The following is a 72,089-nucleotide window of genomic DNA, read 5'->3' as shown; positions in this document are numbered from 1 at the left end:
CATAGCTTTTGTGACCAGTTAAGCAGGGATGTGAATTATAATGACAGAGGCAGGGGGAAAAAAATCTTACTTTTACAAGAAAATAGCTAGGTAAGCGAAAACAGGAAAGACCACCAGAATGCTGGAGGAATAAAAGTGGACACAGAGAATTGTTAATTGCGCTCCTGGAGAGAATAAAATATTGTTGTATTATCATGGCTAAACAAATGAGTGAACGTTTTCATTTAGCTTGGCAAATGGATGACTTTGCAGACTGATGGAAACACAAGAACACCATACACTGGACAAATGAGACATATCTGACCAAAAGTATTTTGGGCCTATATCTGAGTTTAAATCTGGTTATGTCAGAGAAAATTGGATGTCTTTAAATACAACGATAGATGTCAGATTTGGAACCCAGTCCCCGATGTTAGGAGGGAACATGGATCCAGACTGGTAGCTGTAACTGGGCCTGTATCTAAAGTACAGAACACTGAATCCAAGTGTGTGCAAACCTGGAGGAAAATCAGATGAAGTTATAAATTTGTAACTCAGGCCCATTTCCTTTTATTCTAGTTTAGCTTTGTCATCCCAAGACTACAATTGCTCGGAAAAGAGACCAAAAGACTCCTTGTTCCAGTCTTCCCTGATATGTGCCTGGCCCTTCATGTGCTCCCTGGGCTCGCAGGATTGGCCCAGAGATGGTGTACACAGCAGATAAAATTTTCAGGCAGTCTGACTGCTCATAGCACCCTTGAGTTTTGCAGGTGTTCGGTACCTCCAAAAATACGGATCCAAGTAACTTAGTTGTATCACGTCTTATCCAAGGAGACAGCGCATCTGAATAGCTGTGATGTGGATTCGTGACAAACTAGCAACTGAATCCAGTGTTGAAAGGCCAAGATGGTAAGTTTTGTTTAATAAACATGCTAATCAAGTGTAACAAACAGATGCCCCTTTGCTTCAATCTATCGCAAACCCTCCCCCTATAGAGGATTCCTAGAATGTTCAGTCCTTAAGAGTCCTCTATTCTAATTCCCTTTATAACAGACAATATTTTTCAAGCAACTCCTAAATATAAAATCCTACCTCGTCTTAACACAAGAGGAGTTTGCATTCAAGATGCTGGTCTAAACAGATCGAGCAGCCTTCTCCAAGCTCGCAGCTGCAGCCTTTCCCTGAGCTGACACTATTCCCTCTGTGGTTCTGTATCAAAAGCAGAGGGAAGGCTGCTGAAAGGCCTGGGCTGACTTCCTGCACTTTCTTAGCTCATCATTACAGCTACTTCTTCAGCCATTCAATGAAATACTGGCAACTCAAAGCAAACAGGGCGAGATTCTGATAACCTCATTGGAAGGAACAAGGGTCTGTAGCGGCCTGTAAGCATTTCTGCCCTTGTAGTACCTTCTGCTACCACAGTGCTGCTAATTCTTGGGATTTGTGTTGTCTTGTGATAGGTTTTCTTAAAGGCCCAGCTCCTAGAGTCATGTGATAATTGATAATGTGGGAATTGCTGGATGTTTCTAACCCTTGTCTTTACTGAGAAGCTTAGAAATATGACTCCTGAAGACTTAAACTGAAGGCAAATAAAACCCCTAATTGATTTTCTTTCAATCTTACTCTTAAGACGATCACATTGATTTTTGGGGGTCACAATGTTTTTTTAACAATATGGGTTGGGAAGCACACTGACATCTTTCCTTAACTGGGAGTGTATTCTAAAGGGCTAAACCCAGCCCTTCTGAGGCACGTAACCAGCTGTTCAGAGCACTCCCTTTCTCCTTTTTGCAGCAGAACTGGCTTTCAGATTTCTTGAGCTCACAGTGCTTTCTTCACTACCACAGTGAAGAACACACAACACTTTCCTCCTAATGCTGTTTCTGTAGTGTTCTCCAGCCTCCACTTCAGAAAGAGACCAAGCAGCCTCATAGGACCTGCCAATATGGGCAATGTCTCCAAGCTGAGGAAAACTAGCCAAGGTAGTATTATCAGTCCCCATGGCTCCCTGTTCTATTACACTGAACCGTGACCCTGTGGAGGTTCCAGGTCTGCAAAGTGACGTGTTACCATGTGGACTTTATGCCCATCTGAGTTAGCTTTTCCACCCTCATTCTACTCCTCCCCCCCGCCCCAAAGTTGCTGTCCTCTGGGGTTACCCAACCCAACTGAGTACATGAGTCACCCTGTCACCACGCTGCTCCACTGAGATGTATGACTCCGCCTGGTTTTATTTAGCATTTTGATTGATCTTCTGGGGGATCCTGAGGGATAGCACTTAAAATAGCACTCCATGCAGATGATATGATGTACTAGTGTAGTTTTATTTAAAAGCGTTTTATAAATCATTCTAGTGGCTGGACCTGTCATCACCTGTCCTATGTGCACCAACCATTTTTTTTTCTGTCTGTGCTGAGTACTTCTCTTGCTGGTATGTGTCAAATGTTCCATGGGGAAAATGCATTTCTGAGAACATAACATGCTTGAATAATCTATCCCACTCCAAGAGATGCACATAAGCATCTTGTGGCTGGTTGGATGTTAAAACTTGGCATGCTGTCTCCTTAGATTGTCAAAACCTATTTTTGTCTCATATTGGCCTAGTCCTAGGTGTTTCTGGGTTAGATGTTGATAGTTCTCTCTGTACTTCCATTTGCATTCACTATTGCTCTGTTATTAAACAGTTGCTACATGCTTTCCCAAAGGAGGCTGCACTTTAGGGTTAGTGAAATGACCCGTAGACACACAGGATATTCAGGCTCCTATCCCGCAATGTCACTGGTGTAGAAAGACAAGCTCATGGATTTTTTTGGGATGCTCCATATGTGTTTAATGACCCAGCCACAAAGAAAGTATCCTGGCTTAAGTTTCAAGAACACCTTGGGTCCTTTTGGAGGGAAGGTGTTGTAACATAAGCAGTTACTCTTTAGAATAAAGCATTGTTATAAGTCAAGTAGGAGATGGGGCTTTGTGTTTTGTCTTGAAAAACTGGGAAAATGATTTAAATTTTTCATACAAAATTCTCATGCTGATTCTTCACTGTGAAAGTTTGCCAAGCACTGAGATCCTCCCCCTGAAAAACATTGTTGGTTACTAACTAGAATCTTATGTTCATTTTTTTATTCAATTTACCTGATCCAAATCTTATTTGCAGTCCACTGAAACTCTCATTGGGGCCTGATCCAATTCCCGCGGATGTCAAACAACTAGAACAGCACATATTCAGAATATAGTAAAATGTGAAATAAATTGCAATGATATATTTCAGGTACTTTGAGGGGGCGAACGTTTTGACAAACCACTTATGATTCCATTACACTGGCCACAAAAGATTAGATGTAGATTATAGTAACTAGGAGTGTAACTTAATTTCCTGACAAGGTAAATATTTCAAATCAGTTTCAAGTCAGAGATCTACAAATATGCTTCAGAGCATTCATATCTTCCCTGGTATTTGGCCACCAAGTGGAACACCACTAAACACAGAAGGAAAATGTAATGAGATAGTTGATAAAAACTGATTTCTGATTAAGTCAACCTAATGAGAAGTAACTGAGAACTGATGGCATTATAACTGTTCCCTCGTAAGAACTGACATAGATTGTCAACTTGCTTGAATGAATATGTGAACCAGTGAAATGTAGACATAAATCAAAATGTGTTCTCATTGTCATGATATGCAACTTGGTTGTAGTTCTATTCTCTTAGTCTGGAGGAGAATATACAGCAGTTTGGGGGCAAGAAAAGGAAATCTAATGGAAATGAACATGTGATTAAGCATGTCCTGGACCTTTGACTGCTTTCCCACTCCAGACTTGAAGGGCTTGGTTTTAACGCCCCTGCACAGGTTCACAAGGTGTGTTCTCTGTCAGGATCCCCTTGCACAACGCTATGTGGATTTGCTCCTGACCAGTGTAAGGAGAATGAGACCCATAGGTTGGAACTTACAGTAATACTTGACTCTGCCATGAGGGTTGGTAATGTCTAAGAACATAAGAAGGGCCATACTGGGTCAAACCAATGGTCCATCTAGCACAGCGTCCTGACTTCCAGCAGTGGCCAAAGCCAGACGCTTCATGGCGAATGAACAGAACAGGGCAATTATCCCCTACAGTCCAGTTTCAGCATCTGGCAGTTAGAGGTTTACAGAGACCCAAAGCATGGGGTTGTCCCTGACCCTCTTGGCTAATAGCCATTGTTGGACGTAGTCTCCAATTTATCTAATTCTTTTTTTAACCCAAATATTGTTTTGGCCTTCACACCATCCTTGGCAGTGAGTTCCACAGACTGACTGTGCATTGTGTGACGTAGTACTCCCCTTTGTTTTAAACCTGCCTATAATTTCATTGGATGACCCCTGGTTCTTATGTTAAGGGGTAAATAACCCTTCTCTATTCACTCTCTCCACACCGTTCATGATTGTATAGACCTCTATCATATCCCCCCTAAGTAGTCTCTCTTTTCCAAGCTGTGAAGTCCCAGTCTTTTTAATCTCTCCTCAATGGACGCTATTCCAGACGCTTAATCACTTGTTGCTCTTCTCTGTACCTTTTCCAATTCTGATTTATCATAATACATTTAGTTCCTTCAGGGGCTTCCTGCATACAGGGTGAACATCACCCATGTTGAGTGATGAACAGCCTAACTCTCAGTAGACTCTGATCAGCTTTGTAGGCTGGCGTATAGTTCATCAAACAATTTCTGGTAACAAATCAATCAGACCCTGTTCCCATGTAACTGAACAGAAAGAGCTGAACTCTTGAGATTATTTCTTTATCCAGGGTCCCCTCCCACTCTGAACGCCCCCAAAGAACTGACTGCACAGATTGTAGCAATATACGGGGTTAAGTGAATCTTCACTTCTGCAAAGCTTCATTGGGTGAAGGCTGGTTTTGGGCATAAGTAATCTGAATGACTGCTTTATGCTACAATTACCTCTGCCAGACTTCCATCCCCACCCACAGCCAGGGGAAGTATGGTGAAGTGTGCTCAAGAGAGAGTGCAGAGAAGCAGTGGAGTGTACAGACATTGAAGTGGTAAAGTCTATTCCTGTGGGATACAGAGTAGAGGGCATGGTTTTAAGTGGCTGAGTTTTCCACTTCATCAGTAACATGGCTTTGTCAGGTACATTTCAGGTAGCAAGTTTAGTGGCTTTCATAGAATCATAGAATATCAGGGTTGGAAGGGACCTCAGGAGGTCATCTAGTCCAACCCCCTGCTCAAAGCAGGACCAATCCCCAGACAGATTTTTGCCCCAGATCTCAGCCAGGGCTTTGTCAAGCCGGGCCTTAAAAACCTCTAAGGATGGAGATTCCACCACCTCCCTAGGTAACCCATTCCAGTGCTTCACCACCCTCCTAGTGAAATTTTTTTTCCTAATATCCAACCTAAACCTCCCCCACTGCAACTTGAGACCATTACTCCTTGTTCTGTCATCAGGTACCACTGAGAACAGTCTAGATCCATCCTCTTTGGAACCCCCTTTCAGGTAGTTGAAAGCAGCTATCAAATCCCCCCTCTTTCTTCTCTTCCACAGACTAAACAATCCCAGTTCCCTCAGCCTCTCCTCAAAAGTCATGTGCTCCAGCCCCCTAATCATTTTTGTTGCCCTCTGCTGGACTCTTTCCAATTTTTCCACATCCTTCTTGTACTGTGGAGCCCAAAACTGGACACAGTACTCCAGATGAGGCCTCACCAATGTCGAATAGAGGGGAACGATCACGTCCCTTGATCTGCTGGCAATGCCCCTACTTATACAGCCCAAAATGCTGTTAGCCTTCTTGGCAACAAGGGCACACTGTTGACTCATATCCAGCTTCTCGTCCACTGTAACCCCTAGGTCCTTTTCTGCAGAACTGCTTCCTAGCCATTCGGTCCCTAGCCTGTAACAGTGAATGGGATTCTTCCGTTCTAAGTGCAGGACTCTGCACTTGTCCTTGTTGAACCTCATCAGGTTTCTTTTGGCCCAGTCCTCTAATTTGTCTAGGTCCCTCTGTATCCTATCCCTACCCTCCAGCGTATCTACCACTCCTCCCAGTTTAGTGTCATTGGCAAACTTGCTGAGGGTGCAATCCATGCCATCCTCCAGATCATTAATGAAGATACTGAACAAAACTGGCCCCAGGACCGATCCTTGGGGCACTCCGCTTGAAACCAGCTGCCAACTAGACATGGAGCCATTGATCACTACCTGTTGAGCCTGATGATCTAGCCAGCTTTCTATCCACCTTATAGTCCATTCATCTGGGCCGTACTACATTAACTTGCTGGCAACAATACTGTGGGAGATCTTATCAAAAGCTTTGCTAAAGTCAAGGAATAACACATCCACTGCTTTCCCCTCATCCACAGACCCACTTATCTCCTCATAGAAGGCAATTAGGTTAGTCAGGCATGACTTGCCCTTGGTGAATCCACGCTGACTGTTCCTGATCACTTTCCTCTCCTCTAAGTGCTTCAGAATTGATTCCTTGAGGACCCGCTCCATGATTTTTCCAGGGAGTGAGGTGAGGCTGACTGGCCTGTAGTTCCCCAGATCCTCCTTCTTCCCTTTTTTAAAGATGGGCACTACATTAGCCTTTTTCCAGTCATCTGGGACCTCCCCCCAACCAACCAACTGTTTCGTGCATGATGTATTTACAGCCTTTGTTTTGTATTCTCAGACAAAGCTTTAAAGGTAGAATGAACTTGCTCTAAAGTATACTTGAAATATATTTAGCTGCTACTAGTAACTTCAGCTGGAGAAATTGGACCTTGGAGCTTCAAAGCAGCTGCTCTGTTACTAAGGAAGCACTGCTGAATAAAATCTCCCTGCACTGCCCGCCTCCAACCTGCCTCTGCCTTTCTGCACTGCCAGCTGTGTCCGCCCAGCAAGGAAGCAAGGCTGGCCTTGAAGAGAGTCTGAAAAGGAAAGCAAATCAGAAGAGGTGGAGTTGGCAGGCTAAATGGAGCAGCAGTCGGCAGCGTGGGAAGATTGATACTTGAATCTCTGTGGGTGAACTCTGCAGAGCAGGATCTGAGTTAAGGGGAGGACAAAGTGTAAAGACCAAACACTAATTGAAAAGAAACCTAAAACCCAGCAACAACCCCCCCCACCAGTACTTTCTTGGTGCAACAGCAATAAAAGGTGACGAGGCAGGGGGAAATAGAAGGAAGTAGTCAAATCCAGCTCCAATGTAGAGCTAAAAGACAGTGGTCATAAGAGATTTTATCCTCCCTCCCATCTCATCCAACACAGTGTTGCCGGCTCAAAGAGCCCAAGGCGGAGCAACAGTAGGGTTCGTTGCCCGGTGTGCGTCGCACTAATTATCACACCAGGGTGGAGAAGCAAAACCAGGTTTATTTAAGCCCAAATAGGTGCCAGGGAGAAAAGCATTCTCAAATCCTGCACCCCGATGCAAGCAGTTTTCCTCTCTTTATACAGAACTTCAGCTACATTCCCATTACCCCCACTCCTCCTCTCCCCACCTTTCATTCCCATGCAGCAAATACACTTTGCAATAGCAATCACATGAAGCAGTTAAGTCATACTTGGCAAAAAACCACCTTAGCTCGTTAGCAACTTTTCTGTGATCAGTTATCTGTACTTTCCCACCGTGGGGGCTACGTTCTCATGCATATAACTTTAATTACAGCACCTGCTTTCCGCCTATCTTATTTAATATTGGCTACATCTAGTATCAAGCAACCTTACCACTGCAGTAATTAGCACATAACACAAAAGGTTACAAAAGTTTAGTAAGGCTAACAAAAGCACTTTACATAAAGGTACTTTGGGTCACATAGGCCCAAAGTCACAACTTTGGTTTACTCAGGCCTAGTGACACCAACAATCCCCCCTTTGAGAATACTCAACAAACTTTTTTTCTCAAACTTTAAAAACAAAAACAATGAAGCTTTACAGATATATGTACAACTGCTCTTTTGAGCTTAGTTACTAACCCAGGAATGAATGCATGGACAAAAGAGTGGAATGTTCATTTAACAACTAAGGGATTGGGGCACTGACTATAAATCAGGTAGGTATACCAAGTGGTTTAATTTCCCAGATGTCTCGGTGAATAATTCAGTCCCATATGCATCCTCCCCATGGATCCAGCAGGATTCGGTATGTGGAAGCCACACCCACCCTAACCGGTCCATATGCTTGGAAGGAGCACTGTGAATGTCCACACTTCCATTCAGAAAGTGTCCAAGTATGTCTCCATGACCACAGATCAGATGGTTCCTGATGTGTCTGTAAGGGCAGTGGGTCAAATCTGGTGCTCAAGATCACTCTGAATGGCCATCAGCTGGTCATTCAGGAAATCCTGAATTTCTAAACATACTAGATCCCACTGCAATACCTTCCCAGCCTCAGTGATATTCAATACCATCTCTGTCAGTAACTTCTGGGTTATAGAACTAAGGGTGGAAATGACATGTAACTCACCAACTTCAGCCTGTACTTGGGTTAGCTGAACTTCAGAAATAAGGCTAGTGGCCCTTTCTGGTCGGCCCAATTTCTTATCATGTTTTTGGCCTTTAAGAATATTCCAAATGGCTGTTACACTGTTAGCCCCAGCCCACAGGGATCTGCCCAATTTCCTCTTTTTCCAGAGGAAATAACCCAGGCTCTTTGTTGTGCTAATCTAATGGCAGCCCCTTGTGAGCAATCTGGGTATGTAAAAGTGATCTGAAAACTGAATAAAGGCAATGTCATTTAAAATCCAATTAGGGAGGGCAATACATACTGAAGGATTTATCCAAAACACAGGGCGCAGCCTGTAGAATAAACCCCAAAATCCAATTAATACCACATTCCCAAACATGGGTCCCACAAGTTTCTTCCTGCCAGTGTGTAATTCTTTGTTTCTTCACCAGGGTCAGTTCTCAATGTCCTTTCTGGTCAGGAATTCCTGGACTTTGGCAATGTCAGTGGAGTGAGTGTTTCTTCTTCTTTCCCAAAACAATTGTGGTTTAGCATCCTACAGGAGAGGTTTCCAGCACATATCACCCTGTAATAGCTGTGCTTTTTCTAGAAAAGTCTAAAGGCACAGTTGGTCTGTCAGTGGACAAGGGAGCTTTTTCCCTGCTGTCCAGAAGCACAGTAGAACTAGAAGAAAGAATAGGCTAATCATCAATAGGAAAATTCTTCTGATGTGGAGGGGTGGAGGGGTCTTTTTGCAGTGAGAATCCTGGGTCCAAGCAGTCAGTCTTTGGCACTTCACAGCAGTGTTGGTAGACAGCAGGACTTGGAAAGGGCCTTTCCAGCGTGGAGCCAAGGCAGTCTTTTGTTGATGGATCTTTATGTAGACCCAGTCTTCTGGTTCCTAGGAGTGGTAGGGCTGCTAGGATCTTTGGGTTGTTTCTTCTTTACCTGTGAGAAAAAAACCTAACACATTGCATTAGTGTCTTTGCAGATTTTACATCTGCTTGGGTATATTCAAGCCCCCCCTTTTCTTGGTTGTTTGCTCACAGCTAAAACTTGGCTGTGTCCTTGAACGGAGTCAGTGTCTTATTTTGAAACTGAGTATGTTAACTATTTACTTTCTCAGTTAACTCATTTTTTTTTCCTTTTTGGCTTCTTTTTTTTAACCTACAAAGGAAACTTTTACTTATACACCTTTTGTTAACAATAAACACATACACAGTACATTAGTCTTATTTAATGTATGCCACATATACCCTTTCACTAAAATAACCTTATTACAGAGCTTTAGAACAACAGGCCAGGACAAGCACACCCACTTTGATGAGTTCACTCAATACAACCTCTAGGCCTGGTCTACACTAGGACTTTAATTCGAATTTATCAGCGTTAATTCGAACTAACCGCTCAACCGTCCACACCAGGAAGCCATTTAATTCGAACTAGAGGGCTCTTTAGTTCGAATTTGGTACTCCACCCCGGCAGGTGGAGTAACGCTAAATTCGCACTTGCTAGCTCGAATTAGGCTTGGTGTGGATGCTAATCGAACTTAGCAGCTCCGGGAGCTATCCCACAGTGCACCACTCTGTTGACGCTCTGGACAGCAGTCCGAGCTTGGATTCTCTGGCCAGCCACACAGGAAATGACCAATTTGAATTCATTTTCCTGTCTGGGCGGTTTGAATCTGACGTTCTGGTTGCACATCGGGCGGCACCTGCAACGATGCAGAGCTCTCCAGCAGAGGAGTCCGGGCAATCCCAGAATAGAAAGAGGTCCCCAGCATGGACTGACCGGGAAGTCCAGGATCTGATCGCTGTGTGGGGCGAGGAGTCTGTGCTTTCGGAGCTGCGCTCCAACAAGCGGAACGCAAAGACCTCGAGAAGGTCTCTAAAGCCATGAAAGAGAAAGGATACAGCCGGGATGCGATGCAGTGCCGCGTGAAAGTGAAGGACCTAAGACAAGGGTATCAAAAAGTCAGAGCGGCAAACGGACGCTCCGGAGCCCAGCCCCAGACATGCCGCTTCTACGAGGCACTGCATGCCATTCTAGGTGGGTCTGCCACCAGTGCCCCAGCAGTGACGGTGGACTCCGAGGACGGAATAGTGTACCGGGACAGTTCCTCCTCCCTGTTCGCCGATGGGGAAGATGAGGAAGGGTCTTTTGAGGACGGCGCAGGCGACATCGAACCCACTCCCGCTTTCCCTGACAGCCAGGATCTCTTCATCACCCTCACAGAGATCCCCTACCAACCGTCCCCGCCCGTTAACCCGGACTCGGAATCAGGGGAAGGATCAGGCGGTAAGTGCTACAAACAGGGAAACATTTATTTTTTTAAGAAACAGGGATATATATAAAAAATGGAAATACTATATAAAAATTTTTAAATATGAAACTATACAAACAGCAGGTCTACACATATAGGAATGGAGCAATAGTCCTCTGGGGATAGTTCAAAAAAGCTCTCAGAGAGCAGCTGGAAAAGCCTCAGCAAGAGGTTTCTTGGGAGAGGTGCTTTATTGGGTGCTCCGTTGAAGCACACTCTTCCGCGCCATGCCATCCTCAGGTACAGGGGGACCATCGCCTCTGAGCATGGCAGCGTAGGGTCCTGGTCTGTGCAGGGCTTCTGTTAACATCCGCTCTCTCTGTGTGCGCCTGACACGCCTCAGGGTGATGTCGTTGTGGAAGTGCTGCATCTAATTAGTGGAATTAGTGTACTGTTACTATTGTGCATGGTAGACTTTTACTTTGCATAAGAATGACCCTCGCTTAACAGAGTTTTACTTTGCATAAGAATGACCCTCGCTTAACAGAGTTTTACTTTGCATAAGAATGACCCTCGCTTAACAGAGTTTTACTTTGCATAAGAATGACCTCGCTTAACAGCCACTTGTGGCAGGCCTCAGAGGAAAAGCATACAGGGTCTTTCCGTTCACTGGCGGGAGATGCCGCATAACGCTCATCTTTTCTGCTTTGCACATTGCCTCCAGCAGGAGAGCACAGCTAAGCACTAACTGATAAGCACTCTGTACTGTAAGGCTTACCAGGACTTTGTGCAAGAGGGATGCAGCTATCTTTGCGCTCTCCAGTGCAATGGCGCCGCCAATGAGCGTATTCGAAATCTCGGACTAGTTCTGAGATCTCCTGAGACTTGGTTCCTCTTTGGTCTTGTTCACTGAAACTGACTAGACTGTGTTTACTGTTGGCAAACATGTATGTGTTCAAGGAAATCACCTACTTTTTCACATCACACAGCTTGGCTCCTTCCCGGACTGCCCGCCATCCGAGGCTGGCTCGGATTAGACGCCGAAGAAAAGACAAGGGACGACATGTTCCAGGAACTGATGGCCAGCTCCAGAGCGGAGGCGGCAGAGCAGAGACAGTCGAGGAGAGCCTGTGTCAGCAGCATCGCACACACCTGGAACGGGAGGATAGGTGGCGGCAGGAAGACCAGCAGGCGACTCAACGCTGCTTGGTCTAATGAGGAGCAAACGGAGACGCTCCGGCGCCTTGTAGATGTTCTTCAAGACCGCAGTCAGGAGGAGAGCCCCCTGCAGTGCATCTGCAACCGCCCTCCAACGCCAAGAAGTCCTGTCCCCTCACCCAAAGTGACAAGACGGAGGCGGTAGGGGCCGTGAGAACTGTCCCTGCACCGCAGCACCGATAATGTTAGAGACAACTGTCGCTGTAAATTTGTACAAGCTCTTTCTTTACAGCATCAACCAGTCCCAACTCCAAGTTCAAACCCCACTGTGTATTACATTATTAAAAGCGGTTTGGTGTTACTGACTGTTTCCGTCACGTTTCTGGTGTCAGAAGACTTTCTGTTGTTCTGTGGGGAATTGTAATGTCACTGCATAGCCCACAGTGCCATGCTACAGACTTGGCTGCAGGGTCAACTGCAGGGCACACACAGACTGCAGTCACTAGGCACCAGGGACAGTCTGTGTGGTGTATGCTGCCCCGGTCTTTCCTTGAGGTGTATGCTTGTGCAGGGTCCTGGTGCCTGACATCCCGAATGTAAAGGCAGGCTTCCCTTCACATGCATTTGGACCGTAGTCACGATCCTCCCGGTGCCCCGAGCCCCAAAGAGACCTCATCCAGGGGCAGATACTCACCCTTCCCCACACCCTCACCTTCCAACGCCCAAACCCACAGCCATCATGGTAACCCCTATCCAAGGACGGCACCCTCGCCTTCCTGCAAACCCACCCATCAGTGCACACCTTAACCAGCACAGAATGCTTCCATGTTTCAACGAAGAAACAGAAATGCAAAGTCAACGAAAGATTTATTATTAATTACTAAAACATGTCCTTAGTTTTAAAACGTCCTTGGGAAGTGGGGAAAACTTGGTTTATGATCAGGCTCTCTTAAAATCAAGTGGACAGTCACAGGTTACCCTGCTCTGCAAAGCCTCCTGATGCATATCGCTTCCCGCTGGGATATTCTCTCAGCACGGGTGTCTGGCTGATCATAAACAGCAGCCAGGCGATTTGCCTCAACCTCCCAAGCGGCCAAAAGGTCTCGCCCTTGCTCTCACAGAGATTGTGGAGCACACAGCAAGCAGCAATAACTACGGGGATATTCTTCTCGCTGATGTCCGAGCGAGTCAGTAAGGTCCGCCATCTCCCTTGAGACGTCCGAAGCACACTCCACCACCATTCTGCACTTGCTCAGCCGGTAGTTGAAGAGTTCCTTTTCAGTGTCCAAGGCGCCTGTATAGGGCTTCATGAGCCAGGGCATTAGCGGGTAGGCCGGGTCCCGAGGATCACTGTAGGCATCTGCACATCCCCAACCGTTATTTTGTGGTCCGGGAAGAAAGTGCCTGCCTGAGGCGTCTAAACAGACCAGAGTTCCTGAACACACGCGTCATGAACCTTGCCCGCCCACCCGACGTTGATGTTGGTAAAACGCCCCTATGGTCCACCACAGCTTGCAGCACCATTGAAAAGTAGCCCTTTCGGTTAATGTATTCGCTGGCCTGGTGGGCTGGTGCCAGGATAGGGATGTGAGTCCCATCTATAGCCCCACCGCAGTTTGGGAATCCCATCGCGAAGCCATCTATGATGACCTGGACATTTCCGACAGTCACTACCTTTGAGAGCAGTTGCTCAACGGCTACTTGAAAGACAGCAATCCCCACCCTAGAATTGCCCCCGCCAAAGGGGTTCGCAACTGACCGGTCGCTGTCTGGCGTGGCAAGTTTCCAGAGGGCACTGGCCACGCGCGTCTGCACAGTCAGGGCTGCTCGCATCCTTGTGTCCTGGCGCCTCAGGGCAGGGGACAGCAAGTCACACAGTTCAAGGAAAGTGTCCTTACGCATCCTGAAGTTTCGCAGCCACTCTGTGTCATCCCAGACCTGCAGCACTATGCGGTCCCACCAGTCTGTGCTTGTTTCCCGGGCCCAGAATCGCACACCATGAACTTGACCCATTGCCACCATGATCTCCACTGCCCGGCGTACCCTGCTTTGTGAGAGGTCTGCGCCACTCTCCTCACCGTGCTGCGGAGCCTCCTCGCCCGGTTTCTCAGCATCTGACTGTGGAAGAGGTGGACGATAACGTGCGAGGAGTTGACAACGGCCATAAGTGCAGCGATGATCGCAGCGGGCTCCATGCTCGCAGTGCTGTGGCGTCCGCGCTGTAACCGACCAGAGAAGGGCGCGAACAGATTTCGCGCTTTCAAGGAAGAGAGGAGGCGGGATTGACGGTTCAATGACGACACATTTTTCCCCAGCATGCATTGGGAAATCCCTAATTCAATGGGCAGCGGGAGTGCGGGAACTGTGGGATAGCTTCCCACAGTGCACCGCTTCCAAAGTCGAAGCTGGCCCCGTGAATGTGGACTCAGAAGTTCGAATTTGTGTATTTAGTATGGATACACAAATTCGACTTATTAAGGTCGAATCCACAAATTCGACTTAAGTAGATTCGAAATAGTCCTGTAGTGTAGACAAGCCCCTAGTCCAATAGCTTTCCACCATCCCCAGCCCTCTGGCTAGAAGTCTGAGGTAGCCAGAAGGATCCCATGTACAATATGGGGAGTGGGTTAACTTTCCATGTCCTTGCTTTCAAAGACTGTTAGTATGCAAATTTTAATAACCACTTTAAATTAAAAGATTTGGCTAATAAAGTTTCTTTCTCTTACTTAAGAAAATGTATTAGACTTTAGTATATCACATTTTTCTGATATATTCAAACACTTTGTATTTTAAATAAAACAAAACAAGTATCTGCATTTCAATTTAACACTGCCACTTGATTTTAAATTAGACCATCCCATAAAAAATATTAAACACAACATAGACAGAACATAGAACACAAAACATAATTGTTACTCTGTCAGTAAATGCATGATATGTTGAATGCTGTTCAGCTGGCATTAGTTTTCTCTTTGATTATCTGAAAGACAGAAACAAAAGTCTACCCCTTCTGGGCAGGCAATCATTACTAAAAATATACAAATACTCTTGTTGATTTTAGGCAAAACAAGGGAATTACCCCATATTGTCTTGTATGTGTTTTATAGGCAGCCCCTGTTTTAGTGGCTCCTATCTTATTAGTTAGATAATTTGCATTAATACAGATGCTTGCTGGCTCACTTTTTACTTGTAACTCCTGCTTGTAAACACTGAAAGAAAACATCATCACTCACAGTGCTCTTAGAGCCTAATACAATTTTAATTACATAGCAGTGGATACATTCTTCAGCTAATTTAACAAAATTGTTCATAGCCAAATGATTGCAATCTAATAATTTCTTTGCCTGAATTTATTTACAAACATTTCAAAGACACCAAGAACTTTTTACTTTAGTACATTTACAAAATTCAACTGCTGTTCCCTCCAGCAACTATAGAGTTAACTTTTCACTGTGCCTTAAATCACTTGCTTGTCCTTTCAACAACCACTTACCAACTCAGATCACCATTCCAAATATTCTTCTGAGTATTTGAACCCACATACGTATACTTACTTACTCTGTTTTTTTTTTTTTTTTTTTTTCACTACACCCTAAAAGTTTCAAACCTGTTCTCCAAGCTCTCTGTCTGTTGCCTGGCCGCCTGGGCCCGATCCTTTTTTTTTTTTTTCTGTACTTAACATAGTCTGTACTGATTTTTGACCTTGTACACAGAGCAGCTTTCTCCTTATCTCTGGGGTTAGCCGAGTTTCAAATTAACCCGTTCCTAGACAAATTGCTCACACTGTGTCAGAGGCTTTTCTTTGTGATTAAAAGCTCCTCTGAGATATATGATCTTATTTAGATTGAAGATACCTTCTAATGGGCATTGTTTAGATAGATTTTCAAAGATTCCAATTCTCTAAATACCTGCAGGTTTCAGGACCATAATGTACGTACATGTAACATACTGGGGTACCCTTAGGGGGTGAGGTAAAAATGTTTAGACTGTCCCTCACCCATTTTCCACTTACACACACACAGAGGGTGCCCTGTACATAAACTATGGATCTTTCCCTACAGGGCACTTACACAGGAGAGACACTCACACTGGTATACACACACACACACATACACCAACACCATTATTTCCTATTACCACGATGCATTTTATCTTGCTGCACAGTCAATAAATTCAAATGGCATGAGCCCAGCAGAGACAGACATTCCCACGGACAGTTCTCCTCCCAGTGCAGCTCTGGGGCATATGATGAGGGATTTTTTACAAGAGCTCTACTTACAAACAGCTTCAGAAGCTACCTGTTCGCTGACAAAACAGGAGTAATTGAAGGATCGTGTTGTAATTAAGTGATCCTTCCGGTGGCCACCTTTCCTGGCTCTCTAGCTGATACTGAGGCCAGTCTACTGTACAGAACCTTTTCAGTTTACTCTTAGCCAAATGGATCTGATTCAAACACTCTCCAATTCATCAGAATGCATTCTAAGGGTGTACACCATACCCTGCCTGTACTCTGTTCCTGCCCCATACCTATGGGAAGACACCCCAGGTCTTAACAGGCAAACAAAAGGTTAACAGCACTGGACTGTTCCTACCTTATTCACGAGAGCTGCTTCTCCACTATCTGGCGCGTTGCACCGTTGTGTCCTCCAAGGTCAGCCTGGACCATCGTCCACTGGCCGTTGGAGGAGTCCGGCAAGGCACAATTTTGCCTCGAGCCCACCCAGGACGCCAAAACTGTTGCCGGCTCAAAGAGCCCAAGGCGGAGCAACAGTAGGGTTCACTAATTATCACACCAGGGTGGAGAAGCAAAACCAGGTTTATTTAAGCCCAAATAGGTGCCAGGAGAAAAGCATTCTCAAATCCTGCACCCCGATGCAAGCAGTTTTCCTCTCTTTATACAGAACTTCAGCTACGCATTCCCATTACCCCCACACTCCTCCTCTCCCCCCACCTTTCATTCCCATGCAGCAAATACACTTTGCAATAGCAATCACATGAAGCAGTTAAGTCATACTTGGCAAAAAACCACCTTAGCTCGTTAGCAACTTTTCTGTGATCAGTTATCTGTACTTTCCCACCGTGGGGGCTACGTTCTCATGCATATAACTTTAATTACAGCACCTGCTTTCCGCTTATCTTATTTAATATTGGCTACATCTAGTATCAAGCAACCTTACCACTGCAGTAATTAGCACATAACACAAAAGGTTACAAAAGTTTAGTAAGGCTAACAAAAGCACTTTACATAAAGGTACTTTGGGTCACATAGGCCCAAAGTCACAACTTTGGTTTACTCAGGCCTAGTGGCACCAACAACAGCACCCTTCACATCTGCTTGTAATACCCAGTGCCTTGTGGTCATAAGGGATTTTATCCTCCCTGCCTCAAAGGAGTGTTCAAGTATTGATTCCTCTTCTGTAAAATGGGTATAAAACAGTGGTCAAGATCAGTCTGTGGCTGAGCCAAGAATTGAATCCAAGTCCCATGCCTCCCATTCCAGCATCCTACAACTAGACTATCCTTACATCCTGAGAGGTGAGTAACAAAGGCTTGCTGACTACTTTTGTTCTCAAAGCAGGCAAGGGTCCTTGGACTGCTATGATCATTCCACCTTCCCATCCCCACTATAACAATGGGTCAGTGATGCCAATGGAAATATTCCTTGGTGAGGACTTCAGGATTTGGTCTATTTAAAATATCTTGCACTAAAATGTTGTCATCTAAGTATTTCAAAGCACTTCACAAAAAAACAAAAACAAATGAATCTTCACAGTTGGAAGGGTAATATTCTCCCCAGCTTACAGATGTGGCACACAGAGGCAAGTCCAGAATTTACAAACCTGGCTGCTTAGTTAGGAACCTAAACTGCTGATTTCTGACTTTCATAGGTGGGGAGCATCTGTACTTCCTTTTGTCTGCAAAGTGGGTTTTTTAAATGTTTCAAGGGCATTTTAGAGGAGCTGTGGGTGCAACAAACCTTCTACCCATCCTGAGTAGGAACGCAGAGGGTCAACTCCTGATTTGCAAACAGGTTAGATTACATAGAGTTGTTGTGAATGCAGGGTGCACCCGTATGTTCTGTCACTTAAATGACAAGTCATTCGCAAGTCAATCTGCAACTTAATTTCCCATGTTAATGAAACACTTCCATATTTAGCAAAAACATAACTTGTGCCATGATTGCTGTATGTGGGAAGCTGGTAGACGCAACGAGCCCACGCATGTAGTACTCCATTCTTGCCTCTCAAAGCCTCTGTACGGAAGTGTCTAGAGAGAGCTTCTACAGCTAGTGTGCTATCTTCGACAGACTGTGACGGGAGAGTGAATTTCTTAGTTCTGTACTCTATTCTTCAGCCAATCACAGTGAAGTGAAGAACAGTTTCCTTGCACTCCACCTTCTGGCAGAATGGCGTGTTCTCACATTGGTCCCTGCTGTGGTTTTAGTGGTTTTTAGCCTGGAAGAGGACTTCTGCTTTTTGTATCTCATGGACAAGTATTGGTGAGACTTGTGAAAGCACTAGGCTCTGAAATGTATACTGTTCCAGGCCCAAAAATGTCACTCTCAGGGAGGGACGCTGAGAATGGGTTCGGGCCCTGGTGAAAATTTTCTTTCGGCCTCCCCAGCAAGGGCGGACCAGTTAAACAGGGCCGATGAAGCCAGGGAAGCCGGGCCCCAGACCCCCTTCCGGACTGCCGGGCCCCGGTAATTTGTACCAGCTTCCCCCCACACCCCCTCATCGGCCCTGCTCTCAGGCTCCCAGAAAAGAGTAAGCTGTGTGGGGAGCAGCCCACCAGGTCTCTGAGTTTGTTTTTTGTTCAAGGGTGTGTGTGCATGTGGGGAAGCTGAACGAGGCACCTGCTTTATCATTAACTGGGCTGTAAATGTCACCACTATTTTCTGGTTTTCATTTGCAGTTCACTTGTCTGTTGGTTAAAGCTGGGTAAGCTGCAAAGTATCTGTTTGCTTGTACTAGTTAAAGCAGGTTGAATTCTCCTTCTCCATGTCCCATCTCCTTCACTCCAGCACAACTGGACCACCCTCCAAATAATTTTTCCCAACTTTTTTCTGTGCACCTCCAACAGACCCCATCCCTCCCCAAATATCTGGTGATACCAGGGGTGCTGGAACAATTTTATGATGGGGGTACTGAGCCATTGAACCAAAGTGTAAGCCTTGTATATGATAGAAACCACTAGCCAGCACCCCTAGTTCCAGCTCTTATGGGTGATACCACCTCCTGATAGAATATCTCCAGTCTCTTTATAGGGCTTTGGTTGGCTACTGATCAAATCCTTTGTTCCCTGGGGCTCTCCTTCCTGTCAAGGACCCTAGATGGCTTTTAAGAAAGCTTGTGAATGTCTGTTGGGGTCAGACCCAAAGGCAAAGGAGGATAGTTGACTGAGATCAGTGGCTTGAGGTTTACTTTTGTGTCAGATTTTGCTGAAGTTCAAATAAAGCTGGTCAAGAAATGAAGAGAAACCTAGCTTGTGAAGCACATGGAATGGGTTCCCAATGGCCCGTTTTTGTTGCTTTAAACTAGCATTTCACTTTCTGACCAGCTCTCTTGGAAAGAACTCCTGCCACTGGGGCTATTCCAGAATATGCTGATGGGCAGGCTGGAGGGCATTCTGGATGTGAAGGGAGTTTGATCAGGAAGCCCTGCTGCCCAAGGCTCATAGGTAGCTGAGCTTAAGTTAGTCAGCCTCCTGGGCTGTCCTAATTAATGCTGGGGCCAAATTGGACCCCAGCAGCCCCCGACTGGGTGGTATAATCTGTAGCCTATCTTCCCTAGATGATCACGCTAATCTCTCCACATCACCCAGTGTATTTCCACCAAGCTTTGCATGGTGAGATTTCCTTGGATGGTTAGCGAGTCGTTTGCTGCTGTTGAAATCCTCTCTGGCCCTGCCCATACCAAACAGAACTGTCTGAGATTTCCCCATAATACTGGCAAAACAGATGGAGAAATAGCCAGAATTACTTGGTGCTGTGAGTGGCGGGGTGGGTGCACTACCTGAGCAGAGGTGATTGGAGCTATTGTACTGTGCATGGCAGAAGCAGTGTGACTAACTCTCCCAAGGACTAGTAAGTTTTTCAGTAGATGCTGCTGGACAGTCAGCTGGTGTCTTAGAATCATAGATATCAGGGTTGGAAGGGACCTCAGGAGGTCTCTAGTCCAACCCCCCCTGCTCAAAGCAAGACCAATCCCCAGACAGATTTTTGCCCCACATCCCTAAGTGTCCCCCTCAAGGATTGAACTCACAACCTTGGGTTTAGTAGGCCAATGCTCAAACCACTGAGCATTGTCTTGTTCCCCACATGGCTTCCAGGCACTTGCTAGTGCATGAGGACTGTGGCCATGGCCTCACTGGATATACAGCAAACGTGCCCCTTCTCCAGTGCTCAGTGCTGCTGCTCATAGGTTGGGAACATGGATTGCAGCATCAAGCACTGCTTTTTTCACAGATATCAATGGCAAGAAAGGTACTCGTTATGCTGGGGCAGCCAGAATTTACCCTGTAGCAAGGCTGGTAAATGTAGGGCCATACTGTGGCTTGAGCAGTGTGCTTTGCAATCTCACTCACACTGAGATGGCATCATGGCATTATAATTCAGGGCTGAATCTGGCCTGTAACATGGACAGTATTCTGCTGCCTTTGAGATCATTAGTTTGAAATCAAGCTGCAATGTTAATTAGTTTGAAATCTTAAGGCTGAACAATGGACACTCAGTACATAGGCATAAGTGCAGTAAATGGTATGACTAGAGCCGTCAACATCTGAGTCACTCGTTGCCTTGAAAAGTATAATCCAGTGATTATGGATGGGATTATGAAAGGATCTGTCGTTCTGGGAACTCAAAGGCCTTTCAGACAGTAACAATTGGGGAGGACTGGTTTCTTAGCCATTAATGGCATCAGGAATGTTGCCCTTTATGAGAATATTTAACATTTAGAATCAGACACGAAGCCAAGAACACACACGCTGCCCAGGAGAGGCGAAGCCGGGCACTTATTTTGATATGGAGTCCTTTTGTTTGAAACTGCAGCTCTGGACTAGAGAATCCAGCAGAGGGGCACTGTTCAAAATTCAAAGGCTTGCTGTGGTTTCTGAGCAGTCACTCTGGCAGTCCCTCCTTATTGGGAGAGAAATGACTCAACATGGAGCGCTGTGTTTGGAGCTGAATCTCTTGATATGTACATGCCCTGTTTAACAAGGAAGGCTAAAAACAGCAGCTTGACTTCTATGGATGGAGCTCCATGTTGGTTTGAAGTCTGGCAGGGAACTCTGATGCCGTTTCCCAACTCCTCCCCCAACACTGTAATAAAATGTACCTGCATAGTCCACCCCAATCTATTCTCCACCCGTTCTTGCTTGGAAGGGTGTGACACTCTGTACCCCAAAGCAATACCTGGCACCCTCATATTTACCCTGGTGATATGATGATGATAGGTGTTGTACAAAGTATGCCTTTGTGAGGTATCATTTTAAAAGTCTTAATCTGTTGAACATTAATATCCTGTTGGATTGTTTGTGCTATCGTTTTATGTGGAGTTATGAAGTTTTGCTATGTGTGTTACTGAAATACCTTGTGAAATTGGAAGCACCCACAACCAGTCTTTCTGGCTGCCCCATTGTTGTACCTGAAACTGGTGATGGCCCATTAAGGGTAACTCACACACTCACAGGGATTACCCCAGGCACTGTATACAATGGAAACCTCTCAGAGACAGCACATACACAAAGGAGGCTGTTTGGCTTATGTCATAGCAAAGGATCTTTCCAGCAAGCTGGAAGAAGCTATAAAAGGGGGATGTGACATCATTTGGCCCCCCTCAGCTCACACCTGAAAACACGTTTGGAGAACAAAGACTGAACTGGGGAGGTGGTACCAGGCTGAAGGGAATTCCCAGCCTGAGTATGGAAGATTTGTGACCTGCTTGTATTGTCTGTCAGGGTGAGACGCTGCTTGGTTCAAATCCTGTCTAGTTTATAGAACTCCGATTGCATTTTAACTTTTATTTCTTAGGTAATCAACTTTGATCTGCATGCTTCCTACTTATAATCACTTAAAATCTATCTTTCTGTAGTTAATAAATCTGTTATATATTTTACCTAAAACAGTGTGTTGGTTGAAGTGCGAGGGGAATCTGCTCAGGAACAAGGGCTGGTGTATGTCCTCTCCACATTGAGGGAGGGGCGGACTGGGTAATAAACTTACATTGGTCAGGCTTCTGACCAGGACAAGATGGTACAGCTCTGGGGTCCTAGGCTGGGGAGCTGGGGGAATTGGCTGGAGTCTCTATTGTTGGTTCATGAGTACTGATGAAAGCATTCATGTAACTCAGCTGGGAGTGTCCCTGCCTGTGGATGGCTGTGTGAGTGCAGGACCTAGAGGGGTTTGCAGTTTGTCACAGCATTACCACGTGAGACGGAGTCCAGGTTGGTAAGACAGAGGGCTCAGCAGTAACCCAGTTCCAGTCACAAGGGGTTACTCAACCTCTCTGCAATCAGAATCTGATATTGGCTGAGTCTGTCCAGTGGGCTGTCCTTGTGGGTAAACTGCTCTTCAACACAGGAATCTCTCCCCAATTCCCCATTGGTGACAGCTACAAGGGGGCAGTTAGCCCAACACTTGAGAAGCCCTTATCACTTCAGTTAACTTGTGAGCTAGCTGTGTCTGCAATGGCTGTTAAGCCCTTCTATTCCCCTGGGTGACTGGGCAACAAAATGGCAAATGAGATTCAATGTTGATAAATGCAAAGTAATGCACATTGGAAAAACTAGGGGTCACTCAATGAAAGTAATAGGCAGCAGGTTTAAAACAAATATAAGGAAGTAATTTTTCACAACACAGCCAACCTGTGGAACTCGTTGCCAGGGAATGTTGTGAAGGCCAAGACTATAACAGGGTTAAAAAAAGATTTAGATAAGTTCATGGAGGATAGGTCTATCAATGGCTGTTATCCAGGATGGGCAGGGTTGCAACCCCATGGTCTGAGTGTCCCTAGCCTCTATATTTTCCAGAAGATGCGAGTGTACCACAGGGGGTGGTTCACTTGTTCTGTTTGTTCCCTCTGGGGCACCTGGCACTGGTCACTGGCAGAAGACAGGATACTGGGCTAGGGGGACCATTGGTTTGACTCAATATGGCCGTTCTTACATTGTTAGTTCAAGGTAGCATTAAGTTATTGTCAAAATGGTGGCCGTGCACTCAGTGTTGTACAGAACACGCCAGAAGATATTGTCCTTGGCTCTAAGTTGCTGCAAGAGATTTTTGGGAATATTGACTCCAGACTGTCTGGAAATAACTTTCTGCCCAACCTTGGACTGAGTCACTTCCTTGTTAGCTGGGGTTAGTCTGATGATAGAAACTAGTGTAGCTGCCCAAGAGTTCCATAACTGACACACCACCAGTGTGGTTTCATGTTTTTTTTTAATAAACTAGCAAGATCCATAATAGGCCACCCAACCAGTAGGTGTGACAATCCTGTTGCTCAGCAACTGGATTCAACCAGAGGTCAGAATCTTGCGTGGGTTTTGGCTTCCCTCGAGTTAGATTGGCCTTTTATAACTGACGCACTTGATCTTAAACCAACTCAGTAACAGAACTCAGCATGAAACAATTCCCCTTCTATTGCTTAATTATATTTTCTGTGTACAGTCAAAAGGAACTGTATCTGATGGTATATTGGGTTTCCCTTACATACTGTTGTATGGGTAATTGGCATGTGATTACATTATCATAAATATATTATAACTTCATTATTCTGGTGTGCTGATTTATAGAATTAAAGTGTATTTAAAGAGTATTATAAATGTCCTCCTTCTACACCCCAGCATTACTAAATCCTTTAATGACAGTAGCCTTTCTGGGCAGCTATCCAGTATCTTAATTTTCACATATTTAAGGTCTCCTGTAATAATGTTAATTCATCATGCAGTCAATCCTGAAAGCACAGTGGCTGATTCTGGTGAAGTCTAATTGCCAAGCATGGAAAATAGAAAATTTTGTGCAGAACTCAAGCAATCATACTAATAAATAGCTTGGTGTTCTGATAGCAGTGGCTGCCAATAAGCTGGTATTGAGTTGTGTATTTCAAGTGCAAGATGTGCGCACATTTCAGCATAAGTAGCTCCCGAAGCCTAAAGGACATAGCAGTGTGGGCTAATATCTTAGTAGAAATACAGAAATAAGGTAGTGAAAGTTCATTTAAAACAAAAGTGAGATGGGGCAGGGTTGGCCCACAACATTTTGGCACCTGAGGCGAGGAGCTCAAATGCGCCCCTGTTTCTCCTCGCTTGGGCCAAAACTTTGAAAGCTCTCAATTCTACCTGCTTCCTGTTCTACTCCTTTCATGGTACTGCTCTGCTACCTACCCCAATAAAGGAGAACTAACAACTTAAAATGCCTTGTTCAAAACTTGTAAGTAACATTTAACTTTCAAATGCCTGAGCAGCAAATGTAACTTTTCTTGGCTGCATAATAAACACTGGCATTTTTATCTGTTTGAATAATCAAAGTGATGCTTTCTGTGCCTTCTTGGTTGCAAAGATTTGAGCTGCTTCCTGCTGAAGGTCCACAGTCTGCTCTATTGAGATGGTTGCAAGGCCTCTCCTATGTCAAGGTGGAGTGTAGATGTGTTTTTATTAACTTCAGCTTGGAGAAGCTGCGTTCTCCACTGGCAACTGTTACAGGAAGTGTTAGAAGTATGTGCAGAGCAACAAAAGCATTTGGAAAGAGGGTGGTCATCTTATTTCTGCACATTTATTCCAGAACAGCCTTTGGAGTTGATCCTGCTGAAATGTATCTTGAGAGGGCTTTCAGTTCATCACCTAAATCACTCACACCAATATCGCACATGTCATCATGTGTCAACACAGTATGTCTCTTGTGCCCTGCATTGCTGGTGTAGGTCTTCTTCAGGTATAGTAAGGAGTTTTGGAATATCATGCAGCATCCCAAATATACTGCTGTGTTCCTTGAGCTGCATGAAATGTTCTTCAACTGACTGTATTGCACAATCTAGCACCTGGTTAAAGAATTCAACTTTGAATTGTTGTTTGGGTCTCTTATGGGATTATCCCGTGCCTTGTAATCTAAATGTCTTCTTCGGTGACTCTTGTATTCTTGAATGGGTGGGAAAATAGCTTCAGTGTGAAGTTCCTCTGCCAACTTCTGTGCACTCTTGAGAACGTTTTGAAATCCCTCATCTGACCGGTAAGACTGTAGGTGTGACTTTGCTTTGTCCAGTTGTTCCATTGCTCCAGATATATCAAGGTCAACACCTTGGAGTCTCTTGCTTACAACATTTATTTCAAACAGTATGTCGTGCCACAACACTAAGCCACAGAGAAATTTGAAGTTATGTATGTTTCTGGTGATTCCATTTCCCTCTGCCACTGTTCTCCCATGAGCAGTTCCTCCATAATGGCAACTATGGCATCATCTATCTTCCCAATTTCAAGCTCTTTCCACCTATGGAATGCTCTCTGGTGATTTGCTGCCTTCTCATGGCATGCCAGATTTCTAGCCAGATTTTTCCAGTCCTTTGTTCCTGTAGAACCCAATGTGGCTGGAACATTAGACTGGAAGAGTTTCCAACAAAAACAGTATGCAGCCTTCTGGGTTTTTGTGTACATAAGCCGTGGCTTCTCCACTTTGTCACCATTGGGGATTTCATGCCAGTAATGTGTTGGATGGAAACTTCTATTTTCATTGTCTTTGGGGAACATGAAGTTTTCCACTTGCTGTGGCCCATGCACTACAAGGAAGTCCCTCGGGCTACTGCTCAAGTGGGTCCACAGTCCTGGATCATCTGGACTTAAGGAACTAAACTCAGCAGCAGCTGTTTCTTGCACCTCCACCACACTCTTCTCTGATCTACACTTTTCTTCAGGAATGTGCATGGTTACATCCATTTGAGATGGAGCTATGGATGCTGCAGTAGCTGCCAGGTCACCTGCACTCTGACTAACTGGAAGATCAGGCATCTCCTCACCACTCACATCCTCACTGGGGCAGGAAGGCTCACTGTGAACATTTGTGTCTATGTATCTCAGGAGAGCTCCTTTCTGCTTAGATAGAAAAGCTTCCTTTGCTTTCTTTCTTTTTCTGAATGCTGCCCCAGAGGGGCGTTTTCTTCTTTCTGTCATGACTGCTGTTCTGTGCCAGCTATTGTGGCTCTCAAAACTCAATGGAAGGGGACAAATAAGTAGGCTGGTAGCAGGGCCTGAGTGAGGGAAGATATCAGCGTCTTAAGGGCCTAACTGGCTCCTACTACTTCAGTTAACTGCCTGTTCTCCTCAAGTGGGTTCAGGGAAGAAGCAGGAGGGATGCAGTGACAGGGATGGGGATACACATATACACATATCTCTAACTCCTAGATGCTGGTGATGGGGTGACAGACAGATTGTGGTTCTCTGCAGGGCATACACTGCGACTCAAAACTAGCCACATAAGGAGTGCGAGGAGAACAGGGCCAGGCAGCAGCGGGAGAGGTGTGCACCACGCGACCCCTCAACAGCCACCTGCTGAGCGCTCATGAGTCATGGAATAGTTCCTTGCCTGCCTTGACCCAGCCAATAGGAGCTGCACCTGTGGGCTGGGGAGCATGCGGACCCCCTTAGTGGCACCTATGGCTAGGAGTTGGTGGGGCCGCCCATCGGACATTCAATGGCCCTGTCAGCTGTGCTAACTGGAGCTGCCAGGATCACTTTTTGATCGGGTGTTCTGGTCCAAAACCGGACACCTGGTCACCCTATCTCTGTGTGGGACATCTAGAAGCAGAAGATAATGCATCTAGCTCTTCCAAAATATGAAGAACTCCTGTCTCAGGAAGTAACTGATGAGAAATGGAGACAAAACACGCCTGCCTCAGGGGAGAGGGACACTAGATCAGCAGCAGGAGGGGAGCTGCCTCTGTACATTCTGCCTGTAATAATCAGAACTGTACGCTGAACTCATACCCATGTTCTCACTCCAGGGACTCTGGGTAGCTGTGCTAACCCACCAATGAGCAGGCCATGAGGTCATATATCCTATCCAGACCTATGATCTTCTGGCTCCTGTGTCACTTTCTGGTTGAGGTGGATCATGATTTCCAGGGATCCCGCCAAAGTTTAGGTCAGTCATCAGGAGAGAGAATGCCCTGTGTGATGGGAGACTAATCTGTCTCGCTGGCTGGCTCACTTGGTCCAAAATGCCCAAGGGAGGATCCTAGCTGTAGTTCTCACTCCTATACTGTTGTCTGCAGCCTTCATTCCCAGAACTTACTTTTTTCAAAGTGTTTTGACTAATATTTATGCAAACATAGTTCAGTCTATGGGTCACTCCAGAGAGATTTGCTGATAATTGTGCACTAGACAATGTTTCCAGTGTGACTGGTCACCACCTTAGGGCAGGTCCACACCACAGATTTAGATTGGCGCAATTGCAGGGCATCCAGTGAAGACGTGAAGCTGACGCAAGAGAGCTCACACCCTGAGCGACATAGTTATACCAAAGTATGTACGTAATATAGACCAAGCCTCAGTTTCATGGTGTTGTTGACTAGTGAATTTAGTGCAGCCGGGGAAGGTGTGAGTAATCTGCTAAAGACTTGGATATAGCCTAATGGGAGCAATTCGCAGACAGGCCTCCAGCGGAGGTAATTGTGACCCACAAAGGGCAGGTTTAAAATGTCCTAAAATTGCCTAGTCGTCCTGTCTATCTCCTGGTAACTGCAAATTGCTCCCAGTAAGATATATTCAAGTCTGAAGTCCTTACATGAGCGTAGAGAAATGAAAGTGAAAGCATAGTCCCTTCTGGTCAGCCCGGTGCCCCAACCAAGCTGTAGTGAAGGCCATGTGTCTTTTGTCTAACTGCCTTAGTCATCTCACAGGTGAGAGAGCTCCCAGCTTCTTCCAGGAGCCAACACTTTATTCCCCCTCACCTCACACCTTGAAATCCTTTGTTCATGAGCCGGGGTCTTTGCTCAGCTTGTCCACTGAGAGGTGGGGAAATCCAATTGCCTCTAGGTTGTTGGTTGCCAGGTATCAGTGTCATGGGATTTGGGTTTTCTATTGTCTTCTCGGATTTTCCATTGATATGAGGTCGACCTTGGCCAGTCTTTTTTTAAATGACCCCTTCATGCTCAGACAGCTAGGCCACACATCTATGTCTCTCAGCCAGTGCCGAGAGCAAACTTGGTCCTTTTTTCCCTCCACTGGGTAGCCGTGCAAAATATAGGGCAGACTGGGGCACATGTAGGATTCATACAAATATTACAGAAAATTCCCACTTCATCACACCTTATAATTGATTTAGGGTGCAAAATGCACTCTTCCGTAATAACAGCTTTATTGTTTGGTGGCTACTTAAAGATGAACTGTGAAGTTGTTTGACACACAGACTTTGAGTTTTATTAATACTGCAATCAATAAGAGCAAAATCACAGAACAAGGGGGAAAAAAACAAGGTAAGGATAACAGCAGGATCCGCATCATGTATACTCACCTTAACATGAGGCGAGTGTTAAGGTTGCCACCATCCTGATCTCCCCAAGTCCCTTTGAGGGTTGGGTTTGATTCCCTTTTATGCACTTATTCCTTATCCCCCCCCTATTTCCAGGACCATTAAGTCTTGGCCTCTTGTCCGTATTTATTATTTCTGCTATCTGTCCTTGGAGTTCTGAATATTGTCATAAGAACCTGGCAGAAAGTTCTCCATACAATGCGGTTAAGTAAGTCTGACTAAAGCCTTTGTAGTCTAACGGTCCATCACAAGAGACATATTGCTAAAGCTTCTAACTCAAAGTTTTTTTCTTATGCTAACTTACAGGCTTAATGTGGCCTTATGCTAACTAATACTACTAGTAGGCCTCAAGCTAAATACTAGGCCTCCAGTTCACTGCAAAGCCTATTTTAAAGTAATGGTTAAGTTTCTTTGCTTATGCCTACTTGCGTTGTAGCTTTGGTTTCATTTGCGCTAATTTAGCAAGCATCTTACCTCCTAAGGTTTATCTATATTAGCACTTTTGTCAGCACAACTTTTGTCGGTTGGGGGTGTGGAAAACACAATCTCTAACAGACAAAAGTTTCACCAACAAAAGCACGGGTGTGGACAGTGCTATGTTGGTGGGAGAGCGTCTCCTGCTGACATAGCTACCACCATTCTTTGGAAGTGGTTTAATTATGCCGTCAGGAGAGCTCTCTCCTGCTAGCAGAGAGCAGCTACACATAACACCTTACAGCGGCACAGTTGTGCCGCTGTAAGGTCCATAGTGTAGACATAGACGAAGATATAATTAATTATTTACCTGACAACCTTTCACTGATGACCTGAGCTCAGGTGAACAGCATGGAATTCAGACAAGTTCCATCCTTTGTCATGCACTGGTGAACATCTTTCCTTTTGTGAAAAGCCCTGATGGGTGGAGAAGTAGGGCAGTGACTATGCACACACGTGTGTCTGTATGTGAGGATGTGAAATCGAGGAATAAGTCCAGAAAAGCAATGCAGAACTAACTTACTCAAAAAACAAACCCACAAATGTTTGTGCTTTACCTAAAGCTACTTAGAGGCAAGACTGACTTTTTCATGTGAGATTGTAGATTTCCCTCTGTACTGACTAATTATGATGGATCACTATGGTAACTGCAAGATGATACCTCAACAGGCGGAACACCTTGGTTGATGCACCAACTCACATAGGCATACTTTCCTTACGTTTGTGACTTAATTGGAAGGGTAATTGTTGTGTTTTTCAACAGACTACTCTTTATCTGATTGCTTTTCTCTCTCTTTATTTGGTCAAACTGAAAGTTTGCATGTCACAGGAAAGGAGTGGGTTCAAGGGGTTTCTAATAGGAGAGCTTTCTGTAGGGCCATTGTGTCACTTTGTGTAGGAGTTCCAGAAAATGGCAACTATTTAACAAATCTGTGAATTAGTCCACTTACTTACTGTGTGCAATAGTTTTGGCCGTAGGCTGCCGTTGAAAAGAGGGATGAGAGTGGTCATAACAATTAGATTTCTGTGTTTCCCTCAGTACTCCTTGAGGATTGGGTTTTAAAAAGTGCTTCTCCCACAACCTAACTGCTGTAGAAAATTCATAGCTTCATAGACTCTAGGACTGGAAGGGACCTCGAGAGGTCATTGAGTCAGTCCCTTGCCCTCATGGCAGGACCAAATACTGTCTAGACCATCCCTGATAGACATTTATCTAACTTACTCTTAAATATCTCCAGAGATGGAGATTCCACAACCTTCCTAGGCAATTTATTCCAGTGTTTAACCACCCTGACAGTTAGAAACTTTTTCCTAATGTCCAACCTAAACCTCACTTTTTTTTTTTAAAGTTAATAATTGGAGATATACCAATCTCCTAGAACTGGAAGGGACCTTGAAAGGTCATTGAGTCCAGCCCCCTGCCTTCACTAGCAATTTTTTGCTCCAGATCCCTAAGTGGCCCCCTCAAGGATTGAACTCACAACCCTGGCTTTAGCAGGCCAGTGCTTTGCTGCAGTTTAAGCCCATTGCTTCTTGCTCTATCCTTAGAGGCTAAGATGAACAAGTTTTCTCCCTCCTCCTTATGACACCCTTTTAGATACCTGAAAACTGCTCTCATGTCCCCTCTCAGTCTTCTCTTTTCCAAATTAAACAAACCCAATTCTTTCAGCCTTCCTTCATAGGTCATGTTCTCTAGACCTTTAATCATTCTTGTTGCTCTTCTCTGGACCCTCTCCAGTTTCTCCACATTTTTCTTGAAATGCGGTGCCCAGAACTAGACACAATACTCCAATTAAGGCCTAACCAGTGCAGAGTAGAGCAGAAGAATGACTTCTCGTGTCTTGCTCACAACACACCTGTTAAAGCATCCCAGAATCATGTTTGCTTTTTTTTGCAACAGCATCACACTGTTGACTTATGAATACTACAGTGCCTGATAGTAATCATAGAATAATAGGATATTAGGGTTGGAAGAGACTTCAGGAGGTCATCTAGTCCAACCCCCTGCTCAAAGCAGGACCAATTCCCAACTAAATCATCCCGGCCAGGGCTTTGTCAAGCCGGGCCTTAAAAACCTCTAAGGATGGAGATTCCACCACTTCCCTAGGTAACCCATTCCAGTGCTTCACCACCCTCCTAGTGAAATAGTGTTTCCTAATATCCAACCTAAACCTCCCCCACTGCAACTTGAGACCATTGCTCCTTGTTCTGCCATCTGTCACCACTAAGAACAGCCAAGCTCCATCCTCTTTGGAACCCTAAATGCTATTGTATTATGCTAGCATTACTGCCATGATCTGTACCATCACTGTAAGCTATTGCATTGCCTTGTCCTACACTAAAAGAAAGGACTTTGGCTTTTCCTTCCCTTTTACTTAGAGCTTATGTTTACAGTATGACCTCAGACTGCTGCCATGGAAATCAGAACATAAATGATAGGAACAGGAAGAAAACAACCATTCAGTACAATACGGCTGCCCTCTTTTGGTTTATTTTGCTCCTACCTTCCTGCTGTTAATCATTGTCCCACCACCACCTCTTGAGACAGATCAAAATCCCTCTAGTTCATTTGCACTGCTTGATTCCATGACTCTGCCGGGTAACAACTGCAAACACATGCCACTGTTGGAGTGAAATTATTATGCTAGAGTTCTCCATTTACTCTTAGTTCCCTAATCATGTGTTTGTCATCTAGTTTTTATAACACTTATATTTTTTAGTACTGTTACCTAATTTTAAGATCTCAGCTTTCTAACACAACAATCTCTCTCCATTAACTTATATTCTTGAGACCTATCCCCTTTTCCCTCCCCACATAAGATTGTGTTCTCTCATACAATCTCTTTGGTGATACAGTGACTGAGTGCCCCAGATGGGGTCTCAAGTGCCTTAGTGTCACTTGGTCTGTATTGTGTGCTATTAACATTCCTCGTTTGACGTTTTGTTAATACCTTGCACTCCAAGAATGCCTTCCATAGGAAGATATCTGAGCACCGAGCAAGTATTTAATTAAAACTTCACAAAAACCATGTAATAAGTATAATTTTCTCATTTTATGGTGAAACCAAGGCACAGGGAGTGTAATTTGACTAGGAAACTTACACAGGAAGTTTTGTGACAGTCCAGAAGAAAACCCAGATGTTCTGTTTCCAGTAATGTGCTTTAGACTCAGCAAGATGATGATTTATTGTGGCAGTGTCATTTCAATAACTTCTCCAGAATAACTCCTCAAACCTCTGCCTGATTTGTGTCCTCAACGACTTTTGCATTTTTACACATCTTTTATTTTGCTCCCAGTCTTCACAACCAGTCATCTGTGTGCAGACCCACAGTTGTATCTGCATACTTTCCCTTCTCTTTTCAGGTACACATTTTGGTCTGAGGATTCATAGGCGTTCAAATACACCATGTACTTTTGCCCTTGTAGACCACATGTGAGGACAATTAAACGCAAACACAAGAGACCAGGTAGATTCCCTTTTGAAAATGCCCCCCTGACTATATTTTAGCTGTCTACAGAATCTGGCATCTGCTGGATTAATTGCTTAAATGATGCAAATGCTATTGAATCTGGTTTCATTGGTCTTCATTAGTCCAGTTTATGATTTTGGTATCATCTGCACTCTTAAATATTTTGGACCAGATCTTCTGCTGGTGTTAAATGAAATGACTTAATCAAAACCAATGGAGCAACGTCACTGTCACCAACTAAGAATCTGGTCTCGCGTTTCAAATGTTCCTGTTGATGTCTTAGATGTTGTTTAGTCGTTGCCACTTTGTTTTTCTCTAGAACCTCTTGTTTGTAGAAGTCTAATACATTTGAATGTATTCCCTGTAACGAGCCCCTCTATCAGAGATTAAAAGGTATGGACTAGATTAGAGGGACTAATGTATTAGCTAAGGAGAGAATGAAAAGGGTTGCTACTGACAAAACAACTTCATACGTTATTTAAGGCCAGAAAGGACCATTATGATCAAGCCTTAATGGCATGTGTAACACACGCTGAAGAACCTTACCTTTATTCATCAAACATGAGTTACTGAAGCGAGGAGGTAGGATTCTGTTTCAGATTACCAGTTTTCCGTTTTAAGTGTCTCTAGTCCACAAAGGGTGGAAGGAGCTGGAAGACATGCTCTTGCTAGTATCTCAACAATTCAAGGTTAATGTGGTGATTCATTCTGTAAATAGACAAGGACAAGTAGTTCAATGCTTTATCTGTGGTATCTTGTTTTGTTGTTGCCTGTACAATACCATGCTGCTGGATTATGCCTCTTTTTTTTTTCCTTCAAGAGTTAGGTCCTGAAGTCTTACTAGCTGCTGTACCAAGCTCCCGCTGCACATCAGCCTGATGCTGCCTAATGCAGGGTCTCTCAACCTTTCCAGCCTACTGTACCTCTCTCCTGAGTCTGATTTGTCTTGTGTACCCCAAGTTTCACCTCCCTTAAAAACTACTTGCTTACAAAATCAGACCTAAAAATACAGAAGTGTCACAGCACACTATCACTGAAAAATTGCTGACTTTCTCATTTTTACCATATAAGTCTAAAATAAATCCATTGAAATATTGCACTTAGAGCAGCTTAAACAAGTCATTGTCTGTATGAAATTTTAGTTTGTACTGACTTCATTAGTGCTTTTTGGGTAACCAGTTGTGAAACCAGGCAAATCTCTAGACGAGTTGATGTACCCCCGGAATACCTCTGTGTACCGCAAGGGGTACATGTATGTGTGGTTGAGAACCACTGGCCTAATGTACCTGTTGTGTCCTCACACCCCAGTGGAATGCCAGGTTGGACTGGGTGCACAGGGATATGTAACGGGAGACTAAGTTGGAAGAGTGGTTGATTCACTGATATGCTACAAAGTACATTCAGCCTCCTCAAGTTATCTGCCCAATTATTTTTGGCGGGAAGCCTGTACGCTTTGGACATGTTTGTCCTCAAATGTGTTTACGTTCAAGTTGGTCCTGCTTTGAGCAGGGGGTTGGACTAGATGACCTCCTGAGGTCCCTTCCAACCCTGAGATTCTATGATTCTATGAAGTTCCTGGGTGCCCCCTGTGCGCATCTGAGGGCAGAACATGGCTGTTTTCCCAAGAGATGGGAAAGTTAAATGTTGACGCGCTAGACAGCAGCATGGTGCAGATCTCCCCTCTGCCATGTGGGAAGGGAGGAATGCTGCCTTTGTCGTGCTCTCCCTCTCTCTGAACTTACCTCTGTCAAGATGGAGCTTGCAGGGCTGTGCGGTGGGCCTGGGAATGGGAAGCAGTGTCCAACAGACAGTTTGTTGCTTTACTCCCCATTTTCTGTGCAGAGATGGCCTTTCTTCTGAGTCTCCTTGGCAGCTGCTAGTGAGCAGTTACAGAGGGACTCTGTGCTACCATGGGGCATGCTACTATGGGGATGGGAGACAGCAGCCATTCCTGCAGGATAGTCCCTGGCTCTGGTAGGTGGGGATGAATGGAAGAGTACGACCTCCAGTGCATATCCCTGAGGTTTATATGACTGGGAGGACTCCAGAGGGAGGACAGCAAGGCAAATTCTATAAAGGAAAAATCACAAGTTTTTTCTCATTGGCCCTCTTGTGGGGTTTCCTGCCAGATTGGGCCTGATTACAATGGTACTTCCTGGCTTTGCTTAAAAGGTAACGGCATGTGATGAACATCTTTTTCAGGCTTGGGAGTCCAGTTCCACATACGGGCATAGTAATCAGCACCTTAGTACATAAGTGCCTACTCAAGCACTGAACGACAGGGAGGTGCTCAGATCTGAAATAGGGTGCCCCAGAGTAGAATTCTTCAGCTGAATCAACTCTCAAATGCTTCGGTATGAATTAGAGAATGGACTGAAACACCTTAATTCAGATTTGGATTTTGTAAAAGCCCTATAAAAACTTGGAGGTTTTGGAGCTACGGTTCTGGATTGGGCGTATCTCTGCTATGAATGTTACTTCAAAATAGTCACACAGCCCTGAAGACTCTTTGGTTATATTTCCCCCCATTAATTTGTTAGCTTTTTTGTTTTTTTTGTGAGGAGCTCAAAATAGAAAAAGCTAACTGAGCTAACTTGAAAAGCAGGCCTTGCCATCTTCCAAATGATTTGCTCCATGGATTTGAGAAGCTTTTGAAGCAGGGTATATGTTTGTCACCAAAATAGGGATACTAATCTTTTTGTCCCTGCCTGTCTCAGAAGAGAAGTAGTTTTAAAGAAAAGCTTTTTTGGGGGGAATCATTAGAAATGAAGGTTAACTGAGTAGGATTTTCAGACTGGCAGATAACAAAGACTAAAAGAGCATATATCACTTCATTGACGGGTACCAAAATGCTTGCAGAAACCTGATGACTTGAACTCACCCAGAATTTTGGGCTAATGCATCTCAACTAGCCTTACTAAAACATGTTTTTATTTTGCACCTGAGGACGAAACATGCAAGCTGAAAATGCAGCTCTTTTAAAAATAATTTTGGAGCTGGCGAACAACCTACGATGTTAATGTGATGTGTAAGCTTCGTGTTTGCAGAAATATTGATAGTGAGGTCATAGTACCTGATCTCTTGCTGTAAGACCAGCTCTGTAGCCCAGAGCCTGATGCAAAGGCCACTAACTTCAGCAGCAATTGGCTTTGAGCTGGTCATAACCAATAATGAATGCCAAAAGCTACGCTGCAGAAGAGTACAAGCCCAAACCGACAAACTGCTTTATTATACTCACCCTTAGTTGGCAGCCAATTAATGGCTTGAACATTCCAGCGTGGAATATAATGCAGCTTAGTTGACAGCTAGTGGAATAGCATGCATACCAGTTAGAGGCCATGCTGAAGTAGCTATTTGTGTGGGTGTGAGAGCACTTGATTCAAATGGAATAGTTAAGTGCAGATCTAACCCCATACTGGCTAGGAGGCCCTGAAACAAAGGCCTGACGTTAGCAGATTTCATGGACTTTACACCAGGCCCATACAATCTATTGCTACTGCTTCTATGGGAGATTAGCCTTTACTCCAAGTGATAGAAATGCTGCTGTTTATCTACGGGGCTGGCCAATAGCCAGTCAATGTTTACCAACAGTTCCTGAGTTGTGGCAGTGTGAGTGCAGAATTTTTCTGCACATAATAGAAACATCTGTCTTTGATTCTGTGGCATGGTGGTAATTGGTAAACAATGGGTTAACTAGGACTGTCTGTATTGTGCTTGGCAAATGAACTGCAGTGTGATGCCCTTGCATTGAAGGGAGCCACTACGCCATTATCAGAATAAACTCCTCCAGAAGTAACTTGTGGGGACCATAACACATTGTTAGGTGGTAGAGCTGGTAAGAAACATTTGTATTGCAAATACCAGAAGGCTCACTTGAGATGAGGCCCCATTGTACTGTGTGGGGGACACATTAGGCAGTCACCTACCCCAAAGAATAGACAACGGGGGGGGGGGGGGAGGAGGGGAGACAAAACAATGGCGCAGAGTTGAAATGGTTCTTCCATGATCAAACAGCCGGTGAGTGGCAGAACTAAGAATGGAATGCCAGGATCCTGGCTGGACCATGTTGCCTCACCAATGCAGGTTTGCTACCTTATGCAATATGTAGTTTTAAAACCTATTACAGGACACATATTGTCACTTCACAGGATGTCATGTGTGATCCTTCGAAGTAATGATGTTATTGGGCCAACTTCTGTTGGTGAGAGACGAGCTTTTGAGCTACACAAAACTTCAGGTCTTCATAGTGGAGTGCAGCCATAGCTATGATGTTTCTGAGATGGAGAGTCTTGTGATTAAGATACTGGATTGGGGCGCAGAAGTTCTGGGCTCTGCCACTGACTATTTGTGCGACCTTGAGAAAATAATTTAATCTCTCTTCATCCATTTGCCATCTGTAAAATGGTGGTAAAAATATTCCTTTTCTTCTACCCTTTGTGAATCTTGTCACTTAAGCTCTTCAGGGTAGGGACTATTCATTTGTGGTGCTGTGCAGTGTCCTGGTGCCCGGATCTCAGCTGGAGCACTGAGGTGCTACCATAACACTAATACGCACCTGAAAGGACTTACTACCTGTGTAGATGTCTCAGGCCCTTCCGGACAAGACCGCGGAGTGGTTACATGGATAGTCTGTTGTGCTGGAGCTAACATAAAGGTCAGAGAAATGCAAGGCTACGCTTCTAGGAACAAAGGTGAGCCACACTTACAGGTTGATGGGCTCGTGCACTGTGAAAAAGAGTGACTCGCAATGTTGCCAACTCTCGTGACTTTGGCCACTGCTGGAGCCCATCTGGCAATGATGCAAGAAGCTCCAGTCCTCTTAGAAACTTCAGTTCTGCTGTGGGGGGAAGGGGGGAGCACCCTCTGGTTTCTCATTTCCCCAGGAGGTGGGATAGTGGGAAGGCCGCCAATCAGAGCTGCTACAAGAAGCAGGCAGAGCTTTCATTTGCCTCCTCTGAGGAGCAGATGTTGTTCTCAGAGAACAGGACAGGGACAGTGGAGCAGAAAAAACCCGTCTTGTGAGTAATAGGGAAAGGACTGCTCCTCTCCCTCCCTCAGTGCAATACCCAGACTGAGAAGGGATTGCAGGGGTGAAGATCTTCTGGAGCTGCAACCCGGCTGTGAAGGGAGAGAGGGGACACTGCTGCAGTCCCCTCAGGAGTAGGAGAGGGGGGTGAAGAACCCCAGGGGGAGCAGAGGTGAGGCTGGGGTGTCAGAATTGATTGGAGGCAGAAATGATGCGGGGGATGGACCATTGTGGGGGTGACAGCTCCTGCAGCAGGGGCCAAATCAACTCTGAACTTGGGAATACTGGCCTCATGGTCTCTGATGCTGGGGGAGAGGGGATTCAAAAATCAGTGTGTAGGTGAGATGGATCAGAAGCTCAATCTTTTAAAAAGTAATGATTTGGAGGCAAGTCTTGGGATTTTGGGCATCTGACTCATGGTTTTTGAACCTTTTGAAGTTGACAGTACTGTGGTAGATGACCAGTGGAACGCCTGGTGCAATGCTGTAGTTAAAACAAACGTGATCTCTGGGTACATCAATGGGCATATCAGGTAGTTCGGGAGGTTGTATTGCCCCAGTATATGGCATAGGTCAGATCAAGACTGGAATACTGTGTCCACACTTTGGAAAGGATGTTGAATCATTCTCATAATTTTACTTTGAACCGTCTGATTTTTTTCAAGGTCTAGGAAAAGGGGTTTTATAGTGAGAGTTGAGTTCAATCTTGCTCTCGATCTCTTTGGTAAGGTAGGAGCTTAAAGACCAATCAATTCCCCTATGCTGGGAGATGATTTCTGATGGTGAAGGCAGAACAGTATCTAGTAGCTGGAAGTTAAGGCTAAAAATTCAAACTGGAAATAAGACGCACATTTTTAACAGGGAATGTAACTAACCGTTGGAACAGATTATTGGATTGTTCATTCCTAGCTCTTTCAGACACCCATGCTTAGTTTATTTGCTGTAGGTGTGATGCAGAAGTCACTGGATACAATTCTGTGGTTTGTTTTATGCAGGACCTCAGACTGGATCACAATGGTCTCTGATAGCCTTAAAATATGAAGTGGTATATTAGTCTGAAGAAAACTTTAACCAGCTTATATTAAGAGCAAGAAAAATGTAGTGCCTCTCTCCTTGGCTGTAGGAGAAATGATACAGCATCCGGATGCAGTAGGCCTCATGAATTTAGAAGTTATATTTTCCTATGAGCCTGATTCCTACTTTAACTATGTACTACAGATTTCTTGTGGGTTTCTGAGCTGTTTGGGGAGATGCTCTCTTAACAAGTAAGCTACTGATCGTGTCTTCATTTTAGGTATGAACTTGTAAATAATGTCTCCTGAAAGTAAAATGCTTTTAAGCATGAAAATTTGAAGTCTGAGATACCATGAGAAGAGAGAGCCTGCCATCAACTTGATAAACAGAGCTAGTACGTTAGCCAGAGAGTTGTGCATCTGGTCATTTGCATGACAAGATCAGAGACCGAATAGCCGTGGGGCTAAGAATGGGATAAAAAGGATTAGCAAGAATCCAAATGTCTCCTGACCCTCATTTGAGTAGTGGCTTCATTGTGTGCTGAAACCAGGAAGGCTTAAAAAACAACAACCCCAAACAAGCAAGGAGTGATTCAAAACCAAGTACAGGATAGTAGAGAATTCAAAGCATGGGTAGTGTTAAATTGAGACAGTATCTCTGTGAACACCCCTTTTAAAATGCAGGAAGATATTTTCACTGTTTTATTAAAAAAGAGTGAAGCTGAATTCAGTTTAAGTTGAACAAAGTGGAACTTTATTAAACCCTGCAGACTGCTCTGTTCATGTGGCTGCATCGCTGCCAGCCCAGCTCCCCCATTCCCTGTTCTCCTGGTATCTCCTCAATAGCAGCTCCTCCAGGGAACATGGTCCCTCTGACTCCGACTCCATTGCTTGTTCAGGCAGTTCTCAGCTTGGCAAGGGAAAGCTTGTGCAGACTAATAGGTCCTCCTTCCAGAGTACGTAGACCAAACAGTCCTAGTGCTACATCAGTGAGATGAACCCTTAGGCAGCTAAACAAAATGAAAGCAAGAAGGGAATCATCGGGAAAAGATCCCTTAATTTTCAGTCAAATCTAGTTAAGACACCAGAAGACATCCCACAATGGTCAGCCCTGACTTACTGCTGGAATGAAAAGTGTTGGAGAATCCCTTGTGGCATGAAGCAAAAAAAAAGTCTACATCTGAGAGAAATCCCAGGCTGAGCTCAGCAGGGAGGGAGATGTCAGCAGAGAAGAAGTCCATGAAGATAAAAGCTTCTGATAACCTTTCTTTGGCAGGCCAGCTATTGAAGCATTAGACACATTGGCACAAGTGGCAATTACAGGTTCCTCAAGAGGGAAATGTATGACAACATCACAGAACTGTTTAAAGCGTCAGCAGGGAAAGGAGCAAGACTTCAGCAACTGAGTGGTAAACGAGAAGATGGAACGTGCACAGACTAAACTGTGTCCAGTCTTTGTGCATTGTTGGCCTGTGCTGACACTCCTGGGAGTGACAATAAGCTGGCAAAGAGTTGTCCAAAATGCTTCGTGCTTTGTAAACTTCTCAGGTCAAAAGCACAGATTCTCAAGACGTGTCAATGTGGAACAAGAGGAAAAACAGCAACATCGTACTGTAGTAACATGGAATGGGGAAGGGGGGAGGTCCTCTCCTACTGAGTTAATTTTTAACTAGTTTGAAGTCTGGACCAAACAGGGAAAGCCTACTGCAGGGAATTTTATCCCCCTTCCCTTTGCCTCCTACCATACCCTTCTGGAGGTGACTCTGCTGGAGTGCTTACCTCCTGGTATTCAAGTCACTGAAGAACAAAGCTCATAGTCAGCAAGGCACATCTTGATTTGTCCTGTTCGGTGAAGGTCCTTACATTGCTCTTGTCAGCGCAGTATGAGTGTACCTGCCATCTGAGCATAACACAATGTGACTAACATCTGTTGTGTGTGGCTCCTTCTCTCTTATCCTGTTCCCCAGGGGAGAACAGTGTGTGCAATGCTCTGTCTTGGGTAGGGTTTTGTGTTTTGGGAATTGTGTTAATGTACACTGCTATTATGCGTTTGTATCAAAAATGGTGGGTTGGAGCTGTGCGTCGTGCACTGGGAGTGGAAGGTGGTGATATTTGTGATGGCCCTTTGTGCTGGTGTGAATTTGTTCCAGTCTTCGACCGGCCCTGGAGAAAGCTCTGTCATCTGTGCAGGAGAACTTGACCCTGTGCTAGGAAGTTCAGTGGGGCTTGACCAAGCAGTGTTCATCCTGGAGCTTTAAGCTCTCCCAGGCTGTTGAGTACCTTCATGATAAGAACTGAGACCTTGAACTTGACTCCGTATTCTGTGGGAAGCCTGTGTACAGAGGGGAGGGCAGATTTGCTGTAGTGTTCTGTCCTCTGTCCCAGGCGGACAGCTGGTGAAGGCACGCCACAGTGAGTGGGCTGCCTTTTAGCACAAAGCTCTTCCTTGGAAGGTGTTGTCAACTTAAAATATTTCAGACTGCTTTACTATAAATGCCAGGCTCCAAAATATCTCATTTCCTGGTGTGAACCCCTGTATGGCTAGCTCAGGGGTGGGCAAACTTTTTGGCCTGAGGGCCACATCTGGGTATGGAAATTGTATGGCGGGCCATGAATGCTCACAAAATTGAGGGTGGGGGTGCGGGAGGTTGAGGGCTCTGGCTGAGGGTGCGGGGGATGAGGGGTTGGGGGTGCAGGAGGGTGCTCTGGGTGGGGACCGAGGGGTTCAGAGGGTGGAAGGGAGATCAGGGCTGGGGCAGGGATTTGGGGAACAGGAGAGGGTCAGCGGGGCAGGCTACAGGCGGTGCTTACCTCAAACAGCTCCCAGAAACAGCGCCATGTCCCCTCTCTGACTCCTATGCGGAGGTGCGGCCAGGTGGCTCTGTATGCTGCCCTGTCCACAGGCAGTGCCCCTGCAGCTCCTATTGGCTGCAGTTCCTGGCCAATGGGAGCTGTGGGGGCAGCACTTGGGGTGGGGGCAGTGTGCAGAGCCCCCTGGCTGCCCCTATATGTAGGAGCCGGAGAAGGGACGTGCTGCTGCTTCTGGGAGCCGTGGAGTGGGGACAATACCCTGACCCAACTCCCTGGCTGGAGCGCCAGAGCGGGGCAAGCCCCAGACACTGCTTCCTGGCAGGAGCTTGAGGGCTGGATTAAAATACCTGGTGGGCCGGATGTGGCTCTCGGGCCGTAGTTTGCTCACCTCTGGGCTAGCTCCTGGTGCAAAGAGGTTCAATGTTAGAAGCTAAATTAGTAAACTGAATGCTTGAAAATAAGAAATCCCACAAACTACAGAAAATTCTGAAGGACATGGATTCCAGCTTATGTTCCCTCAAACCCCTTCCAAAAAGCAGATGATATTTTAGTAATCGGCGGTTGTCTTATCCAGGATAGCAGCATAAGGGAAGTTCAGGACTCTTTCTGGTTACATTAGAGGTTTTAACATGGTTGCAACCCTTTATCTTCCCCCTCCTCCTCTCTTCCCTCTCCTCCCCCCACCAATCTGTCTTGCAAACATTCCTGTTTGCTGGGGGAAAAAAACCCCTCTGCCATCTGCTGTGCCCAAACTGATGTATGGTCGATCAGATTGCACTGATGGCAACGGAGGTGCCAGCTGGAGCACAGGCTGGCACGGCCAGGCCCAGGCGCTTACCCCCCACCTTTGTTTTGTTTATACCTGTTTGACTGTAAGGAGGCTTCAGACAGCAGGCTGCACGGTTGCAGTAAATGCTAACGGAAGCAGTGAAGCTCCTGGGAACGTCGCCGTTCTTCAAATAAAAGCTCCAAAAAGCTTCTATGTTCAATTACAAGGAAACGGCCTAAGAACTTCAATTGTGCTCTTGACGCTCCTGACTTTTAAACCGTAATTAGAAAGGCGCTGGTGTGTGTGAGAGAAAATCCCCCAAGCTAACAAATCCTAGGAGCTGTTCTTCCAATAACAAGAGACGCTCTCCATGTGTATTGATTATCCTATTAACCACTTACCATCCTGCAAGCTGACAGCTGAGATTTACAATGCTTGAAGATGCAGTTTCTCAACAAGGGGGGTCATTCTGAAGATTTCAGTCCGTGACTTCTGCAGTGGCCTGTGTAGCTGGCCCGGGAGCCACCTGAGCAGCCCCGGGGCCAGTTGCACTGGCTACTGCTGGGCAGTCTCACCCCCACCCCCGCCTCCCAGTAGCAAGCGTTTGGGTGGGTGAGGGGCTTAGGGCTGGGGTTTGGGGTGCAGGGTGGTGCTGACCTGATTTCTGTTTGCAGTGGGGAAGAGGGAGTGGGGCAGAGCCTTCTTTTCTGTACTTAATTGCATGCTTTAAATAGCTTGTTCCCAGGTTCTAAACAACAGGCAGGAGTGTGGTACCGGAGAAGGAAGATGACCCTATACACCTTGCTCCACCTCGCCTTGCTCCTTCTGTAGGCTTTGCCTCTTTGATGTGCTTGGTAGTTTTTTCCCATTGAATTCTGAGACAGAGCCAGGGAGCAGTCCTAGGCTCCAGTGTGGCTCCAACCTGGTTCACTTGGTATGTGGTACCAAACAACTGGGCGTGGGGAACTTGGGGAAAGGCTGGCATAGGACGAGTCCATCAGCATGGGAGCACATGTGGAATTTCCCACGTTGTGTAACTTGCACTAAGGGTCCAATCACAAGCTGTCCTCTGTACGCTGTTGAAAAGGGGGTGGGGCAGAGGCATCCCAAGTAAATCAGTGCCTGTGTAGTTCTACCACTGAGCTTTCATATTTGTTGTTTTACAGTCAGGAGTTCTGGGGGCTTCTCCTACTTCTGATTTCTGTTTTGACCATTAAGGATCCCTTAAGCTGGGAGGGAGGTGGAGACAATCCAGCAAGTGACAGGAGGGGAAGTGGGGAGAGGAGCAAGCAGTGGGTAGGGCCTCAGGGAAGGGGCAGGGCCTCAGGGGTCCAGTCACCAGCAATTAGAAAGGTGGCAACCATAGTCCCTCCCTGGGAAGAGGGAGTTGGTTTGGAGCTGGTACACCCAGAGAAGGGGGTAATCAGGAAGAGTAGGAAGCAGTCCAGGGAAGGAGCACTGAGGGTTGAAAGGGTAGAGCTCATAACTGCTGAGCTGAGGGTCCCTGGACTTGAACCCAGAGTAGAGGGTGGACACAGGTTCCCTACTGGGCCACTGGGGAAGTGGCACCATTGGGGTAGTACAGGAGATTGCCTGGGACTGTTTCTATATAAGGACTTTGGGTAACCCTGGAAGGGGGAAATGCAGATGATAACCTGGCCAGAGAGCCGAGTCATTAAGAGGGAGCTGCAGTTCCTCAAGCGAGGCAGGTCTGCAGGGTGAGAAGATGACTGGAGAGGCACCACCAGAAGAGGGCGCACTAACTGGCAGAGCTAATCCCCAGGACGGCCAGCAGGAGGTGCCACTGGTGAGTGGACCCAGTGACAAGTAATAAATGCCTATTTCTTATATAGTGTTTTTCATCAGTAGCTTTCAAAGTGCTTCAGTCTTGTACTGTATCTAGCCTCACAACATGATGAGGCAGGGGAGCAGTACTATCCCTGATTTAGAGATGAGCATAGAGCGGCGAAGATTTGCCCAAAGTCACGCAGGGAATCCATGGCAGAGCAGGGAATTGAAGCCAGGTCTTCCATGTCCTAAGCTGGTGCCCTAACCGCTCGACCATCCTTCCCAGCTGACTGGATAGAACTGCGTTTTGGCCCCTCTGCACCCCCAGAGAGGCCCAAGGGGGCCAGGAGGTCAGTGATTAGGATTTTTGCAGGGTAGGCGCTTCATGGCATATGACCAGCACACTTCCAAAAATAGGCCCCAAACCCTTCACTGTTATGGAAGTTTAAATGTCCTTCTGTTGCAGGGTATAAGCAGCTCCCTCCCCACCCAAGTCCTTGCCCTTCTGTGGTGCCCAAGCCAGAGAACGTGACCTCTGCTGGGATAATCTGTTCAGTAGTCATTCTGGCAAGGGAAGCTTGTAGCTTTGTCTTTCTTATATATGGCAGTGTGGCCGAGGAAGCATAGCTGTACTTGCTCCACAACCACATAGCCTTTCCCTGTCTGCTTCAACATTAAGCAGAGACAAAGGAAAGAGGACTTGACTTTCGTACCTGGGCAGCCCCAGCCCAGCTGCCCAGAGGCCTTCTGGAAGTTTGAAGGACCATATACCCCATCACAAGGATGATGGTTGTGTTGGCTTCTCCTAGAAGGCATTTGGCACTTTTAAACCTGGGAATGGGAGTAATCATAGAATCATAAGCCTAGAAGGGACCTCAAGAGGTCATCTAGTCCAGTCCCCTGCACTCACGGCATTATCTAGTATTATCTAGACCATCCTGGACAGGTGTTTGTCTAACCTGCTCTTAAAAATCTCCAATGATGGAGACTCCACAACTTCCCTAGGCAATTTATTCTAGTGCTTAACCACCCTGACAGTTAGAAAGTTTTTCCTAATGTCCAACCTAAACCTCCCTTACTGCAATTTAAGCCCATCGCTTCTTGTCCTATCCTCAGAGGTTAACGAGAACAATTTTTCACGCTGCTCCTTGTAACAACCTTTTATGTACTTGAAAACTGTTATTATGTCCCCTCTCAGTCTTCTCTTCTCCAGACTAAACAAACCCAATTTTTTCAGTCTTTCCTCACAGGTCCTATTTGCTAGACCTTTAATCATTTTTGTTGCTCTACATTACATTCTGCAAGTCAGGCCACCAAATGCTGTTCATAATTCCATCCCATGCTCTAATGACTTGGCCTGACCCATTGATCAGAGGTTAGTGGACATTCGTTCATTGCAAGAACTCCAACATACACATCTGTTTAAATGAAATCTAGTTCAAAAGACTTGAGCCTTTGGGGTGAGAGACCCAAGGAAGACAAACTGCTGAAATGCGTATAGGCATTAAGTAGTTGGCTTGAAGCAGCTGGAATGTCCCACAGGCTGTCTGTAGTTGTGTGTGTGTGTGACGGTGCGCCCCATAAGGCTGAATGAAATATGCTTATGAATGTATATATGACATAACTAGAATATGTTTTATGCTACATATGCCATGGAACATATCTATGGAAAGCAGCAAAGAATCCTGTGGCACCTTATAGACTAACAGATGTTTTGCAGCATGAGCTTTCGTGGGTGAATACCCACTTCTTCGGATGCAAGCAGTGGAAATTTCCAGGGGCAGGTGTGTATATATAAGCAAGCAAGAAGCAGGCTAGAGATAACGAGGTTAGATCAATCAGGGAGGATGGGGCCCTGTTCCAGCAGCTGAGGTGTGAAAACCAAGGGAGGAGAAACTGGTTCTGTAATTGGCAAGCCATTCACAGTCTTTGTTTAGTCCTAAACTGATGGTGTTAAATTTGCAAATGAATTGGAGCTCAGCAGTTTCTCTCTGGAGTCTGGTCCTAAAGTTTTTTTGCTGGAGGATGGCCACCTTAAAATCTGCTATTGTGTGGCCAGGGAGGTTGAAGTGTTCTCCTACAGGTTTTTGTATATTGCCATTCCTAATGTCTGATTTGTGTCCATTTATCCTTTTCCTTAGAGACTGTCCAGTTTGGCCGATGTACATAGCAGAGGGGCATTGCTGGCATATGATGGCATATATTACATTGGTGGACGTGCAGGTGAATGAACCGGTGATGGTGTGGCTGATCTGGTTAGGTCCTGTGATGGTGTTGCTGGTGTAGATATGTGGGCAGAGTTGGCATCGAGGTTTGTTGCATGGGTTGGTTCCTGAGCTAGAGTTACTATGTTGCGGTGTGCAGTTGCTGGTGAGAATATGCTTCAGGTTGGCAGGTTGTCTGTGGGCGAGGACTGGCCTGCCACCCAAGGCCTGTGAAAGTGTGGGATCATTGTCCAGGATGGGTTGTAGATCCCTGATGATGCGGTGGAGGGGTTTGAGCTGGGGACTGTATGTGATGGCCAGTGGAGTCCTGTTGGTTTCTTTCTTGGGCTTGTCTTGCAGTAGGAGGCTTCTGGGTACACATCTGGCTCTGTTGATCTGTTTCCTTATTTCCTCATGTGGGTACTGTAGTCTTGAGAATGCTTGGTGGAGATTTTCTAAGTGTTGGTCTCTGTCTGCGGGGTTAGAGCAGATACGGTTGTACCTCAGTGCTTGGCTGTAGACAATGGATCTTGTGGTGTGCCCGGGATGGAAGCTGGAGGCATGAAGGTAGGCATAGCGGTCGGTAGGTTTTCGGTATAGGGTGGTGTTAATGTGACCACCACTTATTTGCACCGTGGTGTCTAGGAAGTGGACCTCCCGTGTAGATAGGTCCAGGCTGAGGTTGATGGAGGGTGGAAGCTGTTGAAATCATGGTGGAATTTTTCTAGAGTCTCCTTCCCATGGGTCCAGATGATGAAGATGTCATCAATGTAGCGTAGGTAGAGAAGGGGCGTGAGTGGACAGGAGCTGAGGAAGCGTTGTTCCAGGTCAGCCATAAAAATATTGGCATATTGTGGGGCCATGCGGGTGCCCATAGCGGTGCCACTGATCTGGAGATATATATTGTCATTAAATTTGAAATAGTTGTGTGTGAGGATAAAGGCACAGAGCTCAGCAACCAGTTGTGCTGTGGCATCATCAGGGATACTGTTCCTGACAGCTTGTATTCCATCAGTGTGTGGGATGTTTGTGTAGAGAGCCTCTACATCCATGGTGGCTAGGATGGTGTTCTCTGGAAGGTCACCAATGCATTGTAGTTTCCTCAGGAAATCAGTGGTGTCACGGAGATAGCTGGGAGTGCTGGTAACATAGGGTCTGAGTAGAGTCCACATATCCAGACAGTCCTTCAGTGAGAGTTCCAATGCCAGAGATGATGGGGCGTCCAGGATTACCAGGTTTGTGGATCTTAGGTAGTAGATAGAATAACCCTGGTCGAGGTTCTAAGGGTATGTTGATTTGTTCCGGTGTTAGTGTAGGGAGTGTCCTGAGTAGATGGTGCAGTTTCTTAGTGTATTCCTCAGTGGGATCTGAGGGAAGTAGCTTGTAAAATTTGGTATTGGAGAGTTGTCTGATGGCCTCCTTTTGGTAGTCAGACCTGTTCATGATGACAACAGCACCTCCTTTATCAGCCTCTTTGATTATAATGTCAGGATGGTTTCTGAGGCTGTGGATGGCATTGCGTTCTGCACGACTTAGGTTGTGAGGCAAGCGATGTTGTTTTTCCACTATTTCTGCCTGTGCACGTCGGCGGAAGCATTCAATGTATAGGTCCAAACTGTCATTTCGACCCTCAGGAGGAGTCCATGTGGAGTTCTTCTTCTTGTGCTGTTGGTGGGAGGGTAACTGTGTATCAGTGCGCTGTTCAGTGTTGTCCTGGAAGTATTCTTTGAGTCGGAGACGGCGAAAGTAGGCTTCCAGATTGCCACAGAACTGTATCATGTTGGTGGGGGTGGCAGGGCAGAAAGAGAGTCCCCGAGATAAGACAGACTGTTCTTCTGGGCTGAGTGTGTGGCTGGATAGATTGACGATATTGCTGGGTGGGTTAGGGGTATCATGGTTGTGGCCCCATGTGGCAGGTAGGAGTTTAGACAGCTTACAGTCCTTTTTCCTTTTTAGAGAGGTGAAGTGGGTAATGTAGATCTCCTGTCTTATTTTAGTGAAGTCCGTTTGTATGGAAGTTTGGTTATTGATGAGAGTCTCTAGGTTGGAGAGCTCTTTTTTGATGTTTTCCTGTTTGCTGTATAGTATGCTGATCAGGTGGTTCCTCAGTTTCTTAGATAGAGTATGGCATAATCTCTCACTGTGGTCTGTGTAGTATGTAGATAGCAGTGGATTTTTTACCTTTAGTCCATTAGGTATGATGTCCATCCGTTTACATTTGGAAAGGAAGATGATATCCGTCTGTATTTGTGCAAGTTTCTTCATGAGGTTGATGGATTTCCACTCCATACGGCTAAATGCAGTGCCTTGCATGGTGTCAAGTATCAGAGGGGTAGCCGTGTTAGTCTGGTTCTGTAGAAGCAGCAAAGAATCCTGTGGCACCTTATAGACTAACAGATGTTTTGCAGCATGAGCTTTCGTGGGTGAATACCCACTTCTTCGGATGCAAGCAGTGGAAATTTCCAGGGGCAGGTGTGTATATATAAGCAAGCAAGAAGCAGGCTAGAGATAACGAGGTTAGATCAATCAATGGGGCCCTGTTCCAGCAGCTGAGGTGTGAAAACCAAGGGAGGAGAAACTGGTTCTGTAATTGGCAAGCCATTCACAGTCTTTGTTTAGTCCTAAACTGATGGTGTTAAATTTGCAAATGAATTGGAGCTCAGCAGTTTCTCTCTGGAGTCTGGTCCTAAAGTTTTTTGCTGGAGGATGGCCACCTTAAAATCTGCTATTGTGTGGCCAGGAGGTTGAAGTGTTCTCCTACAGGTTTTTGTATATTGCCATTCCTAATGTCTGATTTGTGTCCATTTATCCTTTTCCTTAGAGACTGTCCAGTTTGGCCGATGTACATAGCAGAGGGGCATTGCTGGCATATGATGGCATATATTACATTGGTGGACGTGCAGGTGAATGAACCGGTGATGGTGTGGCTGATCTGGTTAGGTCCTGTGATGGTGTTGCTGGTGTAGATATGTGGGCAGAGTTGGCATCGAGGTTTGTTGCATGGGTTGGTTCCTGAGCTAGAGTTACTATGTTGCGGTGTGCAGTTGCTGGTGAGAATATGCTTCAGGTTGGCAGGTTGTCTGTGGGCGAGGACTGGCCTGCCACCCAAGGCCTGTGAAAGTGTGGGATCATTGTCCAGGATGGGTTGTAGATCCCTGATGATGCGGTGGAGGGGTTTGAGCTGGGGACTGTATGTGATGGCCAGTGGAGTCCTGTTGGTTTCTTTCTTGGGCTTGTCTTGCAGTAGGAGGCTTCTGGGTACACATCTGGCTCTGTTGATCTGTTTCCTTATTTCCTCATGTGGGTACTGTATGGAAAGGTTATGCTCTACTGAATACATTCCCCCAGGCAATTTAAAAAGGCCCGGGGCCCCCTTGCAACCACTGGCAGCGCAACGGGGCTAAGCCGGCTTCCTGCCCGCTCACTCTGCTTCTGGAAGCAGCCAGCACGTCCCTGCGGCTCCTGGGGGCGTGTCTCCGTACGCTGCCCCTGCCCCGAGTGCTGACTCTGCCAACTGCAGCCAATGGGATCCTTCCGGCCCCCTGCCTAGGAGCTGCTGCCAGAGGCTGTGGGTCGTTTTGGGGGCCGCTTGAGGTAAGCGCTGCACCCCTCACCCTCTCCCACACCCTAACCCTCTGCCCTAGCCCAGATCCCGCACCCAAACTCCCTTCCAGAGCTCACCCCTCGCACCACCTCCTGCCCCCCAACCCCCTGCCCCAGCCCAGAGCCTGCACCCAAACTCCCTCCCAGAGCCCGACCCCTCCCACACCCAAACTCCTTTCCAGAGCTTTAGGCAGGGGTGTGTGTGTGTGTGTGTATGTGTGTGTGTGTGAGCACTTAGACCCATTTGGGCACCACCAAAAATTATACAAACCTGCTGCCTCTGATTCTGCCCTGTTACACCCATGCACAACCCCAGTCAAGTCTGTTTCACCCAGTAGGAGAGAGGGCTGTATAAGGTTTTCTATAGCAACTATCACTCTAGTATCTGAGCCTTTCTGCAGGAGGTTTATCAAGGACAATGGGGGATAAAAAATTACCTTGAAAGTCAACGAGGGCAATCTGCACAAGCTGCTGATGGAATGTAGCTGTCCGATTGGATTAGTAACACCAAACACTGTGGTTATGTTACATGCTAAGTCCTTGTGTTGGCCAGTTTGTCTTATTGGAGGCAGCCTTACAACTGAGAAATGAAGTTTTGATGTTTGAATAGGAACAGTGGAACAACCAGCAAATAGGACTTCTGGCATGGAAGTCTAAAAGTAACATTGGGTGGATGTAGCCCCGGAGTACTTATCGACCTGATTTTAAATAATGGACAGGGAGCCGTCACTCCTTAGGAATCACTCTGATACATCAGCAACAGCGTAAAGTATTCTTCAGACTGGAGTGTATAACAAGTACAGCCAGTCGATAATTTCACTCCGTGAACTACACAAGGCATCGTTTTTTATTTATTTATTTTTGGTTCTTGCATTAGTCTTAAGTGGTCCATGTAGCAATCTGCAATGGAATGATGTGCATGAGCTCCGTCATGTAGGGAAATCTGCTTGACTTCAGTTTCAGGCAAATCTCTCTGTATGAGAGCCAAGGGATATAATTGTCCTTTGATGGATCACTTAGTTTAGTAAAATGCATTTTCACTGAGTTGCTGGGTAAGCCATGTCCCTTGGTGAATTCTGGCTCCTCAGATGAGGACAGGGGTTGTAATTTGTGACCCGGAGGCAATTTCAAACACACTTTGTACAAGGCAAAATATCAGCAGTTGGACGTATGGAGATTTGAGCGCCAGTCATGCTGCTGCTGTTTCAGTAACAGTTCACTCAGCCCTTCCCGAATCCTCCAGCTTGTGCAGCCAGCCGATCCCACTGTTGTGCGTATGTGGAGGAGTGATGCGGGTACAGTAAAGGTAGCAAGCAAGCACAGCTGAGGTGTTGTCATCTCTTTGGGTTTGTAGTCTATCATGGGAGCATGATAGATGTGGGGATCTTTATCGCTCTTAATGCCCATATTTAAGGAACTCTTTCAAAAGTGATGTAACTTTTGGTAGGTTTATTAAGATTGAAGCCGCGAGTTCTGTATTGCACTCTGAAGTTAGTGGTTCAAGGCCATGCAGATATCTTTGGCCGGTTGCTGTGACAGCTGTCTCCTGCATACAGGAGCCTTGTTCTTGAGCTTTACAGTTCACTTGCTGTGATCACGTGAGGTTGTCGTGGAGGTGCATATTCAACACCGTGGACACAGTTCTTCCTGGAAGATCTTAACGCTAAGGCATTCTGATTGGCCATCATTGTGACATCGCTTTGGGGAAATACAACAGCTTCTGAAGAAACATTTCTAGGAGCAATGTTAAAACCACCAGCTCTGGGCCTTTGGCTTGCCCTGTCCATAGCCAAGATCTTGTTTTCTCTTTGGCGGTGAGGGGAAGTTCAGATGGGGAGAACAAAATGGGTTTTCTAACTCTCAGATTCATGCCCAAAAAGTGTGGTCACTTTGCCTCTATTGGGTAGATAAAAACCCCTTCCACCTGTGGATGATTTGAAGTGGCTCAGGGAGATACTAACCTGAAAACTCAAACTGAACCACCTTGTGCTCTGAAAGCTGTGCAATATATACTCACCCTTGTGCACCTTGAGATCAGGGGAGTTCCTCCAGTGGGGTGGGTTTGGCTCTTGATATTGGCTCATTACTACTTGAATTCTTGAAGAATTTGTAGAAATAGTTCCACCTAGAACATTAACCCTGTCCAGAGAAACTTCACAAGCAGCTGAAGTGATAACTGAAACACACGTGGCTCAGCTCAACACTGGAGAAACTCATTTTAAATAGAAATGACCGAACTACGATTATCTTTTGGGCTGAAATGGTTTGGACCATTGTGTCACTGCTAAATTACTATACCGTATTGAATCCCAGAACTGTCAAGATGAGCGCAGCACAGAAGGACACAACTATGTGGTTATTAAAAGACCTGTAATAAGGCTTGCAAGGTGGGAAAAACTATTTATATTAAATGCTGAAGGACTACTGTAATCTCTCCCTTAGCTGCTACAGATTTTAACGAGACAAGATACTTAATTTTTGGTTTAGAGGGAGGGTTTACTTAAATAGCAGGGAAGGCAGTGTGTCTAGCTTCTCAATATTTTATAAGACCTTTAAAAATTCACTTCATTTAGTCTTTTTGTTTTTTCTTTAAGGAGTTATGCTTAAAACCCCCTCTGCCGCCAACTGAAGTATCAAACTAGAAGCATTAAAAGATTGACGTGTTCATGGTTTGCCTTACCAGCCCTACTTTGCAATAAGCAATTGCAGTCATCCATTTAGCACTGCTGCCAATTCTGTCCCTCCAGCACAGCTTGTGAGGAGGGACTGAAAGAATGCATACTGGTCTACCAGAGGTATCACTGTAGCAGATTTGCATAAGCATAGTGAGGTCTGGAAAGGGGGTAGCATCAACATTCATTGTTCTAGCACTGTTGCCTAGAATTCAGCTGTTATATTAGGCAGCTATGTCTAGTTTCTAGCCCTGTCAGGAAAGTGCTGTGCATAAAGATTCAAGTTTTCCTACTTGGTATGTAAAGTTAGGTTCCTAATCTTTACTCAAATGCCTAAATAAGGACACATCTACATGACGGAGGCTATACTGACATAGCTATCTTGCCGTAGCTACAATGGCATAACCCTGTAGTGTAGAGACAGCCTACACTGATGGAAGGAGTTTTTCCCTCTGTGTAGGAGCACCTCTCTGAATCGGTCAACAGTAGCATTCTTCTATTGACCTAGCTGTGTCTACAGTGGGGGTTAGGTTGGCATAGTTGTGTTAGCTTTTGCATATCGTTATCTCATGTAAGTGTGACGTTGCACTCCATATGCTTTATGGACACATGCTTATGAATATGACATAACTGGAATATGCTTTACACTAAATACCCCTTGTATGGTGTCATTAGAAAACTTGTAATCTACTAAGTGTGTTCATCCTATTTGTTTGCATGTATTATTTCTATATCTGGAATTAGGCGAATAAGATATAAACTTGTATTACTGATGTAAACATATTAAGTGAAGGCCATTAAGGGTGCTCCAGAAACAATCAGTTGTAAATGGCCTTAGTTACTTGAAAGCCTTCATGTGTACGTGTGGGCCAGCCGATGGGGAATAGAGACTAGGGGTCTTACAGTGACATGTGACTATGTCACCTGATAATGAAATCCATCTTAAACTTGGTGCTTTTCCATTTAGAAGGAGGGGTGGGAACCCAGAGAGCAACAAAAGATTCCCACCTTGTGCCAAAGATATAAAAGGGGGTGGAACAGAACAAAGGGGGCTGCCAGTCACAAGAAATCCCCTAGTTATCACCTGAGCTGGAGCTAATAAGAGCTGTACCAGGGGAAAGGATTGGGCCCAGACTAGGGAGGAGTCTAGTCTGTGAAAGAAGGTTATTGGAACATCTCTGAGGGTGAGATATTACCTGTAATCAGTTTCTTAATGTATTAGGCTTAGACTTGAGAGTTTTTGCTTTGTTTTGCTTGGTGACTTACTTTGTTCTGTCTGTTATTACTCAAAACCACTTAAATCCTACTTTTTATACTTAATAAAATCACTTTTCTTTATTAATAAACCCAGGTAAGTGATTAATACCTGGGGGAGCAAACAGCTGTGCATATCTCTCTATCAGTGTTATAGAGGGTGGACAATTTATGAATTTACCCTGTATAAGCTTTATACAGAGTAAAACGGCTTTATTTGGGGGTAGGATCCCATTGGGAACTGGTTGTCTGGGTGCTGGAGATAGGTAACCTGCTGAGCTGTTTTCAGTTTAGTCTGCAGCTTTGGGCACGTGGACCAAACCCCGCCTCTGTGTTGCAGCAGGCTAGTGTGTCTGGCTGAGCAAGGCAGGGTTCTGGAGTCCCAAGCTGGCAGGGAAAACGGGCTCAGAGATAATGTCAGCACATCAGGTGACAGTGCCAAGGGGGCTTCTGTGACCAAACCCGTCACAGTAAGTCTAGACCAGGCCTAAATGTAGGTCTTATTTTTTTGATGGTGCTGAGCACCTAGTAACTTCCTGTAAGCTTAATGGGATTGTGGATTCTCAGTGTTATCTCAATGTAGGTGACTGAATCTGGATTTTGGAATTTAACTGGAGATAGGCTCTTTGTTTCCTGGATTAAATGGAACTTGTGATACAAAACACATTCTTAATGAGGGCTCATCAAGGACTAGAGCTGGATTTTCATCAACATATTGCTTGCTGCCTGTAGAGGAGTGGACTCACCCCTGCGGTGCCTCCTGCTGGTGACTCCTGGGAATTAGCTCAGTTCCAGCTCCAGAGCGCCCTCTGCAGGCCAGTGATCTGCCTGTCCTCTTGGCCCCCGTGTCCCTCCCTGGACCTGATGCCCTTTTACATGGGATGCTGCCCCCTGGCAGTAACCCCTCTCTCTCAGGGTCTCCCCTCCCCAGGGAGCCCTCACCCTCTATCCCCACCTTGCCTCAGTATCAGGCTGTCAGTCATTGTCTAGCCCCCATGCCCTGGGGCAGGCTGCAGTATCAGCCACTCATCACTGGCAAGGAGGGTTTGGACCTGCTGCCTTGGCCTACCCCTGGGCTGCCCTCTGCAACCCCCAGTACCTGTTAGCCCAATGCTAGGCCGCAGCCTGGGGCTTTCCAGGCTGGAGCTCCCCAGCTCCTCTGCCTTTCCCCAGCCCTGCTCCACTCAGGTACCTTGTGTCTAGCGCCCTGCAGCCAGGCCCATCTCCCTCTATAGCTAGAGATAGACTGACGGGCTCCTGGCTCACTGCCTCTTATAGAGGCCAGCTGGGCCTGATTGGAGCATGGCTACAGCTGAGCCTACTTTCCCCAATCAGCCCAGGCTTCTTGCCCCAGCCTAAAGGCTGCTTTCTCCAGCCACAGCCCCTTCCCAGGGCTGTTTTTAACCCCTTCAGGGCAGGAGCAGGGGTCTACCCTGCTACACTGCCACTGTAGTATGGTAGGGTGATTTTTCATGGCTGGTGCCCCAAAGAGTGTTTTCAGAGCTTTCATCATTGTGTCGGCTTCCTGTAATTTCTCTTCACTTTTTAAGGTGAGCTGTTTTTAATAGGATGCTGTGCCTGGGGAAAGCCAGTCCTTCTAGGACCTAATCAAGTTCTCACATCAATTAGACTAATTGACACCAGGTTTCAGTTGCTTAATGAGATCGGCTAGCTTCTTGCTAAAAACAGGCCCTGAAACCATCAAGCAGTCTCCCTGTCTTTAAAATATAAGACTAAGCCAAAGCTTCCTTTTTTATAGGGGAGAAAGGGAGTAGTACACTTAGCAGTATAAATCAATATTGCATCAAAGACCTTTGTACCCTGCTGTGCGTAGAAAATACTGCACCAAATACTGCTGTATTTCCCTTCAAATATATCCAACAATCAAATATCTTGTGCGAGGCTCTAATCTCGGAGGCTGAGTAGACTCCTTCAAGGACCAGTGAAAATAAACACTTTAAACAAGTTAGGGAAGTAAAACAGATACAATCTAGAAACTGAAAGAAAATAGATTTTTCCAGGTGCATAGAAATAGATAGGTTTGAGTTGTCTTCCTTTCCTAGAGATAGAGGCGAAAACATCACCGCTGTAGCTGAACATCAAAGAACATACCAGCTGTCATATGCAATAAGAACTGAGGTACATTAAAGGAGCTGCACAGAGGAAGTTTATACTGGATCCTCCTGCAGGATGGCCAGATTTAGTGCAGTAAGTCTATTGCTTTTAGGCTCATTTAAAAAGGAGGCTTGTTCTTAACTGATCCAGTGCTCCCTTATAGCAGACAGTGGCCCCGAACAACCTGCAAATTTGTCATTAGTTAAATGCAGTTGCATTAGCAGGGCATTTCCATCTCCAAATAAACCCTTTAATTCTTTCCTCTGATAATAAAAGATGGGTGGGAGGAAGAGATGCTCTCCTACAGGAAAAATCTAATAAAAAATATCCCTGTGAAACAGGGAGACCCCTAGCAGGATTGATTAGCGCATAGAAGAATTCAGAAGGGGAGCTGAAGTAGTAGCCAAGGCAACCAGTTCTTTGTCAACAGAAGCCAAAGAATAGCACCAGGGAGCGCACATTGAGGTTTTGGAAGGTGTATGAATTCATAAATTACATCCCCTCTTCCTTCTGAGGTGACAGTTACTCTGTTTTGTGGAATAACGTTTTCTAAGAGACCTACGTTCAGAAATAAAGCCAATGGACAATATGCTCTGGTACGCTACACTTGCAAAGTACCAAGTAATTTTTCTGAAAAAGTTTTATAGCATCTTCTGGGAGGATTATGGCAGGGCTAGCGGCAAAGCTCAGTTTAGTATATCCAAGGAGCATATCCTGTTTTTTGTGTTTAAAATTGTCTTTACTATTGTTGAGCATATTTCTTCAGTCTCATATACTGCATCCTCTACCATGCATTTCAAAATGGAGAGACTACTATTTTACATTATGTACAAACGTCATGGAGGCATGGATGGACATGATGTAATGCCCATTGAAGTCAATGGACTTTAGATTGGAATTTAAATTAAAATTATAGCTAGAACAGAGGCTTATAGGCCTTTATTTAAAGTTTACATTGAACTGTAAGGTCTGTGAGGCAAGGACTGTCTTTTTGTGTGTTTATAGCATTTATCAAAGCTTTGTGTATTAGAAAAGCCCAGTCTGCTGTTTGGTGTTACTGCAACCCAAATTAACATTTAAATGTAGAAAGCACAGTCAAGTAATACTACACATTTTAGTGAATTAATTACCCTTTTCTAATTATTGTGGGTTAGGCCAGGCCTTTAGATTATATCTTTGCCTAAAACTGAATAGAAAAACTGCTGACCCAAGCAATACGTGTTCTTCATTCTCCTTGGTTGTCAGTGCTTAATGATATTTTTTTCACTAGCATGAAAAAGCAGTCTAGCAAATTAGAAACATTTGATAGCTGTTTTACTAGTTCTTAATTATCTCATAGCATAGATACAAATCAGTAATGGGAGCAGAAAACTACCAAGGCAAACACAATAAGTTAAATTGAGACCTTAGGCACTTTGTGTGCGGTGAAGTTTGCATGTTAACACTGCGGAGGGAGTGTTAGGGTGGGCCAATATTCACACTGAGTCTGTATCTCATGCAGGCCACTCTTGGGGCACGTTTTTTCAAAACACTAGGATGGGTGGGTCGGGAAGTGGTGTGTGGTGGGGACATGGATGGCCTAGGCCTCTGGACTTTGAGCCTCACTCCTGCTTGTTGTCTTCCTCTGTGTGGGGAAGGTGGCCTCAGCAGCTTTTTATGGCTGCTAGGAGCTGGTCACAAACGTAACACCGCACAGTTTCTCTTTTAGTTGTTTCTTTTTTGGGTGTCTCCTTCCATAGTCTGCAATGGCACTGAATGCTCAGATGTGAGCTGTCTATGTTGTATTAAAAGTTATTGCAAGTGTGTGTGGTCTTTGGACACAGGCGAAAGCTGGCCTCCACATTGTTTGGGAGAAAAGCTACTGGTCGGTCCCTGTTGGTGAAAAACTGTGGTTCCCTATATTGATGTAGCTTGAGGCCTTAATTTGGCCACCAAGATTTCAGAATTGCTCTATTTTTTTGTCCAAAATGCATTAGATAACATGAGTCATGCAGCTTGAAACCCTGCGCAGCTCTGAAAACTTAACTGGGGGCGGGGGGGGATAATGCAAATAAGCAGAGAATTAAAAAAGATGCATATTGACAACGGAAGAGGTCCGTCAGTACAAGAGAGGTTCTGGTGACAACACAGTTAATGGCAGAGCAGTTAGGTAATAATTGGAGATATACCAATCTCCTAGAACTGGAAGGAACCTTGAAAGGTCATCGAGTCCAACTCCCTGCCTTCACTAGCAGGACCAATTTTTTGCCCCAGATCCCTGGGTGGACTTCTCAAGGATTGAACTCACAACCCTGGGTTTTGCAGGCCAACGCTCAAACCACTGAGCTATCCCAGCAGCATTCAGATGAACACACAATAAGATGAAGTAATATTTAGCTTGTGTGCTTTTATGGGCAGCAGCCCTTCTTAGTCCCCAGTCCTGGATAGAGTTCTTCATGGGTGGATCCCCGTGCCCACATGGAGTCATTTTGGCTCTGCGTGCACAGGGGACTTCTCGCACCAAACTCATTGCTGGAATGTGGCCCTTGCCAAAATTCTCGTTGAGTTAGAGCTTCATCCAAGCCCATTAGAGTTAATGAAAAGACTTCCACTGAGCTCCATAAGCTTTGGAAGAGGGTAATTGGGAATGTGCCTGAAAATCGACTGTGGCATCAGTCTAATTGTTACCGGTGTTACAATAACATTTGGAAGTCCCAGCTGAAATCAGAACTCCATTGTGCTAGGTACTGTACATATTCTATGTGCAATAAAATATGGGACAGTTCCTGCCCCAAAGAACTTGCAGTCTAAATAGATAAAGAATGGGCGAGGAAACAGAATTATAACGACTTGTCCAAGGTCCCACAATATAGCCTGGATTAGAACTCTGTTCTCCTGAGTCCCAGTTCACTGCTAGTTTAAACCATTTTGTCTCTTGAATTCAAGCCTCTACCTATTTCCTCTCATATTTAAATTCAAGTATCCAGCACACTTGCTCACCACAATGAAAATAGGTCTGAGATTGAAAGAATATCAAAATAGAGGATGTCAAGGTGCTTTCACTAAAAATGAAAATTATACTAACAATATTGGACTACACAATTGGACTACCTGACCCTGCAATTGGACCTGTGGTGGTAACCATTTGGTCCTGTGTGGCGTTCCATATAAGTCAGTGGGGGTCTGCATAGCATACGAGCATACCCAGGTAGACGGGACTGCAGGTTCATAGGTTTTGCCTATTCAGGTCTGTGAGCCAAATTCTCCTGGTCTTATTACTGCATGTAGTTCCATTGGAAGCTTAGTTTGTTCTGATTTATAAGTCCGGAATAGACATCCATGTACTTCTGTGCTTTACACATCCAGGAATAACAATGAAGAATATAGTAATGGGAAAATAACTGAAAGTGAGCTGACTGATTAATAAGAAATGGCAAGTTCTTTTAATTAAAGAAGAACACGTTCTAATAAACAGCTGGAGCTTTTGGAGATCAAAGCCCATGAAAAGGCTTTGAAATGAACAACTTTGGGGGGAACTGCATGTGGCTGTGTGTAATTTTAGCTGGAGCTCCTCCCAGGATTGAATCTCGAGCCGAGGGTGGGTTTTTTTTTGTTGTTTTTTTGAGGGGGGGGGAGGGTGTCCATTTTGAAATTAATTACTAGCTCAGTTACTTAAAACTTTCAAGGTTCTTAGTTGTGGCGTTTGCTAGGCTTTCTCTGAATAGGTCTGCATTAATGTATTTCCTTTGAGGGAAGTGGAAAACTTCATTTTTTTTTTTAAATCTTCTAAATCATATGATTTAAAATCCATCTCCTCTGAGATGCCGAAGCTTATTCTCCGTCCCAGAGTCTGAGTGACACACACCCTGTCTAGTTCGTTCAAGGATGGCAATAGAATGTCACCCAAGCTTGACCAGATTCACTGGTGGCATGAATCTCCGTCGATTTCAGTGGACTTGGATCTGGTTACACTGATGGTGAATTTAGCCTTTAATCTTAGTATGTGAAGCAGGCCTCAGTATTGAGTCTAAACTTACTCTACTCTATTTCTGTAACTTCCCCCCTCCCAGGGCCAGAGTCTGGCACCCTTGTACCTTCTGATTCCCAGTATTGCCTAAGCATAGTTGCTTCCCTCCTGGAATGAGGTATAGCAGGGTAGCCTCCAATCTAGCTCTCCACAGAGAATGCCACACTCTAATTAAATAGATTTTATTCTCGGCGTCTTCGTCTCTGAAAGTCAAGGGCATGTTTGCTATTGTGACCCTTATTTTTGGTAGGACTGCCTGCATAAAAAGATGTATTAGGAATAACATGGGGCAAGGTATGTGATATGCCAGCACATTAGTATGAAATTACCTATGACTGTACCCTGTGACCTGCTCCAGAGTTGGCTTTCTTACCTACATGCCCCTTTTCAAATGGCTTTTTTCATGGGTAACCCTTGTAAGCAGATGTTTCTTCTGGCCATATGAAGTGTGTGCAATGTTACACTTGTGAATTGATTGATTGCTTTTTCCTGAACTGCTTCGTTACTTTAAAAAAAAACCATATATAATGATATATAATAGATTCTAAGGCCAGAAGGGACAATTGTGATCATCTTGTCTGACCGCTACATAACATAGGCCATAGAGCTCCCTCAAAAGAACATAGCCTTTCGAAAAACTTCCCATTCTGATTTAAAAGTTGACAGTGATGGATAATCCCCCACAGCCCTTGGTAGATTGCTCCATTGGTTATTTACCCTCATTGGTTAAACATTAACAGCTTCTTACTGAGGCAAAAAGAGGTGAAGTGACTTGCTCAAGGTCACACAGCCAATCAGTGGCAGAGCTGGGAAAAGAACCCAGCTATTGAGACTTCCAGTCAAAAGCCCCATCCACTAGACCAACCTGCCTCCCAAGCACATGTTTTGATTTTTTCAATAACTTAATTTTTGTTGTGGGGCTGTGTGGCGCAGCACAGAAAAAAATACGTAACAGCTGTCCTGGATTAGCTTTATTCTCAAGCAGACTGCTCTATAGAATCATAGAAATGTAGGGCTGGAAGGGACCTCAGTAGGTCATCTGATCCAGTTCCCTGCACTCATGGCAGGACAGGCTATGCCTACCCTACAGCCAGGGTCCACGCTCTGAGATGGATCCACCGGCGGTCGATTTAGCAGGTCCAGTGAAGACCCACCAAATCGACAGCAGATCTCTCTCCGGTAGATCCCTGTACTCTACCCCCGACCAGAGGAGTAAGGTAAGTCAATGGAAGAGTTTCTCCCGTCGACCCCCCACAGTGTAGACCCCGCGGTAACTCGACCTAAGGTACATCGATTCCAGCTACATTATTCACGTAGTTGGAGTTGAGTGGAGTAGGTCGACTTACCGCGGTCGTGTAGACAAAGCTTCAGTAATAACTAGATCATCCCTGACCGGGATGTCTAACCTGTTCTTGAAAACCCTCTCCAAGGGGCAAGCGAGTAAAGCAGCCAAGCTCCTGGGAAAGAGCTGCCAATTAGGGAGCAGGCACAGATTCCTCCCAACCTCAGGAGCCGACACCATCCTAACAGGAGGGAGCAGAAAGAGCCCAGCAGGTGAGGGCAGTGCTGCCGCCTCTCTCCCTCCCTGCAGCCGCTGGCACCCTCCAGGGTCTGGGAGATGGGGTGAAGTGCCCCAGGAGAAGCTGGGCAGAGGGATGGGCAGGTGTGTGATGGACTCCTACCTTTTTTCAGACCACTTTGTTACAGGCAGCGCTTAATGTGTGGATGGGTTAACACAGGGGTTGGCAACCTTTCAGAAGCGCTGTGCTGAGTCTTCAGTTATTCACCCTAATTTAAGGTTTCGCGTGCCAGTAATACATTTTAACGTTTTTAGAAGGTCTCTTTCTATAAGTCTATAATATATAACTCAACTATTGTTGTATGTAAAGTAAATAAGGTTTTTAAAATGTTTAAGAAGTTTCATTTGAAATTAAATTAAAATGCAGAGCCCCCTGGACTGGTGCAGTGTGAGTGCCACTGAAAATCAGCTCGTGTGCTTGCCTTCGGCACGCGTGCTATAGGTTGTCTACTCCTGGGTTAACAGTTCTTTGTGGATGGACTTAGAGATGGACTGTGGATGTAGCCTGCTGGGACGGTGGACGTAACGTACTCACGAAGATGGAAAAGCACACTTCCTACAGAGCTCTGGGACTGCCGTTAGGCAGCAAACACTGCTCGAAGCTGTTCAGGGCAGCTGACTGAAGGTGAGTCACAAGAGAAGTCACTGCTTGGGTGCTCAAAGGCTAAGCCCTGGTCTACACTAAGCTCGGGGGTCGAACTAGGGTACGCGAATTCAACTACATGAATAACGTAGCTGAATTCGAACTACCCTAGTTCGACTTACTTACCGTCCAGACGCCGCGGAAGCGAACTCCGCGGCTCCAAGGTCGACTCCGGCAACTCCTCCTGCCGCGGTGGAGTACTGGAGTTCGAACTAGCGCTTCCGGGGTTCGAACTATCGCGTCTAGATCAGACGCGATAGTTCGAACTCCGAGCAGTCGAATTCGCCGCGTCGACCGTCCCGGTAAGTGTAAACGTACCCTAAGTGACTGTGGACTCCTCCCCAGAAGGTGCCGTGGAGAGGCATGCTGCCATGTGTGGGCACGGGCCTGGCTACAAGGTCTGAGGGATATGGAATTTCAGTCTCCTTTATACTAATGCAATTTCCCCTCACATCCTCTGTACTTTTGGATTAAAATTCTGGATTTGAACATCAGGGCCTAAATCCATCTCTAGTTCTTGCAACTTGCTTTTATTCCTTTACTCATATCTAGGAGCTAAGGATGCCTTTTCCTGCCTTGCTTCCTGTCCCTTGGGAGCCCTCCCCTCCTGTTGCGTTACTTGTTCACTTCTGGAGGGCTGCTGAAGATTACACAGATGCTTCCCCCAGGCTGTCATACACCTTTAAAGCAGTTTTTTAAGCAGCTGTCCATGTGTGAGCACCACCTCGTGCTTAAAGACACATTTTCTGCACAAACTAGAGTAGTGCAGCTCCACTATGTGCTTCTGATTTGATCTAAAGAGGAAAAGAATATTCCACACCGATGAAGTCTTTCTCCTCCAGGCTAATTGGCAATGGAACACAGAGCTATCCTGTACCTTCTCTCCCACACTGATAACACAGCACATATCTCTAGTCTTGGTGATTTCTCTAGCTCCTGTACCCCAGCCTTACTATTTCCCTAACTGTTTCATTGTAGGTTCAATTAACAACCAGACCTGGCCTCATTCTTCCATGCCAAACCAAGTCCCAAATTCGGGGAGCTGGGGTAGGGCAGACGTGGCATTGCACTGTTGTGTGGTGATGCCATGAGGATGTGATATGCTCCTGGATGCTATCTCTGGCCCATAGGAAAGTGTTAATGATGCTTTAGCTTTGTGGTTACACTCAGTCCCAGTCTGTCTTTCTCAGTCCTTTGTGCATCTTGGGTGCTTCTGAGCTTCTAGCCTCTTCCTCAGTTACCACTGTCAGCAACATAACTGCATCAGCAGCTTCCTGGCTGTTAGCCCGCTCAAGGCTTAGCAATGACAGCACAATGAGTGGTAACCGTCTCTGCATCATTATGTGCAATGTTTTTGCTTTGTCACAGTTGCTTCCCACCTTCCTTCTAATGCTGCTTTGAGCTGTTGCTGCTCCTCCTTGGCTTTGGCCATCATAGAACCATAGAATATCAGGGTTGGAAGGGACCTCAGGAGGTCATCTAGTCCAACCCCCTGCTCAAAGCAAGACCAATCCCCAACTAAATCATCCCAGCCAGGGCTTTGTCGAGCCTGACCTTAAAAACCTCTAAGGAAGGAGAGTCCACCACCTCCCTAGGTAACCCATTCCAGTGCTTCACCACCCTCCTAGTGAAAAAGTTTTTCCTAATATACAACCTAAACCGCCCCCACTGCAACTTGAGACCATTACTCCTTGTTCTGACATCAGGTACCACTGAGAACAGTCTAGATCCATCCTCTTTGGAACCCCCTTTCAGGTAGTTGAAAGCAGCTATCAAATTCCCCCTCATTCTTCTCTTCTGCAGACTAAACAATCCCAGTTCCCTCAGACTCTCCTCATAAGTCATGTGCTCCAGCCCCCTCATCATTTTTGTTGCCCTCCGCTGGACTCTTTCCAATTTTTCCACATCCTTCTTGTAGTGTGGGGCCCAAAACTGGACACAGTACTACAGATGAGGCCTCGCCAATGTTGAATAGAGGGGAATGATCACGTCCCTTGATCTGCTGGCAATGCCCCTACTTATACAGCCCAAAATGCCGTTAGCCTTCTTGGCAACAAGGGCACACTGTCGACTCATATCCAGCTTCTAGTCTGCTGTAACCCCTAAGTCCTTTTCTGGAGTACTGCTTCCTAGCCATTCGATCCCTAGTCTGTAACAGTGAATGGGATTCTTCTGTCCTAAGTGCAGGACTCTGCACTTGTCCTTGTTGAACCTCATCAGGTTTCTTTTGGCCCAATCCTCTAATTTGTTTAAGTCCCTCTGTATCCTATCCCTACCCTCCAGCGTATCTACCACTCCTCCCAATTTAGTGTCATCTGCAAACTTGCTGAGGGTGCAGTCCACGCCATCCTCCAGATCATTAATGAAGATATTGAACAAAACCTGCCCCAGGACCGACCCTTGGGGCACTCCGCTTGAAACTAGACATGGAGCTGTTGATCACTACCCATTGAGCCCGACGATCTAGTCAGCTTTCTATCCACCTTATAGTCCATTCATCCATCCCATACTTCTTTAACTTGCTGGCAAGAATACTGTGGGACACTGTATCAAAAGCTTTGCTAAAGTCAAGGAATAACACATCCACTGCTTTCTCCTCATCTACAGACCCAGTTATCTCCTCACAGAAGGCAATTAGGTTAGTCAGACATGACTTGCCCTTGGTGAATCAATGCTGACTGTTCCTGATCACTTTCCTCTTCTCTAAGTGCTTCAGAATTGATTCCTTGAGGACTTGCTCCATGATTTTTCCAGGGACTGAGGTGAGGCTGACTGGCTTGTAGTTCCCTGGATCATCCTCCTTCCCTTTTTTAAAGATGGGCACTACATTAGCCTTTTTCCAGTCATCTGGGACCTCCCCAGATCACCATGAGTTTTCAAAGATAATGGCCAATGGCTCTGCAATCACATCCGCCAACTCCTTTAGCACCTTCGGATGCAGCGCATCCGGCCCTATAGACTTGTGCTCGTCCAGTTTTTCTAAATAGTTCCGAACCACTTCTTTCTCCACAGAGGGCTGGTCACCTCCTCCCCATGCTGTGCTGCCCAGTGCAGCAGTCTGGGAGCTGACCTTGTTCGTGAAGACAGCTTGCATCAGGCATTATTCACCATATGGCTTTATCATGCACGCTTCAAGGAATTGTTTGCTGCATGTGGAGAGCAGATCGTTCCTACTTCCTGTATCCTTTGCTTCTTGGTACTTTACCCCTACCCATGTCCTCTCCCACACTTACCTCAAAAGGCTCACCTGAACAATGTAATGCTTGTTCAAACCAGTTGTCTCTATCACTTGCAATTCTATCACCAGCCTTGCAACCTCTGAAACTGGCTTCAGAGGAAAGTGCAAGAAACCCTGCAGTAGCAGTTATGGGATATTTATGGGAAAATTTCTTCTTAACACCCTGTTGATTTGGTTGGGTTTTGTATCCCTTCCAAAACTCTTGGGTGAATTTTAAAACCTTACAATTAAACTGGATATTCTTGTTATCCATATAAATCCTTCTTTTGAGTCTTGTTGATCTGGGGCTGAATGTTGCAGCGAGCTATTTGTGCATTGTGTGGATGAACTCATGTGGATGTTGAGAAGTCTTCTGCTGTACCGATGAGGTTCCTTCCTCCATACAACAGGTAATGCCACTTCCCTGACTCCTTCCAGACACATCACGACAAATCCTCCCCCTTGTTTGTATGGCTGAAGATGGTGGAGCTGCTCAATTTAATTTGAGAAGCTGAAGAATCAAAGCTGGTATCTCCTTTGCTAGCGGCACATGTTCCTGCCAGTGCCAGTCAGGATGACTTTGTTATAGTGGTTTAAATGGATGGGACTTGGCTATGTTTCTGCTCACTCATCACCATGCCCAGTTTAACTGAGTCACAACTTCAAATTGCTGGTGCTGAGCCACAGTGATGCACCTCCTGGTGGCTTGCTTTCTGTCTCCTTTGTTATGTTAATAGGGCTTGGATGCCGAGATAAGTCACTTTCCATCACCCCTTTGATGCATTTCACCTGCACATCTGAGATGGTGGCAGAGCACAAAGCCAGCCATTTTATGCTTATCCAAAAGGTCCAAAGCAGTGAATCCAAAGTCTGAATTCAGAAGAGGTAGAACAGACATGCAGATTGCCCCAGTGGGGGAGACGAGCTGTAATAACCTCTAAACTTCCCTGCTTTTTGAGCAACTGTTGTGGTATAAAGCCCAGTCCCCTTGCAGAGTGGAACATGGGGTCCTACCCTGGTACCTTCTGAATCATTTGCTTGATCATGAAACCCACTCGACAGTGTCTACTCAAGATGCTATAAGGGACCCCTCCTTAAGTGGTGGGACTGTAATTTTAAGTAGCCAAAATAAGCAGAGTTCAGAGCCAGGGCTGGGCTCTGAGACCCTCTGGGGGTTTTCCATTGCACTGTAGACATGGCCTCAGAGGACTGTTTGACGTTGCTTGTGTTATAAAGGTGGCACTGTGACCAGTAACGCACTTAGGTATCAGGTCACTTCTGATAGGTGAGACCCTCCAGCTTGGTCTCAATTGCTCCCTCTCTGAAATGACAAAGGATTCCACTCTGGTCCCCATCCCACAAGGTCATTTGGATATTACTGTGAAAAGTACCACGTGAGTGCCTAGATAGAGGAGGACTGAAGGATGAGAGAAACAATTTGGTGACCATCCAGATACAGTACAAAAGACTTCTGTTTGATAGGGCTTTGGGGGGAGGATGCAGGGTAGGTTTCAGGCAACGATGAAGGGGTGAAAATGAATTTTGTAGAAGTCTGGCTGGGTTCCTGCTGGAATGCTGGTGGCATTTCATTATATACACTGTATTGTTACCGACTTGTTAGGCTGCCTGCAGTCTCAGATAGATGTCTGTTTTATTTTAAATCTAAAAATAAAATTGTGCGGAAGTTTGGAGCACAGGAGGGAAAAAATCACAATAAAAGGATAAGGGGGAAAAGGGCCAAAACCCAAGGAAAAATGTCTTGAGAAAAGTTGTGTATTTATATTTAAAATATGGAAATGTAGCCTGAAACAAAACAGCAGAGGAGATTCAAGATAGAGAAGCACAAAATGGAAAAACCATGTCCCCGGCCTAGAAATAGCCACATTATGAGATTCAGTGTTGCATAAAGCAAACTTCTGCTCTTAACAGCAACAACAACAACAAAAAAGCCAGTCTGAAAGCATTCCTGGCTTTGAGAGGGAAGAGATGACATGGGATCCTTACATGACCCTCTTGAGATACAAGAGATAATGCTTCATTTTTCTATGAAAAGCTGACCAAATTAATCTTCCTGTTGTCTGGGAAGGTATACAAACATAAAATCTATTGGCTTTCCAGAGAGAAACAAGTAATTATTACTAGCCTCTTTCATATAGTACAGATGATAAAAATAAATGTTCCTGTTGGTGAAGATCTAGATTGCCTTTAATCTGACTTGATGCTGCGTTTTGTGCTTAAATAAACAGAATCTGAGGAAACAGATGCGTCAGAAATCCAGCTCAGGAGTTCAGCACAGTGCCCTGCACTGAGTCATCATTATGCAGCCTGATTAACCTCTGCTCCTCAGGAACAGAGATTAAGGTGCCTTTCTATCATGGTCTGGATCTTTTTAGTTTTGGAAAAAATCTGCAGTGCAGCTGCTTACTCGCCTCACAGAGGCATCATAAGGCTTAATTAGCAATGAGTTATATTTATAAAGGGGTTTGAAAATGAAGGGCCCCTGTATCCCTGGCATAAGCTGGCCCAAGTTCATTGTCAGCAATAGGGCTATCATTGTGAAATGATGCAGTCCCCGGTCACATATTACTCCCCATTTTTCTGAAGAGTCCCTTATTCTGGGGGTGCATGTACACTGCAGTGTAAGGCTGGAATTCTAACTCAGCCTAACCCCTCTTCCGTCTACACACGCTGCACACTAACCCTGTCCGTCACATATCACACTCCAGAGTGTCTATGTTGGCTGTACCCCAAGTCTGGATGGTGGGAACGTCCTTTAGAAGGTTGTACTTCAACTGGATAATATTCTAGAGGGCACTGCCCAGCAAATCCTACTTATTTTCAGATCTATTCAGGGCCGGATTAACCTTTTGTGGGCTCGGCCCCAAACATATTTGTGGGCCCCCATGGCGGCAATGGAGCATGGTGCCGGGGGGGGGGGAGCGCGGCCAGGGATATGGCATGGCGGGGGCGGCGCCGCTCTGCCCAGCCCAGTGCGAAGGCACTATTTACAAACTGGCAGTTGGCAGATGCACAGTCGCCCGCCCGGCCCTGTGCTTCCAGCACGCCCCTTCCCCTCACGGGGTGGGCCATGCCACACCACACATCCCCCTCTCCCAACACCATAACACTCCCCCCTTCTTGGGCAGCCTGGCCCAGACCCAGCTGCGGCCCAGACCCAGGAGCGCCCTAGACCAGCCTGGACCCAGGTGCGGCCGGGATGGCACGGACCCAGGAGTGGTCTGGCCCAGCCCAGACCCAAGCACGGACAGAGCGGCCCAGCCCAGCCCAGACCCAGGTGCGGCCGGAGCGGCCTGGCCCTAGCCGCGGTCAGGGTGGCCCGGCCTGGCCCTAGCCGCGGTCAGGGTGGCATGGACCCAGGCGTGGCCGGAGCGGCCCAGCCTGGACCCAGGTGCCCCCAGGGTGGCGTGGCCCAGCCGAGCCCCAGACGCAGCCAGGGAAGCACAGCCCAGCCCCATTCCTGACCTGGGGAGCGTGGCAAGGACCCAGGTGTAGCTGGAGTGCCCCTCCCCTGGCCTAAACCCAGCACTGGCCCGGACCTGCTGGGGCTAGGGAAGTGGCACCTATCCTGCAGCCCAAACCCTGGAGCTGCCACGGCAGGGAGAGGCGCCTCTCCCTCACAACCCAGGTGTCGCTGCAGGTCGAGAGAGCTGGGGGGAGTCCTCTCTTCATGCAGTAGCCCCAGAGCCCCTTCCTGCACCCCAAACCTGTCATCCCCAATCCCACCCCTGCCAGAGCCCTCACACCCCTGCACCCCAACCCTCACATATCATCTCCATATTGGTGCACGTAACAAAATTAATTCTGCACATGGGTGGGAAAAATTAGTGGGAACACTGCCCAGGACTGACCCTTGGGGCACTCCGCTTGATACTGGCTGCCAACTAGACATGGAGCCATTGGTCACTACCCGTTGAGCCTGACCATCTAGCCAGCTTTCTATCCACCTTATAGTCCATTAATCCAGCCCAGACTTCTTTAACTTGCTGGCAAGAAGCTGGCAGGTGGGGCCAGGGGGTGGAGAGGAGCCCTCGGCCGGCTGGTGGGCAGGCTAAGAGGAGCAAGTGGTGGGTGGGGTGGGGTGGGGGACAGATGGGGTCTCAGGGCACAGTGCAAGCAGAGCAGGCCGGGGCCTCTTCTGAGCATGGGCCCGGCTCCATGGAGCCACGGGTGCCATTGTAAACCTGGCACTGGATCTGTTGGTCTGTGGGCTTAAGTGAGCAGAGTTTCTTTTGATTTGCAGAAGTCCATTCTGTCCATTTTAATAAATTGCTGCATGAGGGAGTGAGGATTGGCATTAACAATGGATGACACATGAAATCCAACTAACAACCCAAACCTTTGCCTGAAATGCAAACTGAACTGGAACCTCTTATGTGCATTACAAACCAATGCACTACTCGTGTCTGCTTTTCTGGTCCGTGCCAGACATATACACAAGATCTTTTAGAGAAAAGCCACCCTCCACCCAAACAAGACAGCAATGGAGACCTCCCAAGAAAGACTGCTCTCCCAAAATCTCTAGTCTGACTTCTCAAGCAAAGAGGTTTACAGGAGCATCTGAGTGCTTAGATGCTTCTCTGCACGGAACATGCCAGTCAGCTGAGATTTTGTTGCTGCCAATTGGTTGTAATGCTGGGCAATAAAAACAAGAAGTCATTGACAAGGTAAGCAGCAAGGCTTGGGCCATGATGTTTTCTTACAGTGCAAATTGGGGCTGTTTTGAGTATGGTGTTGTAGGACAGAACGAGCAACTGCTTGAGGCCCAGAGGCAGTCCCGTACAGGAGTCACTATGCCAAAGGGTGTTTACTGAGGCGTATTTCACGTACACAAGGGGTTCGATCTGGTTTTCTTTGCACTCCAAATGGGGAGGGGGGACTTGGGTTCTGTTCCAAGAAACCATTTAATGAGAAAATACGAATTCATCGAACCCGGAACAGTTTGAATCACAGGCAGGGTTCTAGTGGAACCCTGCTTGGCTTCCTAGTGGGTTGATAGGGAGCCCAGACTTTAAGACTCCGGTGCCCTGGGCAGCACCATTACCATGCTAGGGCTTCAGGTTTCTTTCCAAGGGCTGAAAAGTATCTGTGAAACTGATGAGAATCATGTCTATTTCAGTCAGCAGCTGGCAGGCTCCTAGAGAGCAGGTTTCATTTCAGGAACACCATGTGTCAGTGCATCTTCTTTGGACATTATGGTTCATGGGAAATTTAGAAAAAAGTGGGTTTGTTTAGATCTGGAGTGAAACCAGATTTCAATAGGTCAAATTTCTTGTAATCTGGAAATTCTGAGTTTGGCCGGCTCTAGCCGTGTGAGGCCTAGGGCAAGTCACTTCTTTTCCCCGCCCACCTTCTCTCTGTCGTGTTTACTTAGGGCAGGGCAGGGGCTGTTTGACTGTCTGTATCCTGGCACAATGGGACTCTCCTCTTGGTTAGTGCTACAAATAATGAGATTACAAGGAGCATTCTAATTCCTCCTGCTCCATCTCCATGTCGGTTATACACCTCATGGAAGTTCTTGCAGCTTCAGTGCTGGAGTTACTCCTCTACATGGGTCCTGGGTCAGACCAGCTCTTCCAATAGGCTGGAAGGAGGGGAAACATCTTGTGCCAACACCCATTGGTGATCTGATCCTCCTCCTCCTCCCCATGGATGGGTTTGTAACAGATGAGGGTGACAGGAGTCGTGGTAGTCTTCAGAGATGTAGATCTAATCTTCCAGCCTGATGAGTGATGTATCCATTTCAGTGCTCAGCCAGCTTCAAAAGGAAGCCATGGTAGTGTAACACTGACAGACCCTGGTTGTTGGCGGGCAGGATTGAACCTGGGACCTCTGGAGCTAAATGCATGAGCCAAGTGCTACATGGCTCTCAGGTAAGGCTCGTTAAGCAGACTCATTTTATATCTCTAAGTGGTCTCGGTGCCACTAGATGGGACAGAGCACCACACCCAGGAGGTGTGTGGGTTACACGAGCATCCTACTTGTCTGAACAACATCCAGTCAGGAGGGCATAGTGAACATAAGAACGGCCGTACCGAGTCAGACCAAAGGTCCATCTAGCCCAGTATCCTGTCTACCAACAGTGGCCAATGCCAGGTGCCCCAGAGGGAGTGGACCTAACAGATAATGATCAAGTGATCTCTCTCTTGCCATCCATCTCTGCCCTCTGACAAACAGAGGCTAAGGACACCATTCCTTACCCATCCTGGCTAATAGCCATTAATGGACTTAACCTCCATGAATTTATCCAGTTCTCTTTTAAAGAGTGCCCAATTGCTGTGCTAATAGGCGGCTGTCCAGTGCCTGTGCCTGTAATAGCACATTATGTAGCTGCTAGTGAAGGGGATGATCATGTATTCCATTTTGATTCAGTGGCAGGGAAGCCTTTGCAGGGGTGGCCATCTTGAGCCTGAGAAGTAACCAGAATTTACCAATGTACATTGCCAAAGAGCCACAGTAATATGTAATGATTATATACGTATATGTGTGTCTATATATATCTGCACACACATAATCATTATATAATTTGACAGTGGATATTAATTATAAATTTATAATATATAGTTAATGATAATAATAAAAACTTAACCTTTTACTTAATCTTTGCTTTCAGCAATTCCCTTGAAGTTTGGTTTGTGTTCAGTTGTGCTGACGCACAGCAGTTCTCTTAAATGGCTGTCTGTCCAAATGGATTGGTGCTTGGATTTTACATGTTTGAATGTTGAGAAAACAGACTCACAAAGATAGGTCGAGGCAAACATCGAGATTAATTTTAGGGCTGCACCTCTGATGTGGGGTATTTATCCTTTAGTACAGATTTCCAGAAAGTAAGGGTCCTCTCTGTCTTCTGAACAGATTTCAAGCTGTCATCTTCCAAAAGTTCTATTATTTCCATCTGGGATGTTGCTTTGTCAGTTACTAAAGGTGGCTTCAGACAATCGGCTTAAGCACTAAAAGGGTCAATCAGAAATCTGATTTTAGGTCTTTTCTGCTGCAAATCTTGGAATCTTTCCTCAAAACTGTCCTTAAGATCTTTAATCACGCTCACATATCTAGTTGTGCTCAGTTTTAGAGGTTCTGCTGCATCTTCTTTTGATTTAG

General features: G+C 45.9%; 1 long non-coding RNA gene across 1 annotated transcript; it reads left to right on the top strand.

The window, feature by feature from the left end:
* Positions 1 to 21,677: 21,677 nt before the first annotated feature.
* Positions 21,678 to 69,523, top strand: LOC120374407. The gene is made up of 3 exons (XR_005586074.1): positions 21,678 to 21,768; positions 67,217 to 67,331; positions 69,232 to 69,523. It is a non-coding gene; the product is annotated as an uncharacterized LOC120374407 (long non-coding RNA).
* The last annotated feature ends 2,566 nt before the right edge of the window (positions 69,524 to 72,089 follow it).

The sequence above is a fragment of the Mauremys reevesii genome, linkage group 11, assembly GCF_016161935.1.
Source record: "Mauremys reevesii isolate NIE-2019 linkage group 11, ASM1616193v1, whole genome shotgun sequence".
NCBI lineage: Eukaryota > Metazoa > Chordata > Testudines > Geoemydidae > Mauremys > Mauremys reevesii.
Note: the sequence above shows the minus strand (reverse complement) of the source record. Positions and strands in the feature narration are given on the sequence as shown.